Source organism: Citrus sinensis, chromosome 3 (assembly GCF_022201045.2).
Source record: "Citrus sinensis cultivar Valencia sweet orange chromosome 3, DVS_A1.0, whole genome shotgun sequence".
Taxonomy (NCBI): domain Eukaryota; kingdom Viridiplantae; phylum Streptophyta; class Magnoliopsida; order Sapindales; family Rutaceae; genus Citrus; species Citrus sinensis.
In genome coordinates, this window is record NC_068558.1 from 45,605,910 (window position 1) to 45,666,857 (window position 60,948).

The 60,948-nt window shown below is 34.1% G+C and overlaps 9 protein-coding genes across 20 annotated transcripts in view; 3 read left to right on the forward strand and 6 right to left on the reverse strand.

Moving 5' to 3' along the window:
* The window catches only part of LOC102617393 (fumarate hydratase 1, mitochondrial), a 6,233-nt gene extending 4,127 nt beyond the window's left edge, over window positions 1-2,106 (reverse strand). Inside the window, exons 1-5 of one of the 2 annotated variants that reach the window (XM_006479950.4) lie at window positions 1,945-2,106; window positions 1,644-1,819; window positions 1,412-1,529; window positions 1,152-1,301; window positions 173-283 (exon numbers count right to left, since the gene is read on the reverse strand). In XM_006479950.4, the coding sequence (XP_006480013.1) occupies window positions 173-283; window positions 1,152-1,301; window positions 1,412-1,529; window positions 1,644-1,801 (537 nt within the window). In that variant the 5' untranslated portion in view covers window positions 1,802-1,819; window positions 1,945-2,106. Of the gene's footprint in view, window positions 1-172; window positions 284-1,151; window positions 1,302-1,411; window positions 1,530-1,643; window positions 1,820-1,901 lie in introns of both variants that reach the window. The other variant, XM_006479949.4, reaches the window with a different exon arrangement.
* A 3,241-nt stretch (window positions 2,107-5,347) lies between these two features.
* On the reverse strand, window positions 5,348-9,823 carry LOC102618055 (uncharacterized). Its single transcript, XM_006479951.3, has 10 exons — window positions 9,111-9,823; window positions 8,937-9,020; window positions 8,694-8,827; window positions 8,440-8,537; window positions 7,541-7,629; window positions 7,350-7,449; window positions 6,811-6,965; window positions 6,661-6,731; window positions 5,869-5,983; window positions 5,348-5,626 (listed from the first exon to the last, which is right to left on the reverse strand). The coding sequence occupies exons 1-10, from the start codon at window positions 9,348-9,350 to the stop codon at window positions 5,465-5,467; spliced, it is 1,248 nt and encodes a 415-aa protein (XP_006480014.2). The 5' UTR covers window positions 9,351-9,823; the 3' UTR covers window positions 5,348-5,464.
* Window positions 9,824-14,187: 4,364 nt separating this feature from the next.
* On the reverse strand, window positions 14,188-15,311 carry LOC102618339 (uncharacterized). Of its 2 annotated transcripts, none has more exons than XM_025099056.2 (5): window positions 15,110-15,311; window positions 14,903-14,990; window positions 14,708-14,781; window positions 14,562-14,606; window positions 14,188-14,451 (listed from the first exon to the last, which is right to left on the reverse strand). In XM_025099056.2, the coding sequence occupies exons 1-5, from the start codon at window positions 15,203-15,205 to the stop codon at window positions 14,320-14,322; spliced, it is 435 nt and encodes a 144-aa protein (XP_024954824.1). In that variant the 5' UTR covers window positions 15,206-15,311; the 3' UTR covers window positions 14,188-14,319. The 2 variants fall into 2 exon arrangements, with proteins under 2 accessions (XP_024954824.1, XP_015386193.1); XM_015530707.3 differs by having other exon boundaries at window positions 14,550-14,606; window positions 15,110-15,305.
* An 818-nt stretch (window positions 15,312-16,129) lies between these two features.
* LOC102618812 (kinesin-like protein KIN-14I) lies at window positions 16,130-22,203 on the reverse strand. Its single transcript, XM_052438209.1, has 19 exons — window positions 21,840-22,203; window positions 21,366-21,532; window positions 21,136-21,276; window positions 20,778-21,014; window positions 20,602-20,673; window positions 20,387-20,455; window positions 20,219-20,281; window positions 19,921-20,052; window positions 19,746-19,827; window positions 19,556-19,651; window positions 19,291-19,464; window positions 19,082-19,188; window positions 18,797-18,977; window positions 18,364-18,523; window positions 18,014-18,267; window positions 17,744-17,907; window positions 17,461-17,658; window positions 16,725-17,215; window positions 16,130-16,623 (listed from the first exon to the last, which is right to left on the reverse strand). The coding sequence occupies exons 1-19, from the start codon at window positions 21,955-21,957 to the stop codon at window positions 16,500-16,502; spliced, it is 3,030 nt and encodes a 1,009-aa protein (XP_052294169.1). The 5' UTR covers window positions 21,958-22,203; the 3' UTR covers window positions 16,130-16,499.
* Window positions 22,204-29,331: 7,128 nt separating this feature from the next.
* Window positions 29,332-32,992, reverse strand: LOC102619116 (nicotinamide adenine dinucleotide transporter 1, chloroplastic). Its single transcript, XM_006479955.4, has 9 exons — window positions 32,551-32,992; window positions 32,244-32,339; window positions 32,030-32,136; window positions 31,678-31,726; window positions 31,422-31,531; window positions 30,962-31,056; window positions 30,771-30,859; window positions 30,601-30,695; window positions 29,332-30,067 (listed from the first exon to the last, which is right to left on the reverse strand). The coding sequence occupies exons 1-9, from the start codon at window positions 32,618-32,620 to the stop codon at window positions 29,831-29,833; spliced, it is 948 nt and encodes a 315-aa protein (XP_006480018.2). The 5' UTR covers window positions 32,621-32,992; the 3' UTR covers window positions 29,332-29,830.
* Window positions 32,993-41,201: 8,209 nt separating this feature from the next.
* LOC102619406 (hypothetical protein) lies at window positions 41,202-48,233 on the forward strand. Of its 6 annotated transcripts, none has more exons than XM_052437410.1 (7): window positions 41,202-41,868; window positions 42,317-42,516; window positions 44,088-44,355; window positions 44,486-44,571; window positions 44,659-44,765; window positions 44,862-46,246; window positions 46,469-48,233. In XM_052437410.1, the coding sequence occupies exons 1-6, from the start codon at window positions 41,569-41,571 to the stop codon at window positions 45,113-45,115; spliced, it is 1,215 nt and encodes a 404-aa protein (XP_052293370.1). In that variant the 5' UTR covers window positions 41,202-41,568; the 3' UTR covers window positions 45,116-46,246; window positions 46,469-48,233. The 6 variants fall into 6 exon arrangements, with proteins under 6 accessions (XP_052293370.1, XP_052293364.1, XP_052293365.1 ...); XM_052437404.1 differs by having other exon boundaries at window positions 41,203-41,868; window positions 44,070-44,355; XM_052437405.1 differs by having other exon boundaries at window positions 41,203-41,868; window positions 44,070-44,355; window positions 46,506-48,233.
* A 1,770-nt stretch (window positions 48,234-50,003) lies between these two features.
* Window positions 50,004-52,582, forward strand: LOC102620565 (hypothetical protein). Of its 4 annotated transcripts, XM_006479963.4 has the most exons (5): window positions 50,004-50,168; window positions 50,612-50,968; window positions 51,113-51,206; window positions 51,273-51,790; window positions 51,880-52,582. In XM_006479963.4, the coding sequence occupies exons 2-5, from the start codon at window positions 50,633-50,635 to the stop codon at window positions 52,471-52,473; spliced, it is 1,542 nt and encodes a 513-aa protein (XP_006480026.1). In that variant the 5' UTR covers window positions 50,004-50,168; window positions 50,612-50,632; the 3' UTR covers window positions 52,474-52,582. The 4 variants fall into 4 exon arrangements, with proteins under 4 accessions (XP_006480026.1, XP_006480024.1, XP_006480025.1 ...); XM_006479961.4 differs by having other exon boundaries at window positions 51,113-51,790; XM_006479962.4 differs by lacking the exon at window positions 50,004-50,168 and adding an exon at window positions 50,180-50,507 and having other exon boundaries at window positions 51,113-51,790.
* A 159-nt stretch (window positions 52,583-52,741) lies between these two features.
* LOC102620083 (protein DEHYDRATION-INDUCED 19 homolog 4) lies at window positions 52,742-56,189 on the reverse strand. Of its 2 annotated transcripts, none has more exons than XM_052436727.1 (5): window positions 55,847-56,189; window positions 55,574-55,734; window positions 54,933-55,011; window positions 54,496-54,754; window positions 52,742-53,101 (listed from the first exon to the last, which is right to left on the reverse strand). In XM_052436727.1, the coding sequence occupies exons 1-5, from the start codon at window positions 55,920-55,922 to the stop codon at window positions 52,993-52,995; spliced, it is 684 nt and encodes a 227-aa protein (XP_052292687.1). In that variant the 5' UTR covers window positions 55,923-56,189; the 3' UTR covers window positions 52,742-52,992. The 2 variants fall into 2 exon arrangements, with proteins under 2 accessions (XP_052292687.1, XP_052292688.1); XM_052436728.1 differs by having other exon boundaries at window positions 55,574-55,731; window positions 55,847-56,178.
* Window positions 56,190-56,546: 357 nt separating this feature from the next.
* Window positions 56,547-60,349, forward strand: LOC102621573 (syntaxin-42). The gene is given in 6 exon segments (XM_015530709.3): window positions 56,547-57,428; window positions 58,071-58,172; window positions 58,174-58,321; window positions 58,802-58,891; window positions 59,125-59,202; window positions 59,594-60,349. Coding segments are annotated over 6 exon segments (696 nt in total). The 5' UTR covers window positions 56,547-57,240; the 3' UTR covers window positions 59,684-60,349.
* Window positions 60,350-60,948: the final 599 nt, after the last annotated feature.

Below are 60,948 nucleotides of genomic sequence, written 5' to 3' on the forward strand. Positions count from 1 at the left end.
AAGAACTGCATGAAACCAGTTGCTCAACAATGAAATGGACACAACAATATAACACTGAGGGCAGATGGTTAACTATGTATTACAGAAGTAGCAAAGTGAAATGGCAGGAGGAAGGACAGTTGAAAAGTGTAACATGAATAACGTAAATGTTTAGGTGTAGGCCCACACTTACAGTTGGGAACGTGTCATTTGAAGATTGAGATCTGTTTACATGGTCATTTGGGTGCACGATCTTTTCACCACGCTTATGGCCAAGAATCTCAGCTGCTCTATTAGCAATAACCTGGAAGAATAACCCGATTGTTACTGTGATCCGACAGAAATTTTAAAAAATACCAAACTTCTAACTACTCTATTAAGCAATAGAAAGCATGTGCTCATTAAAATAATAATAATAATGATGATGTTGTCAACGACTGAGTGCTATCACATCCCCTTACCACCATTAGCACAAACGCTTTCAAGACATTAATTCAAAAAGGACTAGTATTAATGATGTATGACATCTAACAAGCTGCTTGGAGACAGTTGAATAAGCTCAAAGAATTGTTTGCTCAGAATTCATTGGCAAAAGTCAAAAGAGTAATCATCATCCAATTGGATGAATTCATTTCAGTGTTAGATATCAAATCAGTGAACATTAAAAATTAACCTTACATCAGGTGGACAGATGACAAACCTGATCAGTATTATAGAAGCTCCTCAAATTCAAATACATGATAAAATAGTAAACGAACATCAACACTTCGATCATACTAAGATTCTTCTCAAAAAAGACCACTAACCCTTCAATGAAGACCCTTGATAGAGAGACAGAGCAAGGCAATATGTTTAATCCCATATGGTCACAGCTATTCACAGCTAATCATTCCTTCTCATAAAATATAATAGATAAATTTCAGCTATTCCACATTAATCCATTCCTTCTCAACTAACCCCAAAACCTTCTTTGGACGAACATATATTGCCATATGCATCTTATCTCACATTTAGCTAATAATAACTATGCATAAAAAAGGAAATACAAAAATTTAAACCTAACATCATTTATAGGTTTAGTAGAAAGAACAGAAACAAACATATTCATCAAGTTCCCAAAATGAAGAAAGGAAACCACACAGAGAACAAGTGACCACAAAAAAGGAACCAACCTCATTAGCATTCATATTACTCTGAGTGCCACTGCCAGTTTGCCAGACAACAAGTGGAAAGTGATCATTTAGCTTCCCCTCAGCTACTTCTTGCGCTGCTTGCATAATTGCTTTCCCTATGGCTGGATCAAGACCATACTCCATGTTCACCTACAACATAATTCATAACATACATCTAATCCAAAGGCAGCTGGATTTACAAAAATGAAATCAAGCACACAGTTTCCAAGAAGATATGTAAATGAAACATATAATAAAACCTTGGCAGCACATTTCTTGAGGATGCCAAAGGCACGAACAATTGGTTCGGGCATTCGCTCCCGCTCGCCGCCAATATCAAAGTTCTGCAACGACCTTTGAGTTTGTGCCCCCCACAGTCTGAAACATACCAGTCGCAACAATACAAAATTTTAACCATTGTAATTACCCAACCTTATTAACAAAATATTCAAACTGAAAACTTTCGAAAGTGAAAAAGAAAAAAAAAATTACTTATCGGAGGGAACTAGGATTGGGCCGAAAGTGTCTTTTTCCTCTCTAAACGACGTCGAGTAGGATCTCCAGCAAGCGCCATAACGCAAGGTTCCTGCCAGCTGCGAAGTTGTTGATCCGCCACCCAAGAGGCGCCGTGATATAACATAAACTGCCATTTGTTTCTCTACCAAATACTGCGCAAACAAAAAATGACCAACTGTCACGCATAGCAAAGGCGTAATGCAAATCATATACACATAAATCACGTTCACAGACCACACGCAAAATAAGATGTCTAAAACCGCCAGTTAGTGAATACCCGCGATCCAGAGACGGCGTCGATGCAGTAATCGAGGTATCAAATAGAAAATACTGGAGATAAAAACGGTCGGTCAGTCGTGACTGCGTCTGCGCGCGTCGAGAGTCAGCGAGAGGGGTTAGTTTTGGACCTTTTGGTCAATCCATAACCAAATATTTGAATAGTGAAACGATTGAGGCCCATAATGTGGATGGCCGCTGCCTAGTGGACTGCACGTGACGCGCCAGGATAGTGGGTTGATTTTGGAATTTCCTTGGGATTTAACCGTAATAACAAAACCCCGTTTCATTTGGCTGCGCAGCCTATTATTATTATTATTATTTTTAAACTGATTAAACATCGGGTTACGGTATTACACAAAGATATATAAAACTGCTATGACAACAGGTCATTATACTGATATTTACAATCAGATATATATACATGAGATTTATATTATTATATTTTTATTCTATGAAGTACATGCCCATCCAAATACCCCTCACGGAGGAGGGATGTCTCTACTCCACTCACATTTCGCAAAAGAGAAAGACGCTATAAGAAATCTCCACACAATTATGTTTAATTGAGGAAGGTTGAGTTCGTGGGTACTCGAATCATTGCCCTCATAGTCATACTTAACTTTGAGAGCAATGATCCACCACTGGGCTACAAGCCCAAATAGCCTGCGCAGCCTATTATTAAATTTGAGTCATGCTTACTGACATATTTTAACCACATGCTTTTTTATTATTATAGACACAATAATACAAGTAAGTGTGAAGGCCAAATTCAAAAACCAAGAAACACCAATTTGAAGCTTCATAAGGATGACATATGGAGAGAAGAAGCCTTCCAAAAACTCAATTAATTATTTTTATGACTTTTAATAAGTTAATGTTTCTTGGTTTTTGATTTTTGAATTTGTCAAAAAAAGAGAACTAATTTTTGAAACCACAAATAGAGAGAGAAAAAAAGGAATTATTTAACTTTTAATTAATTAGTTTTTAAGCTTAAAAATCATTAATATATGTCAAAATATTTTCTGCTGGTAGGTCCAACATGAAACATCACACATACTCACTCGAGGTCACAAATGATTTAGTCAATGTTTAATTGTGTTTATGAATCTGTATTTACGCGGAAACTGGAACCTTAGAACTACTGCAGCTTTTAGTGTTTCCTTGTATCAAATTCATTAATGACCCAATTTAATCTTCATTGTTTCTTTCATCGGTTTGGATAGTTTTGGCACGCCATTGAATTCTAGAAATGATATTTCGTTTAAAATTTTATTCCTTTTTAAAATTCTTCATAACACTTGTTTCTCTTTCATAATTCTCGCTTTCTTTAGTTTGACGTTGTTCAAGGTTTTTTCCCCCCTTTTTTTCCAACCATTGTGATAACATGGCCATCGTTCTGCATCATATTTTTCTTGTTCCTCGTAATTTTTAAGTTAATCGTCTTTATATTATCTGCGCCGGCTTTCAACCAGACAAGGGTGCGTAAGTTCAAAGCTTTTTTTCTTCTTTTTCTTTAGTGATTTTCAAGAATTACATTCAACTGTACATTGATTTATTTGAGCCTTAACCTTACTAGCCACCTCACCCACCCTCTTCCTTGAAAGAGATGCTACCATTCTTGGATCCCAGGTGCTTCGCTGAACATTTTGTTCTTGCCTGTTAGAAAATTGTGTCCAGTTCACATGCATCTAAAAAGACTTTAAAAAAAAATAATAATAAGCAGTGAAAAAGGAAATGTAAAGAAGCCCCTAACTTTGCCTAATTTCTTCGCTCGCTCATTTTCCTTTAACTGTTTAAAGTTCACAACATTCTTTTTTGCTGATGAAGTAATTGTGTGGTGAATCAAAAGAAGAGAATTGGGGTGAACTTTCAGTTATCGTGCTAACTGTTATAGCTTTTACAGGATTATACGCTCCGGGAACTAGTTGAACCCCTTCCGTCTTGTGGTCGGGGTATTGAATTGCCAGATGGGATCATGGGAGATACCATAGCCTGCCTGATTAGCGGGCATAACTTAACTGACATGTGATAACAGGCATGGATTTCATCTCTCCATTTCCAGTTTTTCTGCAAACTTTTTTCTATGCCTTTTTCTCACGCTTACATTCAACTGTACCAGGTAATAATGGAACTATTGATGGGCAGGTTGCTGTCTGGTGGGAGCTGTTTGTTTCTCGTAACTTAAATCATAGCCGGCCACATCTTGTGGAGTTTATAAGTTGCAATGATATCACTATTTCATACTTAAACCTTCTTGAACTCCCCTGCCTGGTACTTTCATCTGGTATATTGCAGGTGCTTGCCAACTTTCTATTAGTTGGCTCATCATTTATTCCATTTCTCATCAATCAGAACAATGTATTCCTATTTGGTCCAATATATGTAAGATAGAGTTCGGAATGATGAATTGATACCATGCCTTGTTCTATACATGTAGTAATGTGCAAGTTCAGAGCATAGCAACCGCTCTTGCATCGGATGTCGACCTGGCGAGTGTTCATTCGGCACTTGGAGCCATAGGTGACTTCGGCTCGCGCCCACATGACAAATTTCAAATTTGATCCAAAAGTGGTACTAATTGTCACTCGCATCACATTTAAGAGTTTGGTCAGGGCAAATATAACTGTTGCTGGGAATTTTAGGGGTATCTTTGAATTTCCTTTCACAGCATTTCGTCTTTCAAATATCACTTCATCAATTCCAAGTCTTCACTTTTTCCATCAATTCTAAGTCTTCAACCTCTTGGCTTTGCTCCCATGTGATAGGTTCCTCAGATGCTGAGTCGCCTGAACAATGTTCCAATCTCAAAGCTCAATTTCAAATTCCTCTTCTTTGCTCTCTTTCTAATATTCTAGAACTCCTGTTAAATCTTTATAAGATCAAAAAAGGTCATTTTCTCATTCCCTTACACTGTCTTCACAACCCATTCTTTTTTCCTTCAACAAAATATTGACAGTCTTGTATCATCATCCCTCGTTTCAAACATTCTCAATCTCAAAAGCAGTTCTGATGTGGTGCGACATGGCAACATGATCGAGCACAGTTTCTTTTACTAGCTCGTCAAAATCGTAATAGGTACAATCCTTTAATGTTAGATCTCTCAATCTCGTCAATAAAACCATTATTTTACAATTTTTGTAACCAAGTTGATCTCTCGTATATTTGTGGCGTGTGTGAGTCCTTATTGAATGAGACACCATTAAAGTGAGAATATCACTAAAACACAAAAAAAAACACATATTTGAATTCATTGAAAACTATATTTTTTTTGCCTCTTAGTATATTCAAATCTGTGTTTATCTGCTTTTTTTTTTTTTAATTGACATCCTGACTTTGTTAAAGTGATCATTAGAGAATGATAAAACTCATCCACTAAAAAAGATGAAATATTTCCCTCAAGCTACATAGAACTTTTCATTCCATTCCTTGAACTAGAAAAGCCAGACAAAATTTTCATTCAAGCAAAATTTTACTCCAAGGAGGAACATCTTTTCCTCGACCAAATAAATGCTTCGCCATCAAGGCACAGATGACAAAGAATGCTGAACCCAAACAAATTCCTCTTTGTAACTCACATTTGCCTCGCAAGAGCTTTCACACGTGTATACGACCATTGTCGCCCAATCAAGAGAATCCACATCATTACTTACACCAAAGTAAAAAAGCAACTGAGGTAATATCTGAAACCAACAAACCAAAACATCAACCAAAGGCTCTAACAAATTTAAATTTCAGATTCAAGAAAAAACAATAAACCATAGAATGTGAGATGGGAAAATATGACCAAATCATAGAATGTGAGCCAGGAATATATGACTAAAAAAAGTTATTTTTTATTTCTCTCTTCTTTTTTTCTTTTTTTCAGGAGATATTGAGTTTCGATCTGAACAAAGATAGCTTATTAGGGTAAATGAAACTGCACCTGAAATTCAAAACACCTAGGACCGCCACAGTAGCTGCATTTAGGGATATCAGCCTTAGATAGTTGGCCACTTGATGTAGGCCATAGAGCTTTCGCACCAGCGCTCCTACAATACCTGTTATTTTAAAGGGAAAAATAAAAAAATAATCCAACTATGAAAATAAAATGCTATATGTTTACACAAACCAGCAGCAGGTCATAACTAACATCGTTACTGATATTAGTTCATACATACGATAATAAGGAACTCTATAAAAACACATTCACAATTCTAGAAGGTGATTCAGCCAACATCCAGAAATGGAAAGTCCAGTTTCCAACCTCAAAGATTTGAATATGCATTCTTCACCATTGCATACTTAACTATTAATCAAGTAAAAATAAATAGGACGGTCTTCTCAGATAAATCGAATAAGGAGCATGTACATAGGCATCAATTCTGTAAATTGCATCAAAATCTCTAAGTATCTTCAATTGCATCGTCTTGATTAGTGACTGGAAAACAAGAAGATCCAATGGACTGTATGCTACCAAGGAAACATGGTTTATCACATTGCCAGCTTCCATATACAGACACCCATACCCATGCAAAAGCACACATATAATATGTTGTTGCTCACATTGCTAACTTTGACAATTACACTTTTAGAAAGTTTTATTTGCATTTGTTCCACTTAACTGTGCCGCATTTCCCATACATAATTATCATGTGCAGATGGATCCACACTCCACATTTTTATGTGATACACATCTACGAATTTGTTATTTTCAAGTCGAGAAGTATCTAATCACCTTAATACTTGTTCAGGGGCTTTGGCTAAATGCTCTTGAAAAGTGGCCCAACTCCTTCGATCACTGTCTCCCTGTTTATCAATGACAAACACATAAGAGATTCATGAAAGCACTCACAACTTCAAATCATATTAGCAAAACAGTTAGTACCTCAAAACTGTCCAACAACGATTTCATTGTATCATCAACTCCTGTCTTAGAAACCAATGCATTGGTTTGTCCATTCACTTCAGACATTTCTGTATCGTATTCACTTTCATCCTCGTTTATCATCTCATATTCTGGCCACAGGCTATTGCTTGCAACTGTATGCAAATGAAATTTTAGTCAGAAATCAAATTTGTTGAACCACAATGACGATACATTTCATTGAGCTCAAGCAAGCCAACTAAATACTGACTGGGGCATGGATATACAGGCACATAGAAATCTTGGGCATAAAAATTTGCTAGCTCAAGTCTGACTCACAAGTGAACTCGTTTTCTCCACCATTAAACTCGGGCTTGTCAGTGAACTGTGTCATCTTACTCAACAAAGCAATGTTTCAGGTATTCCATAAACTCTTTATGATGACATGACATATTAACTGCTATCCGTGTAAGGTACTTTTATATATTACATATATGACTAAGTATTTCAGCCAAGTACTCCTGGTGCACTATCAGTTTACTAGCATCTATGTCTTTCACCTGAAGTGGTTCCAGCATCTGCAAGGTTAGAATCAGATGATGGAGAAGAAAGGTTGAGCTGTTGACATTCAACTTTATGACCTGATCGCCAGTGGGTGACCTGCAAAACCAGAAAAGAAAAACGAGGGGTTTTTAACTGCTGTCACCATGGTTAGAAGTTATCAACAAAATGAATTTTCAAAACCAATCACCTGGTGTTTCTGTTGGCAATAATGAGCTCTCCTACAGCTACTGCAGACTTTATCTCCTTTCCAGGTACCACACCAATTACAGAGAGAAACTAAAATAAACAAGAAAATAAAAACAATCAGGAGTTTGTGGTCAATGAAAAGACATGCTCAGATACTCAATTAATTCAATTAAAAGACAAAAAGTATAAAGCCTTAGGTGTTTCTGACACATACAGAACTAACCGTAAATTGGAGGATCCATTCTAGACATGATAAAAGTTTTGTAAAGAGGGAAAATTGCATATTGTTAAAAAGAATAGCTAACACCATGTAATGGCAAAATTCAGGGCACCTGTAGATGGTTGATCAGAAAAAGGCTGCCTTTGTGGGAAAGAAGAACCAAAATGAACAACTTAGAAAGGAGGTAATTATATTACAAAGAAGAAAATCTATCCTGGTGAGCCAAAATAAGCGTGCATTGATTGTATTTCTAATGTTAGCCACCGAAAAAAAATCTCTTGACACATCAATACTGTTTTGACATTAATTCTAATTCTGAACCTATAAAACATTTTTTTTTTAAATAGGAACCTATAAGATAGGTTGACAAGCATATAAAGTGCGTAGTAGTCAGAAAACCTCTCTGCAAAATCAACCACATCTTTTTGATACAATCAATGAAATTAATCTCCCTTTTTTATGCCTAGGATGAACCATATGTGAGATGGGTTCACATGAAATCTTCCAACTGTTATTTAATATTAAAAATTTTTGCCGCCTAAGCTCTGAAAGTCTTGTGTAAATATCACTGGTAACTAAATTTGAAAAAGATATATTATACTATGGCATACCATAGCCAAATAGTATATTTGGCCAACCCTAAGGGCTGAATAGGCAACTAAATTAAGTCTAGAAACTACCTCCAGGTCCAGAAGGTTTGTCAGTTCCATTGCATTTTGGGGGCTCACTTGAGTAATAAGGATTAGAGCGCGGTAACTGGCAACGGAAAACCTTCACACTTTAGCAACCACCACACAAGCATAAAATAAAATGTAAGCAATAGAGAAAAAATATATATGGAGAGAGTAAATGAGATTGATTCATACTAATGTTGCATAATGTAACAAACTGAACATTAAAACATTAAAAGAAGAGTCCAATTTCCAAACAATACCTTCGGGATGCCTTCTCAGGTGGGCGTTTCCATTGCTCATGTTGATCTCGACGAAGACAAGCCATTGATGGACACATGAACAAAAATAACGTACGATGAAATGTCGATTCCTTTTCAATAATTGGTGCATAAACCTGGCAATCCAAGCGATCCCGACAAAAGAATAAACATACTGCAACTTCTCATATTACTCGTCATAAAGGACATAATTAATCTAATTCCAGTTAATATTAAGATAAATACCTGAAGCACGAACTGTAAAGGTTCTCCACACATATCACAAAGGCAGGACCTTCCTGTAGGTAAATTAATTGGATCCAGCCAGGCCTGGGATGCAGAAATAATTCAACTTAAATTGACAAAATAATAATAATAATAATAATAAGTAGAAATAAATAATAAGAGCTGAGTAGCTACCGGTGGTCCTCCAGCTTTGCTGGGAAATAAATGGCGAAGAAGAGACCAGCGATTTTTTGGCTTCTCTAGAAAACCTAGCGTCACCGGTTTTTGTTCTTCCTCGTCTTCGCCGTCGTCTTCATCGTCATCCTCGTATTCATAGGCCACCATTTCTCGTTCTTCTTCATCGTCATCATCTAGAGGGGTAATTTGCAGCCCCTGCAATTTCTCTATCGAATCTCCGTTGGCACCACTTTCCATTTTCTTCGGCTTGATAGGTGAGTTGTATGATCAAAGATAAATATCTTTATAATCGTTGATTGATAATTCAAGTTTAAACTGATTTTGCTCTGCTCTCTTACTGCTGGTCGTGATAAACGTTAGGGTTTAGCAATACCCTACAACCAGACAGAATTGCGTGGGATATATATACCCCCAATCAGCTAAAATGCTTTCGCCTTTAATATTACACATATATGCTTAAAAAAAAATCTGCGAAAATATGAAAATACTCTATTAAATCCTCACAGAACAGATATTTTGAAGTTCAACAAAAACACTTATCCCACACATTCTCGACTTATTCAAAAACTGATTCAACTCTACTTAATTCATTCAAAAAACTTACTTCAGCTCTTACTCGATTTATTTAAAATTTTACTTAACCCTTATTTCATTTTTTTTAAAAAAAAAAAAAACTCGATTTTTACTAAATTTATTTAAAAAATTTACTCAATGATACACATGACTTACTCAACATTATACTCAATTTATTCTTAAATTTTTTTTTAGGTATTTTTAACTTTTCCCTCCTTAAAGTATATATTTATATAATTGAATATAAATTTAATATTCTGAGGTAAATGGATTATATTTAAATAAAAAAACCCCTCTAACAAGAAAGACACAGTGCGTTTCCTTTTCTGTTTTTTTTTTTTCCTAACAGTGCGTTTATTTATTTGTTTGTTTATTTATTTTTATTTTCTTAATCTTTAGAGTTTATAGCTTTTTGCTGTTTGAAAACTCTTAAATTTTTTAACGAGCTTGAAACGGTGCACTTCAAAGAATAGCCGGAAGCGGGAAACGGGAAAGTCCAGGCCTCTTCTTTCTTCCATGATGGAGCTTTTCCCACCCGTGTCACTTCCTGAAGAAACCCCTATATTAAATGCACCAATTAATTTTTTTTTTATGCAACACTTCTCAAAAACCCACGCTAAGTTCAAAATTGCCCTGGTCTCCTTCCTTTTTTTTAAAAAAAATTAAGTTTTAAATTTTGTTCCCTTCGACCACACTTTCGTAATTTGGCTATAACATCAACTTTCTCAATCTCATTGCTTTAATGAAGAATAAATAAATTCACTTTCTTTTTTTGGGGTAAATTTTACAAACAATGAGAGGACTATACTCGCCATAAAAAAAAAAAAAGAGTAGCAATTAATTATACTTATTATTGTTATAGCTAGCATAAGTTTCTTCTTCTAGATTAAGAAGTTATGTTGCAACTTCTAGTTTTCAATCTCAATCTCTCTCTCTCTCTCTCCTAATATAAAAAAAATCATAATTGAAAATTCAAGCTTGTTAAATAGCACAAGAAATCATTGAAGAGAGAGAGAGAGAGAGAAAGAGAGAATTTATTTATTTTTCTTTTCTTTTGTTAAAAAATTCAAACTTCACAAAAGACAAATTAAAGAGAGAGAGTTTATTTAAAAAAAGAAGAACGTGAGAAGGGTTAGTTTTGGAATTAAATTGGATTTCAAAATTACTTTGCATTCGTTCATGTGTAATTATCATAAACATTCCCTGAAGTTTGGCGTATTCTTAGTTTGAGAGATTGTATTGACGTATTATCAACTGCTTCCCCTTACGTTAGTATACCATATAGTATAATTTGAGTTGGTGAAGGCAAGATGGTAATAGAACTCATTAATAATAAAAAATTCAAACAAACTTTAAATTATCACATTGGATTATGAGAATGCTTTGAATTTTGTTCATATCCACTAGGTAAAAAACTAAAGCATGCTTTTAGCCAACATATATTATCACTCAAGATGGTATTAGAACTCATTAATAATAAAAAAAATCAAACAAACTTAAATTATTACATTGGATTCTGAGAATGCTTTGAATTTTGTTCATATTCACTAGGTAAAAATCCGAATCATGCTTTTAGCCAACATGTATTATCACTCAAGAAAAAAAAGAAAGAATAATGGGCATCTCCTTGCTCAGTTCAAGCCAAAGCTACCAAGAACAACACTCTATTAATTTTCTCTATTTCTGCTATGCTTTAATAGAGAAAGGGTGCCACAAGCAAGAAACAATGACGACGAACCCGAAGACGTCAACACCAAAGACAACTAAATCATGACTGCTAAGTGGAAGAAGGCTGACCAATGAGTTTCGCCGTCGACCCACAAACAACCTCAGTTCGTCTGAAAGTGGCTTATTACTGTGCATGTCAAATTTATTAGCTGAAACTAATCAATTTGGTAAAATTTGTGTAATGGGTGTCGATAAATTTTTGAGAATATCTCAATAATGCTTCTTTTTTTTTTCTTTTTTGGTCCATCTACCAGCGTCTTGTGAATGATTGAAAATGGGCATTGAAAATTTTGAATTTTTAAGCTACTACCATTGATTGTTGAACAAGGATGCATGCTAGTTTTCATGAAATTAATGATGGGATTGAATGTTAAAGATAACTTGAAGTGTGTATTAATCTGTTAAGGATACTGGATTTTATTTTTTATTTCCAATAATGGTATTTAAAGTGGATTGGGTTGATAAAATTCCATACGTTGTTGCATTCTTGCTTTCTAGAATGCTATCCTTTTACATTTTGTAGCACTTGAAAAATGTTACCAAATTTGCTCTTGTAACATAGGAAAAATGCTACATATTAAAGTCTTATAGCACTTAAAAATGCTACCAATTTGTCTATCACAGCATAGTAAAAATGCTGGGTTTTTTAATTGATTGTTGAAAGATTTATTAGAGATGGTTGATAAGGAGATGAAGTGATGTTGGCAGTGTTAGGTTGGTGGCTTAGAAGTGAAATGACAGCTAATTTTTCTCTTCAGTTTGAGTTGAAAGTGTATGCTGCTTATTTAGCTTGTTTATAGCGGGTTATATAGTCACGGGTACTGGCAATATACTTGTTAAAGGCAATGATAATAATGTCAGTAACAATTGCAGTTTAATTTAAAGAATTAACTTTGAAACATATCATTTCCAATTAAAATTGTTTGTTTTATTCATCCAAGTCATTTTGGAGAAACACAAGGGTGATTTGGTATTTTTAATATGACCACTTTGGCACCAAAACATACATGTTATTACTAACACACAATTCTTTTATTTGTGTGAAGAACTATTTTTTCCTCAAGTCAAGACTATTTTTGTGAATTCACCAAGGAATAAACGGTCAAATAAACAGATTACTAATATCAGGGGAGATGGTTGATAATACACCAATAAACCCAGAGAGGTTTCTGATAATTACCCATTCGTTCATTTAGTTTTAGTTTTGGGGTGCGCCAAGAAAGGGAAAATAGAGGTGTGCCATTAGCTGCACTCCTCTTCCATTAGAATTAGAGGTGGACAAATTGCTCAACCCGACCCGACCTAAAAAATTTCAGGTTCAGATCGGATCGGGTTATAAAGAAAACTCGATCGGGTTATGATCATATCGGATCGAACCCGATCCAATCCGAAAACCCGATCAGGTTGCTATAAAAGAAAAAAAAAACTAAACCTAAAGCACACAACCACATACACACAAATCACAATTCCCATTTTCACAATACACAGTTACTTACACAAACACTCACAACCCTCCTCAATCCTCAATTTCATTACACAATCCTCAATCTCACTACACAAAACACATACACAGTCACCCCTAACGGCGTTGGGCCAACGCCAGGCCGCCAACGAAGGCCACCACACAAGTCATAGCCTCACTCGCGTCTCCATGCTCGATTTGCTGCGCATCCGTGGATATACTGCTATGCGTTCATCGGTCGGCTGCTGCGCGTCCGTGACCACCGATCTGCTGCAAGGTCCTCCAATCTTTCAACCCGAGTTACCCGACCCAAGTTTCTCCTCTTTGAAACTTGAGTTTTCACTTTTGAAGCTTTTTTGAAGCTTTTTTTTTTGAAGCTTTGAATTGATGGTATATATGGTTAAATTAAACAATTAATATTTAATTGTTGTAATTGTGTGTTTTTAAATGTTAGAAACAAAATTAAGAAAATTAGCCAACCCGAAACCGATCCTATCCGAATTCAACCCGAATTTACGACCCGACACGAATATAAATCAGATTAGGTCGGGTCGGGTTGTAAGTTCGGGTAGTATTCGAATTAATTTTTGTCAAACTCGAACAACTCAAAATCCGATCGGGTTGATCCGAACCCGATTGTGCCCACCCCTAATTAGAATCACAGACTTCACAAATCGCTTAAGTGATTCCAGGCCAATCTGGCCAACTTAAGTCTGAATTACGCCCAAATCTTTTTCCATCGAAATCTCATTCAACTCTCTCCGGTTAAAGCACCCTCCTATCATGCCATCAATTATGTTTGTATACAATCATATTTCGGTTATAATTAAGGAGACTAAGACGGAGAAATAAAATTTCCTTCGCTCCATCTTTAACGATTTAAAGTTATGGATTAAATTATGTTCTTGGTTATATTATGCATAATTGTTTGAGTCAATTACTAGGGTTTATTTACATTCTATCCTGAATCCTCCACTGAAATTTAGTGGTGTAGAATGAAGATGTTTTTCTGATTCAGTGACTTGAAACTTGAAACACCCTATTGTTAACGTGGATCCCAGAAATTTTGCAACAGACAGGAGATACAAAATTTCATGCTAAGTTCGAAACAGCATTTGTATAACTTGCTTATATCATGATGCAATTGAGAAATTAGAAAAACCAGCATTTGTGCTCGGAATTCTCTTCTTTTTTTTTGGGGGGAGGAAATAATGTAGCAGCACTAGAAGCAATGATAAAACCAGCAGCTGCATCGGAGTAGAGTTTTATCAAAATTCATATTCATAAGCACACAAACATAAAGGCGAGATGTATAGGATCATCATCACTTTCTTGATAAGATGATATACTTCTTCCCATTTCACACAAAACAGGGCAAAAAGAATATAATGCACTAAGCCTGCGGGCAGAAATCGAGTTACACAAATATGAAACTTCATCTGGCTAACACGAGCCCTTTTTTCTAGCGGATTGAAAATGAGAATCACAACCGTCGGCAAATCCAAATCCGATTCTTTGTTCATTCGCAATCATGTCCGTTAACAATCCTTGAAGATGCTCCAAAGTGTATCCCTCCTACAAAAACAAACTCTAAATTAATCGTGCAATTCGTGCGTTTATTTGTATAGAAACTCGCATAACAAGTAGTAGGCTCAGGTCGTTTAATGTACAACCTGTGGGCTTACACTTTCCATCATCAAAGCCATTTCTTGCATGAAATCACAAAACTCCTGCTTCCACAATTGCACAGCATAACCACGATTCAGTAGATATCCATCAAAAGAAGAAAAACCATGTACATAATGAATACACAAAATTAGCAGAAACTCACTTCGTCATCATCATCAGCGAGGAGGCTAAGCAATCCAGCATCATAAACTGTTCTCTTTGCAGCATCTGATAAAACTGAAAAGACATGCAGGCGACATGCAAGTTAATTTTAGCTTAGCCAAGCCATGCCAAATCAGTATATATATATTCTAACTGAAAAATCTAGTAAAGCAAATGCATGCAAAGAAACATATACCTGAATAAGCCTCTTGAATTTGCTGGAATCGCCGGTTGGCTTCTCCAGCTGCTGTGGGATCTTTCATCCATCTGTCTGGATGCCATTTCTACAAAAATTATTTGGAAATTAATTACAAAATGGAGGTAAAATTTACACAATTCCTTATTAATCTAAATAAAACGCAAGAGCATTAATAATAACAATAATGATCAATATATGTATTACCAGAGCGAGCTTCCTGTAAGCATCCCGAATTTCAGATGCAGAGGCCTGTTTATGTAATCCGAGCACGGAGTAGTAACAGGCCCCGGTATCGGACATCTTTAATGATAGTTTCAAGAGCGCGATTGAGGGTTTTTTTTTTTTTTTTTTTTTTTTAAGGTTAACCGAACTGAATTGCGGTTGTGATTTTAATAATATATTTATAATAATGTGCAGCTGCTTGCAAACATGAATTTTTGCAAAAGACAAGTATTGATTGGGTACCCGTATTTTACCAAAAGGCCAGTGCGAGAAGGTTCCAGAGGCTTCTTTTTAACTAACTGTAGCAGATATTTGCATTCTAGTCCACAAATTCTGAGTGCCTTTGCTTTCACCCTTCGAGTTCGATGCAACTCTATTAAAATGTGGTGGGCCGTCCTCGTAGTTTGCTTGTGGCCTACATTTATTTAAAGTCGGGGTCCTAATTGGAACCACAGTCCACGGCGCACATGCTATATCCTAATTATGTTTTTAATATAATACTGATTTTGTATGTTTTTTTTTTTTTCCCTAAATTTGATTTTAAAAAATTGGGTAATGACTGACTTTGGTTGGCAGGGCGGTGCATACTTTTGAACGATTCGGCGTTATCGATCCAATTCACAGGGTTAGCTTTTTTGAAGAGCAACGAAAATTATTCACGGACTTGGTTGAGTGACGACTATCAGAAAGTAACATACTCCTACCAGGACGCTTATCACAATAAATTTCAAATGAAGAATTGATTTGCTGATAAAGAAAATTTCAGTTTATGAGCTCCTTACTCCAAAGTTAAAGATTTCAGAAGAATTTACTTCTCTAGCTATCTAAACTTGAATCAACCAGTGAACTCTGGTATTTTTTTTGTTACCTAATTGATTGAAACCGGTAGCAAAGATTCTGATTCCACTGTTTAATTAGCTGTTGTACTGAAAGAAGACTTTTTCAAATACATAGGAGCATAGGGACCGTGGGTAAATAATTCTTCAAGAAGTACAAAAGCTGTCGGAGGAAGAGAAGAACAAAAATAAAATCTCCACTCAAAGCCACTGGCTAATGCAGAAAGTCGTTGTAATACAAACAAGTATAAGGCCCATTTTTATGTTTTCATTCAGTTAAAAATAGTGGAATATGAACAAAAACTGCCACCAAAACCAAGCAGTCAGGATACATATGCTGAACGCAGCTCACTATTAGACACGAGCAACTGGACTTATTGCTGCATTTTACTATACCATAAAAATTGCAATATAAAAAAAAAATAAAAAATCAAGACCTCCCTTCTCTCTCTAAAGAACTCAAGAAAATGAAAGAAGAGAAAAATAAATCACCCCTCAGAATGTGGCCGTGGCTAAAAACATATCTACATTTGATTTCAAGTTTTTCGTTTCCCAATTGCACCTGTAGGCTTAGGCTGTCTCCCATTTCGGTGTAGAGGTGCACCAACCCCATTTGTTAGTTTCCTTGATGGAGAAGCGCCTAGCTTAGGATTTGGGCTCCTGCAACAAAGTGAAAAATCGTTAGCGAAACAGTTCATATTGACTGGGAAGAATGTATTAAATAAAAGTAGAATATACCAACATAAAACCATAGACAATACCTTATTCCTGGATTCTTTGCTGATTTTAAACTTTGCTTTCTAGTCTTTGTCTCAATACCATTTGATATGCTAGTAAATTTGGACTGATTGAATTGCCAGAGCAAATCAGGTTCTGATGAATCACTAGTAGCAGCATCAAGATCATCCAGATCATCTGAAGTAGCAACATTGAACCGGTTGTTTCCCATGAGCATATTATAAGATTGTTCCGGATAAATTTTAGAGGAATCTTGGAGATATTTCTGGTAAAAGACATCGGGCGAATGCCCATTGTCTGTTTCCCAACATCCCAGTGAATTTTCAACTCTATTTACAACATCTTGCTTATTCACCATGACCTTATCCACCCATTCACCTGATCCCGTTTCTTTCTCATCATCCCCATAGTGTTGGCCAGGACTAATAACTGGAGGCCAGGGAGGTGAATTTGCCAATAGCTCATCAAGATCAAAGCTTTGCTTCTTTTGCCTCAATGCAGAGTTGGTTTGAACCTGCGTAATCAAATTCGACTCTTAGAGACTAAACATTGCAAATGCTTAGAAGGTGATCGAGTGCTACCGATATATATGACCACTCTAAATGAAACTAGGCGAAATAATTGGTTTTGTTCCACAACAAGTATTCAAATAGTCATTCACTCCTTAATTTTCTGTACTTCATATGATTTTCATCATTAAAACGCACGCTTAAAGAAATTGAATATTTTCATCAAGTCAGGATGCAAATATGTAATTACCTCTATGTTCCCTACATCACCTACAGGTTGCCGATAGCTATTTTGATCACCCAACATTTCTCCAACCCCTTGGTTAGAATTAAAAGGTGATAGTTCACTAGGTTTTGTTCTATATCTTTCAGAGCTGCCAGACATGGAATATTGGTTGTGCTCTGATTCTCCCTCTTTCCTTGCTAATGCAGCCTTAAGGCTGGCAATCTGAAAGTTATTCGAATTGCTTTAATACAATGAAACAGAAATTGCAAAATTCTATTGATATAACCGTCACTGAGAGAGTAAGAACCTGTTCTTTCAACTCTTTAACATCCGAACTATCTTTATTCACTCGAGCAGCACCAAGCTCAACAGTGGCAACTCGTTCTGCAAATTTAAGTGTACTTATTGTTTCACCAACAGCATCAGGTTCAGGGCTTATATGAACAAACATTAGTGTCTTCGCTTGCCCTCCTGAAATGTTTTAGCCCAAAAGTAAACTTCCAATGCTAGGAAAGATTTTTAACATTGGACAAAGGTTGAGAATTTATTTTCTTTCAATGTGAGATGTGAAAATTACCAAGTGAGTCTTGAAGCAATTGTGTGAGTTTGCTGTTTCTGTATGGGACATGTGGGTTCTTCTGTGCAAGAGAGGCGATAACATCTCCTAAAGCTGAGAGTGATCTGTTTATGTGTTGTGCCTCTTTTAGCCTATCTCCAGTAACCTCAGACTTATTTACTCTTTCACTTCCAGCCAGATCAACCAAATGCATGCATCCACGATACATGGTTCCAGATGTCAAGTCTTTCCCTTGAACATGCACAGTCAAGCAACTGCAAATAGATTTAAAAGAAAAGAAAAAAAAAAGTAAGCCTCAGCAAGAGAAAATGCAACAAAATCATGCATAGGGAAGCAAAAATAATTATTACCTATGTGAACGACTACTACGATCATTCAGGGCAGTTGCGCCCACTGCACGGTTCTTTTGTCCAAGGTTCATTAGATTAATAACATCGGCTGTTGATGAAACAGGAATTAGGCTTGCATCTGGTACATTTAGTCCTGTTTGAGAACTGTTACGAATTTCTAATGTGGCAACGGATTAAGGACAAACCCAGAAAGATGAAATAGAAGGACATCAATCTTATGTAAAATAGAGAAATAACTCATTTCATTCTCATATTTAAACAAAAATGAAAATTTAAATCATAAAAATGTTGTCCAATATCAATCCAAATATGTATGCAAAATTTTGGAAATTTGATTAATCTGTCAAAACCTATTGCCAGACTAGTGTGACTGATAATAATGCAAATTTCACAACCTTACTTGGAATGCAGACTCAAATAATTGGTAAAGGATATCTTCTGTTGCTTCCATCAGTAACAAGCAGATCCCTTACTTGCTCATTATAAATCTCCAACATCTGAACAGCAACATCATAGCGGAAAATATCTTTCCTTTGCTCTGCTATAAGAAACAAATCACTTAGTGCCCTGTAGTTAACACCTTGACTTTTCTCTGTAAGCTCCCTGGGTCCGGTCTGAGAATACAAACAAAAGCAAATGAAGTTTCTACAACTAATCTAATAAGCATTTGAAAATACTTGCTATCATATTTTTGGATATTGTTTGAGGTATAACTTACCATAGTGTACGTTTTTCCTGACCCTGTTTGGCCATATGCAAAAATACAGACATTGTATCCGTCCAGAACAGATCGAATCAGTGGCTGCATATCAGAGAAAACCTCCGCTGCGATACAATTATTATATACAGCAATCTATAAGTAAGGTTAAGAATATAGTAATTTAGGAAGGGAACTTTTGAGACAAGAACAACCCTAGATGTACTAACCCTGTGTTGCAGATGGCCCATAGACTTTGTTGAAGCTGAAAGACTTCCATCCTTTACCATGCTTGGATGGAGTGTTGATAGTGATATTTCCCTCTTCTATATGATCAACGGTGCTTAAATAGTTTGACTGTCCAGATAAGAATGGTCTCACACGACAGTAAACACGGATACTTCCTGTAAAACGAAAGTAAATCCATTGAAGTTCAATAAAATACAAAACAAAAAACAAGCATGAAAATAATGATTTAGGCAACCGGTGACCTACCTTTGAGGTCTTGCACCTGATTGTACAGTTTGCGGTTTTCTTCAAGAACTCTATGATAACCAGAAGCAGCATGAGCGAGACCATGAATATGAATGCCTACAAAGAAAGTTATAAATGAAAGTAGCTCCTCTTAGCCCTCCCTCCATAAACAACCACACAACAGAAAAGAGAAAAATAATATAAGTCCTACCAAGATTACTGAACTCCTCATGAAATTTCATTTGCATAAACTGAATTCCAGCTTTTGTAGTATGCAAAGTATGCTTTAGTTCCTGAAACAATATAATATAACCTTAAGCATTTTGCTTGCTTACAAGATATAATACGAAAAAGAAGAATAGAGATACAGATAAACTTTATCCCACCTGAATATCTTCGTGTTGCTGATCAAAAATCATTTTCTGTTTCAGGGACTGACTCTTTAATTCCTCATCCGAAATGTTGTTTTTTTGAAAGCACTCCTCCCTCTTTGACCCTTTAACATTTTTGTCTTCACCCTGAATCATTATTGCAGTTGGCTAAAAGGAATCAGAAATTTTTGAGTTCCATGTTTATTTTAAATGTATCATGCTCAATACACCAAAACTAAATCACTTATTTCATTGGTTTAAAAGTCTGTTAATCTATAGTACCTGGTTATCAGAAATTAAAAAAAAAAATCACCTTTTTATCAACAATAGCAGACTTCAATAGAGACTTGTTGACATGATAAGGAGCCGTTTTCATCTTCAAATTACAGAGCAAATGCGAGAGAAATTATTTAGTAACATTGTTTATTAATAAGACAACTTTATATAAAGAGACATTTGGATGATATCAAGAATAACATACTTGTTCATATTGGCTAGCAATGCGATGCTCAAACTCTTCCACAAGCTTACTTAGCACAGATTCCACCACCTATTGCAAGCAGAAAATGATATGAAAAATAAGTATCAGCTAGTCAGCTACAACAGTAACAAAAAGCATTGAAGCATAATAGCAGTTGTAGTACTTCAAGGAGTAGTGGTGGTATAGCAGCACATTAACACATAATAAACCCTTACTGTTGGAATTTCCTCAGGCTTCTTATCTAAAAGGACAGCACGAACGAGCATACTAAAGGAACCAGAGCTAGACTGCAAAAAATGAAAGTGGGAAAAAAAAATTATAAATTGTTACTTTTGCAAACCATTAGACAGAATAGTATTTATACAAAATCAATCCAATTGAGCTTACCAACCATTTTATTAGAGTCAAGATCAGAGTGAGAATTCAAAGATTTCTCATTGATTGATGAGGTCCTTGACAAGGAATTCATGAATGGCTCAGAATTTTTCCTGATAAAAGACTTTGTCCCCAAACTAGTAGATTTTATAGTTCCACCAAATTTCCATACTCCATTTCCACCTGTCTGTTTCCACTCGCCGTAGGATTTAAGTGCGAGAACGCAATTCACCACCCTTGCAGACTTCCCTCCCTGAAAATTAAGCAAATGATATTGTGAATAAGAAATACCTTTTAATTCATAACTCATACTTGAATTCTGAAAGTACATATACAATCGATGTCTTGATAAGAATTTTAAACACAAAACATACTTGTTCAAGATCAGATGCCTCAAAAGTAGGAAGCCCCATCTCTTGTACAGCCACGAGAAAGTTCCTCACATTTTCAAAGTATTGATACGCCGATAATGCCGCCCCATCAGGGACAAGAACAGTATCAGGACTTTCCACTACCTAAAAAGAGTAATCCAATGTGAGAATTTATTCATCGAAGAATCAATCAATTAACATTGAGCCAAGGTATAAATCAAGAAGATGTTGACCTTGGGCACAGCTCCAGGCTGAACCTTATTTATGACGTTGCAAAGTATAATCCCACTCCTCAATCCAAGCCTAAATTCCTCCTCCGAAGGCTCAGCCGGCAAGTCTCTAGCCGCAACAACTCCTACCATTTTCCTTAGCCACCCAGCCGCTTCATACCTTCTTGATGCTGTGAAACAAAATATCCATATTTTTAAAGTCCATCAATAATTGTTCCAACAAAGATCTGCATACTCCACACGTACGGCAAAATTGAAGATAGGTACCACATTGTTTCCATGCGCACATATATGTACGTGTACCAAATTTGACTTACCACCTTAGATATTAAACAGAAAAATAATAATATGATTTACAATTCTCTATGTGTCTTTTGAGGAAAACAAAAAACAAAAAATAATCAGAAACATCTATGTATGTGTAAGTTTAGCGAGACAAAAATTAAAAACAAAAAAAATAAAATAAAAAAGAAGTACCGGCTTCCTCAGCTTTTCTGGACTCCAAATCAAGATCTCTCGGTCTATTGCCGTGCTGTTGCAGCACATCCTCCACCACTGACGCAACCGAAAAAGACAGCCTTCCCTCTCCGGCCATTTGACGAACAATCTTTAAACTTTTCAGCAACGCAATTCCACCATCAAATGCGAAATGCGCGATCGGAGAAGAGGGACCGGTAAAGCAAAAGAGATAGAGAGAGAGAGAGAGAGAGAGAGAGAGAGCTTTGATAGATTTTTGCTCCTTCGGTGGATGGATGTTGTTAATATCACTCACTACTACTCAATACTCATCATCACATTCTTCATGACCTTTTGCTTTTCTCTCTCTCTCCTTTCCAAAGTAGAAAGCTAAACTCTGCTTTATACTCTTTTAACTATCTTGCATCTGTTTCCCCAAGCTCTCTCCGAGCCTATCTCCGAGCCTACTCGCATTGTAACTGAACGAACGCAGTATCTAATCTATTAACAGAGTTCAGGTGCCTTCACAGCGCGTGTGCTTCTGTTTAACCCATAAATTAAAATCAGATTGACGTGGTTAAATAATAATAATAATAATAATAATAATAATAACCGAGCCTATTTTATTTTATTTTATTTTTCACCCACTTCTTTGGATCCACATCAATCCCCTTCAAAAATGGTTCGTCTACCGCCACTCTTCTCTTAATCACTCTCCAAAGTGTATTTATAAAATAATTTTCTAAAATATCTTAATAATAAAGTTGTTTTAATACTTTTTTTTTTTTTAAATCTTATAAAAACCATCTCAATTTAGTCAAAGTTTTTAAATTCTGCCGGCTCCCAATTAAATTGGTCGTGTTCAATATTTAGGTAATGTCGTGCTCAGCTTTTAAATAGAGATGCCTCCATTTATATTGTTCAAAATTCAAAAAAAAAAAACATAAGGTTGTTTTGTTTGTCCATTTCGTTAATTCTCAAGCACATCACGTCACACCAGCCGCTAAATTGTGTATGTTTTCAGTGCGTAACATAAAAATTAATACGTGAATTCAAAAGTTCAAGTTAAGAGTATTACTCCCCCCCTCCCCCTACCCCAAAACAAAATTTACTCTTTAAATGACCTTTTAAATTGAAATAAGTTTGTAATATTTTAATCAAATCAATCCCTCCACCAATAAAATGACAATTTTAGCATTTCTCTCTCTTCAATAATAATGACATAAAAAATAATATTGATATGACTTTTCAAATAAAAAATCACAATTGATTATAGTATCACTAAATGACTTTTTAAATGAGATTTTATTATTTATTTGAAGAGTCATATAAACAAAAAAAATTCCAAAAGACTCTTTAAATGAAACTTTTCAAATAAGATTGTCCTTCTCTCTTCAAGATTGCAGATAGAGACATATTATATTATTTGAAGAATAAAATTTTAAGGGTCTTTTGAAGTTTTTAATTTAGTATTATATTATCTTTACCTCATCATTCTTAAAAAGAGAGAAATGTTATAATTGTTTTCATATTGGTGGAGGAAAAAAATTAATTAAAATAATATAAATTTATTTTTATTTGAAGAGTTTTTTTTTTGGAAGAAAACTTACTTTTTCACACTTATATTTACCATATAAGCAAATAAGTATTTGGAAAAAAAAATTGAAGAGAGGGAAGTATTATCTCATTTGAAAAAACTCATTAAAAGAGTGTTTTGGAACTCTTTTTTACTTATGTATGTCTTATTTACTTCGTACTTGGTGACTTCAAGAGGACAAAAAGACAATATCAAGTTGCAAAAATCTATATGTACATAGATACTTATGCTTAATTTGTAATATTAGGGGGACTTACTTAGAGCATCACCCAAAAAAATAAAAATAAAAACTCTTCATATGTGTGATTGTATTCAGGGTTTGAAACACCTTCAATTTTATAGCCTATCATTATTATTAAATCATACCAACCTAATTTTTATTGGAATGAAGTTATCTATACTATAAAAACTACTCTAAACAATTATTTTAATAGAATAATTTATTATAAAAATATTTATCATATAAATTCTATTAAGGACAATTTATTGCGAGCCAATATAATTTAATTACTTTAAACACTCATATATCACAACTATTATTCAATCTATAATTTTTTCACTTTAATCCCTAAAAGATTTATTTATAACTTTTTAAGCAAAACTTAACCACAAGAGTTGGAAGAATGAGTTCGCGGTCTTTTATTACTTAATTCCATTTCTGAATGGATTACTTATTTTACTTTTTCCACACTTGTAAGTTGATTTTAGTCTAAATTCAATTTTGATGAATCTCCGAAATGGGGCATTTTGGTGGGATTGGAGATTTGCTATACCCGAACAGAATTCTGGCAATTCGAGATGATCATATATTATTTTAAACAAAATGCTATTCAATGTAAATTACCAAAAATAATTTAAGGAAACTTTGTTGCTTGTTATATGGAAGTACATTCGAGAACTTAGGCTTATTTAAAAAAAAAAAAATCATGAACTTAGACGGACCGCGAAGATGTGAAAATAATTCATTCTAGTAAATTGAAAGATTTTGTTATGAAATAGTAAACCAAATTCATGAATTTCAACTTTTTGATGATAATGGCTAAGTTTTGAAGCCAAGAAAGAGAGCGAAAAATTTGCCACTCACCAATACATTCTTAACGAAGCAAAAAGTTCATTTGAAAGTTAACATTTTAGCTAGTAAACTAATATATCAAACAGTTAAAAAGAAAATGACCATTTTATTGGATTGGTAAAGTGTAGCTTTCAGTAAGTGGAAACGGTTGGTGAAAACGGTTACCAACTTTTTTTCCCCCCCTCTATATAGGACCATGATGATCCAATTAACCAAATGCCATTAAGACATCACGATCTTGCGATTTAAGTAAAGAGATTTTTGCAATTCTCTTTTTTATCACTTGGGAGTCATTTTTTTTTTTAAATTGCGTGATATTGCATAAAAAAATTGATTTTCCATATTTAATTTTGTTGTACCGTTTAATTTCACTTTTGATATCAAATTAGTAACACAGAAATATTTTCTCAATTGCAAGTACCATTTAACAATCTTATTATTCAACATTCAATGTTGAATTGACAGTATTGTGTAGAAGAAATATAACTTGATCATGGAAAAATGGGGCTACTTATCTCCGTTCCATAAGTTTGATTTTTTTTAAAAAAATATTCAAAATCTATTAGAATTTATTTTACACAAATACTACATTTTCAATAATTTAACAAGTAAAAAGGGGGTTTCAATATTTTGAAATAAAAATAAACAAGTTTTTTTTTTTTGTCATATACAATATCATCACAAAAGAGATTAAATATATTCATTTAATCAATAAATTTAAATTAAATATAATGATATGTTAAGCTAAGACAACAATATTTAATGTTAAATTCATTGGAAAGTTTCACAATTATTAAATGAATACTATTAAGAGCTCATTTATGAATAATGCATCTAACAACACAAAACACTTCGAATTCAAAACTATTAAATCATCAGTCTCATCCAAATCATTCAGTTGATTAGACTTAGCACATAGGCAGGAATCAATAAAGCTTCCACAAGGGGGGCCAAAAAAAATAAAAATAAATAAATAACGTTTCAATAAAGCTTTATTAAATTAATCAAACGGTGAGACGAAGGGATTGTTTCTCAAAATTGGAGGGCATATGTGACCATTCATTCTCTTGGTAGCTTCAACGTTCAAAAAATTCAAATCGACGGTATGGTACCAAACCTAATAGGTTCGGGAGACGTCGAGAGGCCCACGTGGCGCGTCTTTCTTGGGACCCACTTCACGGGCACTCGGCAGGCTTTCAATATTTTATTCGCCAAGTTCGAGTCTAAATCACATAACGGCCTTTTAGATAAATTTTATAACGGGCAAATCAGAAGCTGCCATCTCGTCCACAGTGATCGGACTGATCGCCACGTGGCATGTTTTTGTTCATATTTTTGAAGCCACCGTCCGCTTAAGACTTTTGCGCGGAAAGAATCCTTCCACCGGTCATGCTCAGACCTACACGCACTTTATAGCGCGTGCATTACACCGGAAGGCGAAAGCCAAACATGGAATGAACTCTGGTGTATCTGGCACTGTTACATTGTATTAGCTATATTGTATCGTAGTGTATTATATTGAGTTATAATGTAATAATATAATGTTTAGTATACGATGGACTGTATTATATATTATATTATTTTGTAGTAATACCTTATATAATTTATTAATATTTTATTTTTATATTATTAATTTTTAAATTAATTATTGAATAATTTTTTATGTTGATTTTTATAACCTTAAATTAATTTAATAATTAATATAATATTAATTTTACTAAAATTTTCAATTTAATCATAAATTAATTTTCATTTATTAATTTCAAAAATAACTATTTGATTTAATTTTTTAATTTAGAATTTTAGTTTATGAATGATTAAATAATTAAAATACTTTTTACATATTTAAAGTAAAATGATTTTATATAATAAAATTAAAGTAATGTATTATCATTTATTTATTAAATATTTAGGTTTATTGGTATTTTATATTATCATTATTTAAATTAAATTTTATTTAAAATAAATATGAATAAATATTTAAAATTTTTAAATTTATCATAAATTATTGAATAATAAAAGTAAAATGATTAAATTTAGAATATAAACAGCATTTTAATACAATGCAACTTAAACTCTATTCCTTCATGGGCTTATTTTATGCTCATTTCATTGTATTAGGTACCTTTTAAACATAGCATAATACAATTAAAAATTACAGCTAAATATAGATTTGTACAAAAACATAGTTTTAATGTAATATAATACAATGAAATATAAATTACCAAACACACCCTAACTGAATTCATTTTCATTTCCTTCATGGACAAGACGTTAACAGACAAAAATTGAACATAAGATTACGGAGAAGATTCAAAATAAAATTATAATCCTGGCATCTTGATATGTGTAACTTAAAGTTGAAGCATGGTTGATTGTTCAGTGTGATTGGGAAATAAATCACTTTCAGAAGTAAATGGAATTTGCATAATCACTAGTGATTCTTCATAATTGCTGTAACCGAAGCCAAAAAGTAGTTAATTGTTAAACCATAATTGCAAATGACAATTAAAGGAAGATAATGGCAGGCTTAAACATTTCAGGGCCAAAAGTTTAATGGATTGCTAATTACTTTTTTCCTTTTTATCAATTATAACGTTTCACATGTTGAGTGAACCCACAGCTATGCTGATGCTGGCTCTTTAACATGATTATATTCATGGATTTACAATTTTAAGTGCACATCACTTTCTTTCTAGTACAGGAATCTGCACACTCATGCCATGAAGGTGGCAAGCCCACATCATATATATAAAAGAACCCACATGCGTCATCTTAATTCTTATCCACACACACCAGTAATAATTAATATCTATACAGTAAACAACCTATTGTATTGTGTATTCATCTTTTTAACCACTTTCGTTGGGTTTTGGGTTAGGTAAGGAATGTTTTAATCAAAGGAACTTGACAAGTGTAGCCAATAAAAATGTCTCTTTGACAAACTAGACTATACACAATTGTTATTTATTAATGTACTCGTAATCTCGGCACCACTTTATTTTCCTTTATTTTTTTTTCTTTTTTTACACTATGGAGTATGGAATGGAATAGTGAGCAGCAAAAGGTACAAGCAAATTATGGCCATTTTTGTTTATTTCTTGGGGCACAACTGTTCACATTTGGCAGTCTAGCCGTGGACCAAAAGGAAAGACAAAAGAAGATTGCCGTTTACTGCCCACATAGTAAACGAATCAGTAGTGTCCATGTTAATTGCAAAGTTAAAAAGCAACCACCATCATTATCATTATTATTATTAGTGTTACTTGTTAGCTGGCTGGAATTGTAAAGACTAAAGAGTTTCTTAATGTCAATTTCCCTTCTTTTTTTTTTTTATGTGAATCGGAGTCCCATCTGGAAAGCAAATGCCAGCATCCTCTAACCACACTTACAGTTATAAAATCTTAAGGCAAATCTTAGTCTCATGTTGGGAAGTACATTAAAAAAAATTCAAGTCTTGAATCTTGATTTTCAAGAATTAGAAAGTTTGTTAAGGAAACAAACTCTGCATTAGGTAGTCTTCCCCCCCCCCCCCCCCCCAAGTATCCAAAGTTAAGTGCCGGTTGTTATACTTCGTTAGAATGTTTGTTATATTTTTTTAATCTAAATTAAAAATAAAGTAATATCAACGTAAAATAATTGTAGAAAGATCATGATAGCTTTAAAAAAAAAATTAAAAAAAAAAAAAAACAAATGGGGCAACGCAACAAGCATTCACGAAAATCATGAAACAATTGCACTCTAAGCATCGTTTAATGACTCCATAGAATGCTGCCCACCAAACACATGATGAGAGTTGAAAGGGCGGTCCTTTTGCCCCTCACATTCCTTTTCCCCCGTCCCCTCTACTTATTTTGCGGTACCTGCAGCACATTTTGTTTCTGATATTTTCAGCAACATCCACAAAAAATCATCTTATGATCACAATAAATCAGTCAGTGATTGACTGATCGGGTCTGTTAATTGTCTTTAATGTTACAATGAGAATATGAAGCTCAAGGGATTGCCTTTCTTGGCCTATGAGTTGTCAATTAATTGGCACGCCTCCTTTATTAGGACACTTATTACTTGCAATGGGACGGAAATATAGAGATGATTTTTCTAATCAAAGTCCATTTTTTAATAGTGGGCTTTTTTTTTTGTGGGGTATACTATTAAAGGACAAAATAATTGAATTCTATTATGGGGTAAGAACTTAAAAATCAACATGAATGATGTCCCATTTATCGGTGCGAGAATGGAAAAAAAAAAGGCTGAAAGAAAATGAGTAATTAGTTTTAGTCAAGTTGCTTGTAAAAGAAAGAGCTGCTAGTAAATTTAAGGTCTTTAAATTTAGACAACTCAAGATGCTATTGCTAGAGGTCTAAAGCCCAGGGCTTAAAAAATGTGAAGTAATGTGAGGGAATCCGAGATACACCTTGTCCACAGAAATGACCGGGTGATCTTAGAGATGAAATTACTGCTCATTTCCAATTTCCAAATCCGGAATCTCCATGTTAAATTCTTTATGGAATTCAACCTCTCCAACATCCGCAGAGAATTCCAACATGGTTAAACGGTCATTGTTTACTGAAGCGACAGCTTACCCAATTTACTCCACTCCCATCAATTGTGCAAGTAGAAAGAACCAGAAATTTTTTCTCACAATTCATTAATTTTCTTTGCAAGGCAAACTGACAAGTACATTTTATCCTTCAAGTTATAATTCACGCTCATTTGTTCACGGAAAAAATATATATATTTATACTAGCGCAGTTCATATAATAGCCTAGAACGTGCAGCACAAAGCAAACAACCTGATGGCTATCAACAAAAGCATCAAGCCCATCCATAGCCATAGGCAATTGTAATCCGAATGCAACTCAATTCTCAAGTTCCCAAAAAAGTCTACACATAAAGCCGTCCAATAAAGCCGTCCAACAACTCTTAACACCTATACAAAACAAGATAATTGAGCAGTCAAGGGACACCTACTTTTCCTAATCTGAATGCAAGTGTGGAAAGGAGGACAAAACATCACTACAGACAGTGGTGAAGTTCCCATTATTACAAAATCACTAAGAAAAATGTAGTATCTTTGAATGTCCAGGGTTTACCCAATTTTCGTCATTATCCCAGTCAGTATAATAGAATTGTCACCATCCGTCAGGGAAACTTTGATGAGGATGGTGACTAAGTTATCGTTGAATAGAGCTAAAATCTACCAGAAACAGTTGTGATACACCACCTTCTTGAAACTGCAATCATCACCACAGAATGCATGGCTGTTTCAAGTGGCCATTTCATGTCAGGGAAGAAATATTGTTGAATGCTATATATCTTCAATTTGTAAATAACTCATCTTCACAATGTGTGAGGCTGTGGATCGGGTGGGAAATAAGAAACAAGAAATCTGTGAATCATCTCAAAGCTGGTGAATGTGATAACAGCAGCCGGTGTGGTCCTCAGAAGGTTGGTTGCACAACCACGGTAAAATCCCGGGAGACCTTCTTGCTGAAATACTTTCTTAATGCAATCAACCACGCCAGAATAACGCTTTTCAGAATGGTGGCCCTGTTCTTGAAGTCTTGATCGTACCACCTACATAATATAACGATAATTCATTCTGTTACTACTTTTGTTGGCTAGCATTAAAGTGACCAAAGATTCTCGGTTGAATCATGGTAAAAATCCTACTCAAATTGGTGTGATAAGATTATCTAGAAACGGCTCAATCGGATATCTTATGCTAGATTTCTATATCTATATGTACTGAAGAAGGAGTATTGGACGAGTGTAGGGGCATTCTGAAGAGTCAAAAAGAAAATATCAGTTTTAAGATATATGCAGAATGTAGTTGGCCTCTATAAATCCTATATTGATCTTAAAAGAGATCCAAGGAGATGACGCGATAGTCATCGAAGAGTTCTAACGTATGGTTCTAGGAGTAATTCTAAAATAATGATATTGTGAGAAAAATACAGTACCTAAACCCAGGGCAAAGGTATAAACATGTCATCATGCTTTAAATTCAATTTGATTGGTGACTAAACCATCATCAGATCAATGTAAAATAGAAATTCCAACATCTTGACAGAAAAATTTTAAGTTATAATATCTATTCGATATCGTACCTCATGTGGATAAGTCAACGTCGAAGCAAATATTTTGGAGACTGATGAGGCAACCGCAACATCACGCGCGCTCAGTTTATCCATTGAGGTGTTACCTGATATTACCACATCCAATTAAAATGAGAATTCTCTTAGATAAGTTCACTAATCAAATGAAAAAAAAAAATTACCTTGATCAGCCAAATGCATTTTGATTTTCTCATATGTGGGAAACTGAATGGCAACATGACTGATACCAGCCAAGGCAGGAACAAGACCACTGTGCATCACAGAGAATATCACATGCATCAGTGAATTCAGTTTCTCAACAAAGTAGAAGCTTACGATCATGGTTCAAAACTAACGAATGACAAAACAAAACCTGTACAACCCGCGAATACCCTCCTCCTGAGCTATTCTACTCAAGGCAGAAAGTGTACTTCTATATGGCACCACACCTGCTTTCATTCCTTGAGTCTGCTTAAGGACAAGGGAAAAAATGAGATTGCTCAAAGCTTCAATTCTTTCATTGGGTAATCATATATGCACATGATAAGCTAAATAACATTAAAAGAAAGAACAATGCCAATTTTTTTTCACAGCATCAAGCTGTCCTGCCAGCTCATCACATCAATGTATGACCATTGGAGAGACCAACTTATTGATACCACTTAAAGCAATGTTTGGTCATCTGAATTTTCTTAGACAAATGCAAGCTGGATTTCTTTTTGAGTGAGAACTGTCGAATGAATTAGCTATTAGATTTCTTTTCATAACATATCAGTACATGCAAATATAAACCCCCCCCCCCCAAAAAAAAAACACAGAAACTTGGTACGAACTTGCAGTCTTGTCTTTACAACCCAAAGAGGATTGGTAGCAATGGTTGTTGCAGCACCAGCAACAGCAGCAGCTATCACGTTAGCGCCCACAGACAGATGATGATTCTTATCTGCATATGCACCAAGCAGATAAAAGTAACAAAATTACAAAAAGGATACAGCAATGTGATGAGTCAAAGGAAAGAAATAAAAAAAAAAAAACGTAAATCACAAATTTGTCAAGATCCATTATGAAAACAAAGGGTCTTCATCTAACCTTCACTGCACAGGAAACTTTTGAGCTGCTCGTACATTGTAAAATAAACCTGCAAAGATTAACACATCAGATCAATTGCAAACCAAGCAAAGACAGTTCTGCAATCTATCAAAACAAGCAAGCAAAAGACATTAGCAGTAAAGAAAATAGTTGCAAGTTTAATTAACAATATCGAAAGATAAAATTTTATAACCCATTTAAACTAACAAGAATTGACTGCATCTCTTTGGGAATCAATACTACTAATTGACTTAATGAATTCCTCAGTTAAATCTATCCAGTGACCCCAAGAAAAAAAGAAAAAAAGAAAGAAAGAGAGGGAGCATCTAAACCAGAGAAAGCCATAACTCACCGCCCAGTTAGGAAGCAATGCAAGCACTGTGGGAGAGAGGCCACGGTACATACCACGCAACCCCTCTTTTTGAAATATTTGCTCCAAACTACCAACTATCAGACTACCTGAACAGACAGAAAGAAACATTCAATCTATTACACAAAAAAGCACAATTTAATTTCAATTTGGCAGCCTGCAGAAGATTTGGCAAAAGGCAGTACGTATGGCATACCTTTAACAGTTCCATTCGTGAGCTTTGGCAGCCCGTGAACCTGAAGTCTCGTCTTTATAACATCTAGTGGACAAACAAACGTAGCAGCGATAATCCCTGTGCCATATTCACAAAGTCAAACAATCGTTTAGCCCAAAATGGCAAATTAAAAGAGTCATAATCAATAGCCAAAAAATCTACCGATACTTGAACTCGGCTAAAACAAAAAACAGATTCCAAAATTCCGTATAATTCTCATTTCATCGATTTTCTTATCAGCTAAGCAGAAGAAATGAAAACAAGAATACCATAAAAAAAAACAACCAACCAGCAGCGGCACCGGCGCCGGCATTGCAGAGGATGCCCTTGGAGTTAGGGGCATGAGAGTCGTTGGGCATTTCGAGAATCCGAACAAATACAATGAATCTGAGAAGATACGGCGGCGGCGGCGACTAAAGCAGAGAATAATTTAAAGGAGTCCTCTCTCGAGAGGGCGATCGCAGTGGACCAGAGTCGCATGGCCAGATGGTATAGCTGCGTTTTACTTGTGAGTGAGTCAGTGAGTCGAATCGTCAAGTTAGGGTTCGGGCAATCGATCTTGTTTAAATGGTATCGATAAGATTAAGGCAAAGAGGGAGGCTTTAAGTCGCCATGATATTTGGGGAAGTGAGGATTATCGTTATATCCCTTTTTTTCTTTTCCCCGTGTGGAAAATGTCGAGGCTTTTGTTGCGTTTCATTTCATTTTTCAGCTCTCTCAACTGGCGGACGATTCGCCACAGCTGGTCCCATGAACCAAAAATAATAATTTAATATTAATAAAAGTCCTTGTAAAGTTTTTAGTGGAAGAATTTTCCCGGAAGGCTGCTCCAATAATTTCTTTGACGGCCTATTTTGTCGCTTTTCAGAATGCTTATTTGTGTGCCGTGAGTTGTGGCTCATGTGCAACTAATTCAAGGAAATGAAAATTATATTTCACCATTTTTATTTTATTTTATATTTATTTAATTATTATAAAATTTTAATATGTATTTTGTATTATTTTTTTATATTTGTACTAATTAGTCATTTTTATATTAACACTATTAAATAATTTTAATAAAATAATAATTTTAACCCTAAATAAATTTAAAAAATTATTTTATCTTATAAAAATTTTTAAAATTAAAAATTATAATCATAAAAATATCCCTAAATTTAATTAAAATTAAATCTCAAATAGAGGTGCTCAACTGATTTTTACTAAATTTAGATTTTACAAAATTTTAATAATTATTTTTATTAAAAATTATAATTTTAATTTTTTTTAATAAAAATAAATGAATTTATTTATTAAACATTTATAATTTTGTAAAATTTTATTAAAATAAGTGAATTTATTTCTTAAAAGAATAAATCCTAATATTTTAATAATTTAGGGGATTTTTATTAAATCCTAAAATTTTGCAATTATTTTTATAATTATAATTTTATATTAAAATAATTTTTATTAAAAATAAAAATTCTAATTTTGGGATTTATTTTTATTAAATTTAGGGATTTTTTATCATTATAATTTTTTTTTTATTTTTTAAAGTTTTTATAAAATAAAATAGTCTTTTAATTTATTTGGGGGTAAAATTATCATTTTATTAAAATTATTTAATAATGTTAATACAAAAGTGACTAGTTGATACAAATGTAAAAAGAAATGTGGTGCAAAGTACATGTTAGAATTTTGTAGTGGTTGAATGAACATAAGGTAAAATAAAGGTGTTGCAATGATAATTTCCCTTCAAGGAAATAATATAAGAAAAAGGCACTTATGTACTTTATCATATATTATATTGAAATTTATATTTTTTATAAATTAAAATATATTTACAATAAATTTATATTATTTATAAAAAAATATAAATCAATAAAAATATTTATTCTTTTGTGACTTATAATCCAACTTCTTAAATGGAGTATGATAATTTTTAATATTTTACATGTAAATAATATAAATTTAACAACCTAATAATTTACATGAGTATTGTCTCATAAAGATATTATGTAAGTTTAATTAAAGGTTAATAATCATGCTAATAAAATAGAATTGACAATTTAGAAACAATCAATTTTGTATAACATAAAAACGAATATTGAAGTTAAAATAAATTTTTGGTATTTTATGTTTAAGGGTAAAATAATCAATTTGATTTTAGGCTAAAGCAATCTTAGTAATTAAATATAAAAAAAACTAAGTCACAAAAAAATTAAGATATCACAAAAACTAATTAAATTTTTTAAAAAATAATGTGAACTTTTTGTAATTATTTTTTAAAAGTGGGATAGATTTACATTATTTATGGGGTGGAAATAATCATCACCCTAAATTTATATATTTTTGTTCGAGTTAATTTCAAATTACCTCTTGTAAAATGATAATTTTCAAATTATCTTCTAAACTATTACAAGTTTCCATTTACCCTATTTTTATTTTTTTTAAAGAGAAAATTGAGGACATGTTGATAAAAAAAAATTTTATTCTTCTCAATAAAATTAGGAGATAAATTAAAATTTATAATAATTTGGTAGTTACGTTAAAGATTATCATTTCACCATAGGGATAATTTAAAATTAATTTTTTTAATTGAATCTTTATTATACAAAAATAAGAGATCTAGAAAGAAACTACATTGTTTTTCTTTTCCCAGCTTGATCACAATCAGAAGGGTATAGGTCCTACATGGACTAGGGGTGGGCATTCGGTTAAGGGAATGAATGCTTTCTTTTTTGTTATTTTTTCATCTATGAATTGTTAATGAACCCACCTCATTTGTTGATTCTATGCATCTAATATTTCTCTCAAGCACGAGTTTGATTACAAGGTAGAGTCCATATTACTTAATAGTATGGAAGTGCATTCATTTCTTCTACACCAATCCCGATTTATGATACTATTAGAGTGAAACAAGGGATTAAAGAAGAGCAGCGTGTCACAAATCACTCAAAAATACTCATCCTGTGATAAGCGGTTAGACTAAATTAGTAATAAGTAAATCCTTGGAAGAGTCACAAGAGGTTATTCAAACCATAATAAATATTTCTCTTTTTTTTTTAATAATTGAAATATTTCTAATTTCTAATTTCTTGATTCTCATCCAGATAAGAAGTTTAACAAACAAGACTATTTTTATCACATGTCTCTTCAAAGTGCAAGTGGAATTCATGCTTTGTTTTTTTTTTTTTTTTCAATTCATACCAAATTGAATCAAATTGTATTATGGTAGTTTGGTTCAATTCGACTTAGGCAACAAAAACCAAATGATTCAGAATTCTAAGAATCGATTGGTTCTTGTTTGATCCTATTTGAAACCAAACTAAACCATTGAATCAGACGGTTCACTGGAAAAAATTAAAAATAAAATTTATGAATATAAAAATTTGAAAAATGAAAACCCTAACCTAAACTAGATCCACATATAAATTCTTTGACTCTTAACATAGTTGAACCATTGATATTAACACAAAATTAGTTACAATCTTCTCTTTTCTTCGATACAATAACAAACCTTAATCAACTAGTTCAAAAAAATGAGTTTGTGGATCAATTTTCAAAAGATATGTTTTAAAGAATTTAAATTTAAATTTATTTTAAGTAGATTACACAATTTTGATTTGTTTAGCTTTCATTCATGTGGTTCAACATAAATAATGTTTAGGTAATAAAGCTGACGCTTTTGTTTATTAGTTTATAAATATGATTATCAATTCTCGCTCTTGTCAATCTCCTCATCAATTTTCAATTTCATGTATAATCTAAAATAATAATTTTTTTCTTATTATTTTTCCTTTTTTAAAAAACTTAAGAATTAACTATTTGAATCCATTTTTAACTCAAGTATTTCAAATATACATGATTTTTTTGGAGTTAAATATATATGATTTATTCATTCAAAATTTTGTGTAAAAACATTGTAATTGAAGTTGAGCGGAAGAAATTAAAAAAAAAATAGAAAAGAATATTTTAAGAATCAACAAAGGTCTTGATACAGAAGGAGTTTTAAAACGAAGTTACAAGAGTGCTAATAATCTTGCGCCAAATTAAACGCGACATAACTCTAAGAACGGTAGTTGTGATTTTTCTCCACAAGATTTGATAAGAGTAGGAGTCATAAGCACCCTCAGCAAATCTTATAAAAGACCCCCCATTGGATTTTTACATCTTTGCCCATAAGTTAAATCACCTAAAAAGCCATATTTATATTCGATAAAAGTTCATAAAATAAATTCATTCTTAATTTGTTTTCCCCAAGAACGATCGGTAACACCAGTATCCCATGTCTACCCCGAAGTTCCACTCAAAGCCATCAAACTTAGCAAAGACTCCACAGGTTTTCAAATTCCACAAGAAGTTCTGATCTACGAGCTTAAAATTTTGTTATGGGTTTTTTTAAGATAAGTTTTTTTTTTTCAATGAAACGTGAATTTTTCTGTGCCACCTGAGAGTAATCTATTCTCTGCATTTTCAATTTGTTAGGCAAATTCCAGCAGTAGGTTTTTAGAGTGGAGCATGTAACTGTTTGAAGCTTGACACTTGTTTAACCATGGCCTAGGCAGCGCGAATTTTCATACCACTTTCTGATCTTTATAAAAACTAGAAAGCTCGTTCAGAGAATTATCGATTTTAAAAGAAATAATTAGTTATAATAGTTAAGAAGATTGAGCAGTAGGAACACCGCTGATAAAACACTTGGGATTTTTGTCTCTGGAGTTGATTTGGGGTTATTTTTGGGATTAAGTGGGATGTTATCACACAAATCAGAAGCCCACTTATCACCAACTCAGCGATAAGTGAGATCCAGAGCCTTAGGGCTGAGAAAGATCGGAGCTTTTAATACCCCTCTTAAACTTTATTTCTAGAAATATCCCTAATTTTGATTTATAGAATATAAAAGAAGCATCCCTTAAAAGTTTTAATTATAAAATATATAAAAATTATAAAATATTTAATTATTTTCTTTTTATTATATTATTTATATCTCCATGCCTTAACATTCTTACATTTAAAAAAAAAAATCAACTAAATTTTAAAATATAAATAAAAATTGTGGAATGGGTGGGTGTAAAAAGTCGTTTAGAGGAATATTTTGATTGAATTTTTATTTAAAACAAAAAATGAATTAATTTGTTTTTAGTTATTTAGATAACTTCAAGGAATTTTATGATAAATTTTAAGGAGGCGTTGAGATTCCTACTCGCAGAGAAAATCAAGCCACGATATGCAATTTAGGCTGAATCCAACGGACATTTTTATATGATCCATAACAAGCTTACTTACTTGTGTTTGCACATGTTCCTGGAACATTAAAGCTGATGCTGTTAACTCAACGAAAACTCACCAACTATGTACTTATGACTAAATTTTAATAAATCTCTAATTATAGCCAACTTTAGGGTATGCCTGGGATTACTTTGATTCTCAATTAATCACTTCTATATTAGATTTCAAAATAATAAGTTTTTCAAATAAATTCATAACATGTTTGGTAAATTGATCCTAAATGTGTGGTGTCCATATACAATAACTAAAATGTCAAAAATTTGTTTAAAAAAATGGAATTTTTATTTAAATTTCAAATAATTATAAAAATATAACAATTAATATTTTTATTAACAAAAAGAACTTGTTTACTAAATAAAAATATATTTCTAGTTAACAAATATGAATATTTAATAGTTTAAAAAAGTAAATTTCCATCACCGGCTACAATAATTGTTGACATATGTTCATAAAATAAGTACCATTGGATCAAGAACCAATGGTAGAATTTTCTTTGACAACGAAGGCTTGTTGGGGGAAGCAAGCGCTGTCCAAGTGTGCGAGGAAACCGTAAGACAACTGTTAAACGATGGCGTCTCACGATAAAAAAACCACTTGATTCTAGGCTAGAGTTTGCCGATTTATCATATTGTGGCGGCAGCTCACCTTCGTTTGCCTTTGTATGATGGCAGCATTGTGGTGGCCGCTCTCTATTGGAGGTGCATGCATCATCTTCAATTCCATTCCGCCGATCATCTCATCTTTGTTGTGTAGGGCGAACAATTTTGAATTTGAACCTTTGGGGTGTCGAGTAAAGAGTAACTGGTCTGAAATCGACGACGTTGCCAGAGGAAATTACTGGCAACGATAGTACTGCATTTTAATTTTCAATTAAAAATTTTAAATATAAATAAAACCTATTTTTAGGGTATATTTGGAATATGACTTCAAGATGAGGATAATTTTGGTAATATACATTATAAAATCCGATATTAAAAAATATAATTTTCAAAAGCTGCACCTAATAAACTTGTAATATTCAATAAAAAAAATAGATTATTTGACAATTAGATATTCAAATAATGAAATTTGAAGAGTGTTTACTAGTACTTTTGAATATTAAATTAGTGATTATTTAATAATTTTAAGCAATCACAAACCTGCTCATAATTGCGCATTTGCCCTTGGCTCTTTGCTGAAAAAGGGCAAATAAGTGTGCGCTTTTTCATTTTCTATAAAAGGAAATTATTTGATTTCACAGATAATTTGTCCATAAAAGGACTGAATTTTATTGAGAGATTATTAAATATGGCCATATAATGTAACTGATTAAAGATACAATTACCAATTTACCACTTCATAAATGATTCACAGGCACAACTGAAACCCATATGGCATACTAAATTTATCTCTTCGAAAATCTAATAATATGGCCTTTGACGTTTACCGTTCATCTACGTTGATTGTTCATGAGATATTTTAAAAACCCAGTTCTGTCCTTACATTGATGGTTCATAATATTCAACAAACACATAACTGGGAGCTTGCTACGGTACATTATCTGTTACGTATACACCCAATGGTTGAAGGACACACATGCACAGGAGAGAGAAATTGCTTACCAAATGGCAAATGCACCCCTTGTGGAGCTGGCTAAGGTGCAGCAGTTAGGTACAGCGTCTGCAACGTAGCCTTATGCACATAACTGATATCACATTTTTGAGATGCGAAAGAGTTTTAAGGGAAATAATAATAATAAAATATCGTCTTTTGCGTATCAAACACTTAAAATTTTAATTAGGTTTTTACACTTATATTAATTTTTAAAACGAGTGACATTACCTCAATTAGATTTTACTAGACAATAAATAAAGAACATAATCAAATTTAAATGAGTGACGATACATTTTTTTAATTCAAGATGGAGGACATTATATACGGCGGTAGAATGTCATTATTACACATGATACCAAACTATACTTTACATAAGATACCCAAAAATAATTATGTATTATATAAAATGAACTAGCCAAAATATTTATGAGCATTGTTTTGATAAAATTGACATTTTTCTTTTAAAGGTAGAGAAATAAATAAAGTTAAAATTAATTTTTTGGTTCCTATCTCCATCAAGATTTAGTGCCGTGTTGGTGTGGATTACGTAACGATTATAAGTGTTAAGGATGATGATGGGGTGGGGGTGGGGGTGGGGAGGCCTACCATATTATAAATTTCGTCTTCGTTCTCCACCCCATCCCCTAATAAATTTAGTAAAGTGGGGATGAGGAATCTCCATGTGGGAAATAATTTCTTCATCGTCACCCCATTTTTCATTTACTTATTTTATAATAAGTATGGGCAAGTAATTTCAGTACATTAAAAATTAGAGACTGGAATAAAATCATTACTATATTATAAAGTATTTAAATTATTTAACAAATCTCCAAACGGTTGAAATAATATCTTGAAATTATATCAAAACTAAAAAATATTTGAAGATAGCACCACATTGAGAGAAAAAAAGAAAATATAGTAATGTTTGAGGATTGAATAAGAATTATAATATAGATTTTTCTTTTATTTATAACCTATTTATATTAGGTAAAAATAAAAAGAAAATTTATTAACCAACTTGGTAATTGATAAAATAAAAATTATTAAACAAAAATTAAAAATATTCATAGATAATAGGGATTGGGGTGGGGTGGGGCAGAGAATACAAAACAAAACCTCAACTCGTTAGGAGTTTGGGGATTATTTTCCCTCATTCCACATCTTATTCCTAAAAAATTATTCAAAATTCAATCCAGTTGGGGTGGAGCCCCGTGGAGCTCTAAACTCATGAATGATTTTGCCATCTCTAATAAATGTTTATCAAATTTTTTGTTATTATTTTTTTTAAGTAGAGTTTTTAAAGATTAAATAAATTATTTTGTCTATACAATTAAAAACTCAAAATTTTTATTTTTGGGAGTAAAAGTTGAAAAACTTATTTTTTTTAAATATTAAAATATCATATACTTATTTGACAATGTTATTTTATTTTTTTATAACATAACTTTAAAAAATTCACCTATTAAAATTTTATAACATAATTTTTAATAAAAACTCTTATTGTCAACCAAACAATTAAAATTTTTGGGTAAAAAAGTTCCATTAAAAAAAGTTCAACTTAAAAAAGTTTTACTTAAAAAAATTATATCAAACAGAGCCTTAAACTTAGTTGGTCAACTAGATAGTATGAATTAAAAAACCTATCTACCAAACCCTTGGATTTAAAAAAAAATTAAAAATCTAAATTACAATTATGTTGATAAATTAGTGTAAGTTTTCACAAATAAATTTCTTCACACATTTCTGTTAAGTGCATGATTGTTTGAAAGAAATGGGAAAATAGGAGAAGAAAGGAATAAAAATAAGAGAGGGGTGAGAAAATTAAAAAAAAAAAAACAAGATAATCAACCTCAATTTCATTATTCGTTTTGAAATAGTATCATCTCTTCTTTTCTCTTTTTGCCTTTCCTCCTTTCCTCTCTTTTTTTCTTTTTTTTTCCTTCCAACCAAATATAAAAAAGATTTTCATGTTGCTTTTCTACTACTGTACTTATTTGTAATTAGGTGAAGATCAAAGGGCACATGCGTCCATTAACAAAATCGGGCCGAGCCAATTTGGTGCCAACATTTGTTATTCAAAGCCTACACAACACTGGCAACAAGTTTTGCCGAAACATCACAAAACTGAGCAATTGAAAAGCCCCCTTTCATCGGCATCATCCACAACGACAGCTATTCCTTTTGCAGTCAACACTCTTCTTACCTCTTCCATTCTCCAAATCTAAACCTACGAATCGCGAAAAATAAAAAGAAGCATGAAACGAAAAAACACAATCACACACGCTCGTGGCCTTTCACAGTCATTCTAAAAATTTTGTAATTACCTCTTAAAACCCCTACAAAACCCCTAAATACCCATTCTATCCCCAGAGTTTTAATCTCTCGTTCTTCACTTTTTTTTGTTCAATTATTTTGATTGTTAAAAATTTGGTTATATTACATAATGTCCAACTCGGGGGGCTTTACGGTGACCCGGGCTCACTCCGGTGACCGGTTTTACAACCCACCGGCTATGAGACGGCAGCAGCAGCAGCTTCAGCTGCAAAGACGGCTACAGAAGCAATTGCAGAGGAAGAGCCAAGTTGATTCGGTCGAGGCAGAGACCCTGGCTGACGCTGATGAGTCCACATTGTACAGGCTCGACTCGGTCTGCTCTGCGTCACCGAGAAACGGTGACTTGAGTAATTTGGATCGGCTCATTGATTCTGTCACTCCTTATGTTCCGGTTCAGTACTTACCCGAGGTAGTGAAGATATTTAGTCGCTGTTTGGTTCCCGGGAAAGTATGATTCCGGAAATTTCGGAATTTTATAACTTTAACGTGATCATACTCTGAAGTACGGTATTTGTTAAGCTATTATTCATGTTGTTGATTTTAATATTTGGTTCATTGGAGGTTTAAAGGTCGTATTTTTTGTTGTTAGAAAGCTGATGAATGTTATTGATGGTAAAATTTACATTTTTTATTTGTTTCAGTTTCCACTTCTGTGAAGAGCTTGAGTCGTGTATTTATATATGACAGTTAAATGGACAGAACTTTAGCTTTAAATGGACAAAACTTTAGCCCTGTGAATTCGAGAATTTTGGAATTCATCTATGTTTTTGCAGTACAGTATCCATACAATGTCCATGCATTCCAGTGAAACGCTAGGTTGTTTGTTTATATTTCTGATTGGCTTTCTTGGTCTGCAGACGAGAATGAAGGTATGGAGAACTGGTGAAGCTGATGCACAACCATTCTTTAGTCTTGGGGATCTATGGGAATCATTTAATGAGTGGAGTGTGTATGGAGTGGAAGTTCCACTGCTATTAGATGGTTACGACTCTGTTAAACAGTACTATGTTCCATCCTTATCAGGCATTCAGTTGTACATAGACCCTTGTAGGCTAAGGTTAGCCTATTCACACTTTCCACTTTACTTGCCCTTTAGTCAAAATTCTATTGCTCCTTACTTATTGCTGCTTCTTTTTATTAATTGTTTTCTCAAAAATTCTATGTTGTGATCACTGATATTTTGCGGTCAATTGTATACTTATCACCTTTATTGAGACATTCTTCCAAACCTTCAAACCTGTCGGTACATGCTAGACAGAGATTGCTCAATTTTGTCGTTTAGCTCGGTATGTTTTATTATCTTTCTTCATTTGAAGTGCTCACATGTAGTCCAACTGCCACGTGCATAGTTCCTGGAAGATAGATGCCACATGTTACTGTGCAATAAATGAACATGTTTGGCCGCCAGTGTTTATTGTGTTTAGATCTTGTTTGGATACATTTTTATTATGCAATTATTTTCGCCATCTATCTGTGAGCAATGTGGATTGAGATATTCTTCCAAACCTGTCGGTACATGCTAGACAGCAATAGAGTCCTATTCTGTAGTTTAGCTTGATATGTTTTATTGTCTTTCTTCACTTCTACTGTTCAAACTGCCATAAGTCTCGTTATAGGATGAGTGCACTTTACCGGGCAATAAATGATTGATTTTGGCTGTAGAAGACACAAGTTTCATAATTAGATCTTGTTTGGATGACTTTTATTTTGCAGTTTTTTTCACCAGCTATATGCGGGCAACATTGTCTTCTTGCTTTGTGAACTTTGCAATTTTGAATTTCCATTTAGTTTCTGGATTTCTTTTAGTCTTCAAAATTTTACTTCAGCAGAGTATTACTAAAACTTTAGTTCATCTAGTATCTTTAATTTGGCCCTTCTTTGTGCAATCAAATATCACCTTGCAGCTATTTAATAGTGTTTTTCCTGTTTTTGTTTCTCTTGTTTGTTTGTTTATTCAGATCCTGTCCATTGTGTAAAAATTCTAATTGGCTGCAATATTATTTTTGTAATGGAAATCTGACTTTCCACTGAAGACACAGGATATGTTATTTTTGTTCTTCATATGTGCCTATGGAGCAATCTTTCGTCCTGTTTTACTTGAAAATCATGTTCTCTAGCTGTAGAATGCAAGTTTTTAGTTCTAGATGTGATTATCTAATGGGCAGTAGTCCCTAGACAAAAGTGAAGCCCAGCGTTTTCTTGAATATCAAAAAAGAAAAAAAAAAGTGATAATCTAACATATATTGTTGACTCAGTGCATCATTCATGGAATTGTAACCAGTAATCTACAGAAGATAGAATCCTCGGGTCAGATATTAGAACTCTGAAACGGACAAGGTTTATAATTTATGTAGCAAGTTTTTAAGCAGATAAGGAGCACGAGACACTAGTTTTCCATTTCAAGTGAGATTTCTAGTACACATTCATAATTGCTTGAGTAAACATTGAGCATGTACAAAGATGCATAGATAGTAATCAAACTTCTTCCTGTGAAATAGTTCTCTTTCATGTTTACTGAAGTTTTCTCTGGAATAAAGATGTGATACTATCATGCTTTATTTACACTTTAATAGGTTATTGTTTTTGAAAATTATTCTAATATTCTATTAGAAGACCTGGTGAGGATAGGGATGCCGAGTCTTCAAGGGAGACAAGTGGTGCTGGAAGTAGTGACTGTGAAGCAGAAAGGCGAGCCAAAGGTGTTGCTTGTGCGACACAGGGTCAGCAAAACCTTATGAATGTGAACCTCCAGATATTGAACAGGCTTACATTGAGAGATAAACCTACTAGGAGTTCATCTAGCGATGAAACTGAGGTTTGCAACTCTCCTGGATTGCTTGTATTTGAATATTTGGAACAAGAACAACCACATCATAGGCAACCTTTATATGACAAGGCAAGTACATATTGACAAATACTAGCATATTTTGCTTTGTGTAGAGAGATTTCTTGTCCTGAGTCCATATTTGTGATAGTAAATGAAGCATGTCCATGCTGAGTCTTTTTGTCCCTAACTGTATGTCCAGGTTTCAAGTCTTGCATCTCAAAATCCAGAGATTAGAACTTACAAGAGCTGTGATCTGTTACCTGCAAGTTGGGTTGCTGTGGCTTGGTGAGATATCTGAAACTTTTGAAGAATTGAATGGTGGTTGATCTGCTTATTTATCTTATCTTATTGTGTTGCACATTTTTGATATAGTTGGAACTTTCGTTCCAGGTATCCAATATACAGAATACCTGTAGGCCCAACGCTACAAAATCTGGATGCATCCTTTTTATCCTTCCATTCCTTATCAACAGCTAAAAGTATTTCTAATTTACTCTCTTTCTTTCAGAATCAGTGAACACAATGTGACTTTCCATAAGTCATGATTTTGACTATTCTTTTCGGAATGTTAACAGGCAAAAATCAACCACAATTTAATTCTTCTAGTGGCCGGAAGGTCTACAGTGTAGATGGATCTTCGAAGATTCCTCTACCTCTTTTTGGCCTGGCTTCATATAAATTGAGAGGTTCAATTTTGACACCAAATGGAGCCAATGAATGGCAACAAGCCAACTCTCTACTGCAAGCTGCTGACGATTGGCTAAGGGGTTTGCAGGTTTATCTTCCTGATTTCCAATTCTTTGTCTCCCATAGTTCGCAGTGGAGATGATAGGAGCATAAATTTTACTTAAAGTTGCTCCCCCATGTAGGCAGAGATGTTCCAGGTCCCAGTTTGGAATGATCTGTGTTAAAAGACAAGATGACATTACTATGAAACTGTCCTAACAAACAGTTTTGCTTTCAGCCTTCTCACCCTTAGAGTTCTGTAAGGATTCATATACTCGGCATGTTCACAAGGAGTAAGAAATGCTTGTGGCTTCAGTTCGGTGCATTGAAGGAAAACATATTTAATTATGCTACCAGATTGTATTGAAATTACCTGTGCATGAAGAAATGCTTGTGGCTTCAGTCCGATGAATCAGTGACTGTGTCTTGTTGTTTGTGTTATGTGATTCTTCGACAAACTTTTGGCAATAGTGATGAAAATTTGAAACATATGTAATCTTACATGCACATTTATACCTGTACCTGTAGTTTTGCGAGCCGGCAATGCTTTTGTCAGGGGTTTTCCCAAATTCTGCATTCTAGTCTCCCGAAAACTTGCTGTTTATGTCAGTATTTGTTGTCTCTTCTTAAGGCTGCTGCATTATGGGCACCTGTGCTGACGCATTATTACTATTATCATTATTACGTATTTTGTTTTTTTGAGCGGGTAATTATCACAAACCTCCCCTGAGGTTTAGCATATTCTCAGTTTGATCGATTGTATTCACGTATTTTTAAATACCTCCCCTAATGTTAATATACCGTTTCGTATAAATTGGTTGGTGAGGATAAAATTGTAAAAAGACCCATTAATGATAAAAAAAAAAAATTTAAGAAAGCTTGAAAAATTTCACGTTGGGTTTTGAAATTGGTCTCAATTTTGTGAATGTCCATTGGGTAAAGAACAAAAGCAAAGCCTTTACCCAGCAGACATTAACACCCACTTAAAAAGAAAAGGAAATATGGTCCTCTCTTTCCTCTATTCAAATCGAAGCCATGAAACACGACATCCCTTTCATCTTCTCTTTAGTGCTTTGATTAAAATGCTTGCTCACAAATGGGAGATCATGACACTGAATTTAGAGACGCCAATACTAGAGACGACTGATTCACGATGGCTATGTGGAAGGATATCGACCAATGACTTTTGCATTCGACCCACAAATAATCCTAGTGTTTTCGAGCCGCAAATAAGGTACGAATCAGATTATTTCCGTGCATGTCAATTTTGTTAGCTAAAATTAGGAGATTTGGTTAAAAAAAGAATAATGGGTCTCGAAAATTTTTTGAGAATTTTTTTGTTTCTTCCATTTTTTTTTCCGTCGATTAGTGTTAGTTGTAGGTTAATGATTGCTGCAAATGCATGTTCACTTGTGATTGATTGAAAATGGCTCTGAAAACTTTTTATTCGTTTAAGGTACTGTTGCTGATTGTTGAACATGGATTCATGCCAGTCTTTGTTAATTTAAAGATTGGATTTGTTTGAGGGAAATACTTCGGTGAGACCAGACGTGATGAGCAGATGTTTGGTGGCAGAATTCTGCGAGCAGGTGTCTCCTGTAAGAGCCAGGTAGCAAGGGAAAAGGAGCAGGAATATTCTGCTCGTCCACGAATATGCCATTCACGAGGCGGAACCCTTGCTAGAGGCATACGGTCACTCCTGCTAGGGTTCGAGGCGAGGAGACCCGGTCAACGGCAGTTGGCGAGACGTGCCTTCCTATCCGAGAATCAAGGCACGAGGTTCATCTCCATTCGCCCATCATGAAGATAATGAGACATCCACATCCGAGCGTGGGGAGAACAACAGGCGTAAACTGCGGAAGACCGGGACTCAGAGGAAGCCTATAAAAAGGTAGCCAACGAAGGTAAAAGGGTTAGACTTTTTGTTATTTGAACTAAGAAAAGAGAGAAAACAACCTAACAACCATAAGATTTGTGGCAAACGTTCCCCGAACCTTCATATCTGACTTGAGCGTCGGAGGGTTTGCGCCGGGAAAGCAACCGGCGTACTCTGACCTGTCTGTGTGCGCAGGAACCTCTGGAGAAGAAGCTTTACGAGGAGAGATCCTGGTCGTGGTGAAGTTGATCGAGCAGAGACCCTGGTCGTAGAACGAGGAGAACCAGAATCTCGCATCAACAAGATTATTTTTTAAGAGATTCGCAAAACCTTCTCTGCTCTAGATTTGGCTTCTGGCATACCTGGTTGGTTGGAGATAATTGTTTATATAATCGCTGCTGCCTATATTATTCAAGAAGATTGATTAGGCAATGTACTGGGTTAGAGATTGGTAGAACTTTGGAAGATTGGTTGTAGATGCAGCCTGGTTGTGTTGTCAAATAATGTGATATGTCAAATCTGTTTTCTTTGGCCTAACAACCTAGAATCTGAGCTATGTCGCCATACAAAGTCCTGACATAATCAAGCTTGTTAGCCAATGTCCAAAATTGCAGTGTCTTTGGATAATTTCTGTCTTATTTGTTCGAGTTATAAATGAAAATTTCAGTGTATTTGGATATCCATACTGAATGTTGAAGTTATTGACAAGAGTGGACCCCAAATTCAAGGCCAATGCTCCCTGTTGAGAAGCTTTACATATATAGGACTGTCGCTTGGCAAAAGATTGATATGCTTGGTTTTGTTTGGAATATGGACGAAGATTTTGCATCGAGACTTTCCTGACAGATCATTTTGCAAATCAAGCTCCAAGTAGCTATCTTCAGACTCTTGGATATATATAAAGCAGGTTCATGCTGTATATGTGACTCATTGTATCATGATTATTTTTCTATTGCTTATTGCAATTGTAGTCCGTGATGAAGTTGGGGAAAACTTATTAAGGGTATATAGATGCTCAAAATCTCAATTGCCATTCATTTTACACTTGGCTGAGCTATAGCATACCAGCTAACGATTAATAAAGAAGGTATGAAGCTCCTATTGCTGGTGGTATTATCAATCAAAGTTGTTATTTTACTTAGGCATAGTTACCATGTATACAATTTGCAGACTTTTTTCATGTTTACGCATTCGATCATCTTTTTGTTAAGCTAGTGATGGTCGATTTGTGTATTCATTTGTATCACTTGTAGCCCTATAGGAATAAAATTTAAAATTCTATTGCATCTCCTGTACCAAATACTAATTTGTTGGCTATATATTTGGGGAAATGGCTTCATCATCTTATTTCTTTGACGTGAATAGTGTAACATTATCTAAATTCAAAAGTATTTCTATCACTTGTGTAAAAAAACAACCTACTTTTTTTACTCTTCTTATATTAAATAAAGCAAAATCTTCACCAAGATTGAAAGAAATTTGATGCAGAAAGCAAAGCAATGAGGCAAAGTGCAAAAAAGCTTCCTTCTAATTCTGCGATATTTGACTCAAATCTTTTCTTTATTTCATTCATCAAAGTCATTTTGGAAAGTAGTAGGGATGATTTGGTATTTTAATTGTATTCACCTTCCCTGGCGCCAGAACAAACGTGCTTAGTACGAACCAACAATTTTTTATTTGTCATTTTAGCATGCAACAAACGGTCAAATTAACAGTATACTAACGTCGGGGGAAGTTTTTGAAAATAGACGAATACAATCTATCAAACTGAAAATATGCCAAATCTCAGGAGAAAGGTTTCTGATAATTGCCCTTTTTTGAGCACCATTGCTGTCGGTGTGATTGATAGATGTGGCCAAACCACAAGCAGGTTCGAGTGTCTTCCGGGTGGAAATGGAAGAAAGGTTGTCATGAATTGTTCATGGGGTCAATACTGAACTGGCAACCTAATACCTTGTTTCTTGAAATATTGATGTACATGGTTCACCGCGCACTGCGATCAGAAGTCATGTAACAGAACTGTACTTTTTGAACTTGTGATGTTCTTGATGAGGTCCAGTTGCACAATCAGTCGAAGACCGGACCGCAAAAATGATTCACCCAGTAGAAATATGTAGTAATTTTACGAATTATAAAATTGATGAATTTAATTATTAAATTGTATGTTACTTTTAAATGTATTTGATGAGGCCATGTCGTGTACGTCACTTACTATTATATGAATTTGATATCTGATAATTTTGATGGTATATTTAGGGTTATTGAAATGTGAAATGTGACGATTTTAACTAAAGAAAAAATTGGGGAGAGATAATAGAGTACTGCTATTCAGGTTCTATTTGGTATGATTTTTTTAAGTATAGTTTATTTAAGTAAAATTTTTATTTATAAATCTTTTATTAATAGAGTTTTTATTGAAAAGATTTTAGTTATTTAGTTGTCAATGAGAGCTTTTGTTAAAATTATAAGATTATTTTAATAGGTAAGTTTTTAAAAATTATTTTATGAAAATAATAAAATTAGGTTATCAAATAAGTAAAAGATATTTTAGATAGTTTAATATTTAAGAAAAAAATTTCAACTTTTACTCGTAAAAACTTAAAATTTGAACTTTTGTTAAGCGCTATTTGGTATATCTTTTCAAATACAACTTATTTAAATAGGGCTTTTATAAATAAAGTTTTTACACAAAAGATTTTAATTGTTTGATTGTCAATGAGAATTTTTATTAAACATTATAATTTTTTTAATAAATAAGTTTTTTTTAAAGTTATATTATAAAAGAATGAAAGTCAAATAAGTAAATGATATCTTAGACATTTTAACATTTAAAAAAAATATTTTAACTTTTACTCCCAAAAATTAAAATTTGAATTTTTGTTAGTAGAAACAAAATAACTTATTTAATATTTGAAAACTCTACTAAAAAAATTGAACAACTATAGAAATTTTGATAATAATTTATTCTTATAACCATTAAACAAATCATACTAAATAGACACTTAGTAGAGTTAAAATAACCTGTTTAATCTTTAAAAACTCTATTAAAAATACAGCTAAATTTTTTTTTTGATAAAATAGACTAAATAAGTAAATAGGGCATTGGAATCGGGATAATATAAAACTTAACAAGGTTGAAAGCTTGCGCAATCGAGGATAGGGTTGTATTTTACTCTGGCGAGAAAGCAACTTCAACCCGATTTAGGTTAACCTTATCCCCGAATTAGCAGAAACTCACACCCACACCCAGTCGTTTCAGATCTCCCCAATCGACCTCAAGGTAAGGTTTTAAGTTTGTCCTTCTCCTTGCTCTCTCTTTATATCAATAACACATAACCATCTCGTCAGCATAAAAACTTTACTCACTTTTTTATTAATATATTATTCAATCTTAAGGGTTCTAGTCGATCAATTCTAGCGATTCTATGATAATTATCAATACCCATAAGTATGGCGTTACTCCTTTATGATGGAAGCTTCAATAAACCTGGTCAAGAATGGGGGAACTTTTGAATTTATTTTGGTGACCTGGCAATATGATCAATTAAGCAACTCGCTTCAATTAGAACACTAGATTATCACTTTTGGTTAAAGTATCTCCCTTTGTTTCCTGGAATTGGTAAATCATAGTTGTAGTGAAAAAGACGTTATACTGGTTAATGAGTGAAATCATTGAGCAATTTCTCTTAAAATGAATGATATATGTTCTCATATTAATGGTAGGTTCTATCAAATTGTACAAGTATGAGCATGGGACCCCAGAATGGCGGCGATCGTAATAGGACAGTATGGACTCCTGAGATGGATAGATATTTCATTGACTTGATGTTGGAGCAACTCAGTAAAGGGAACAGATTTGATGATCCCTTATTCAGTAAACGAGCATGGAAGCAAATGACTTCAGTGTTCAGTGCAAAGTTCAAATTTCAGTACCATAAAGATGTTCTCAAAAATCGGTACAAAACACTGAGAAGTCTTTACAGGGCTGTGAAGAGTCTTCTTGATCAGAAGGGCTTCAGCTGGGATGAAATGAGACAAATGGTGACGGCTGACAATACCATCTGGGAGGAGTATATTAAGGTGCTTTCCTTAGGGTGTTAATTACCTGAATGATTCTTTTTCTGGGTTCTTATTTGCTTATGTCTTATGTGTTTTACTTGCAGGAGCATCCAGAATCTTTTTCTGGGTTCTTATTTGCTTATGTCTTATGTGTTTTACTTGCAGGAGCATCCAGAAGCGCGTTCATACAGAATAAAAACTGTCCCTTATTATAATGATCTGTGTTTGATATACGGCAATAAAGCTAGTGAACAAAAAGGTAACAGTCTAGTGTTATTGCTGTCTGTGACAATAACATGCGAAGTTGATTTATTGGTTTGTTTAGATGAACAAGTAGGTGGTAAGTTGCTAGAGTCGCTGCAATTGCAAGAGAAAGAAAAAGATGCAGATACTACTCATCCAAGGAGTGCTAGTGAGGGGGAAGCGGAGGATCGTGATGAAATTAGAGTTGATGAAGATAATAGTGTTTCTATGTCCAAAGGAGATGTGGATGATACACTGCAAGTCATATCGAATGGAGCAGAATCTATAGTGGCTAATCGTTCTAGAACTTACTGGCAACCGCCAATGGACCGTTATTTCATTGATCTTATGCTAGAGCAAGTGCAGAAAGGGAACCGGATTGATGGTGTATTTCGCAAGGAAGCATGGATAGAGATGATTGGCTCATTCAATGCTAAATTTGGCTTTAAGTATGACATAGAAATTCTGAAAAATCGCTATAAAACACTGAGAAGGCAATATAATGTTATAAAGAATCTTTTGGACTTGAATGGGTTTGTTTGGGATGAAGCTCGTCAAATGGTGACTGCTGATGATTATGTGTGGCAAGACTATGTCAAGGTACTTATACAGGCATAACTTAACTGCTGGTACTTTGTATCATTTCATTGCAAAAGTTCTCAGGGGACTTTTAATATGATTACATGCAGACGCATACAGATGCCCGGCAATTCATGACCCGACCAGTGCCATACTTTAAAGATCTCTGTGTGATATGTGGTCATCCAAGTATTGATGAAAATGATTGCTTCTCCATTCAAGACTTGGAGATGCATAATGAAGTCCAAGAGATCAAATTTCAGGGAGCATCAAAGAGTTCTCAACATCCTGTGGCATCGGAATCTGGTGAAGACGAACTTGGTGATTTGTTGGAGGCAGCGGCTCGTATGGGTTCAAAACCTGTTTTCTCTTGTACTAAGAATAAACGCCAATTTGAAAATTGTTCAGACTCTGAATTTCTTAAAAAATCACGAAGCAAAGACGAGGGCATGCCGGGGACAATTTGTGAGGCGGTAAATGCAGTTTCTTCATTTTCAGATGGGAAGAGTGGTGACTTGAACTCGAACTCGGTTGCCATTGAGTGTGTTATTGCAGCAGTCCAGGCATTACCAGACATGGATGAAGATCTCATTTTGGACGCTTGTGATTTCCTAGAGGATGAAATGAAAGCTAAAACATTCATGGCCCTAGATGTTAAACTACGCAAGAAATGGTTGTTAAGGAAACTTCGTCCTCAGCTGTAGATTCTATTGTTACCTTTATAAATTTTTATTCTTTGGCAGATTTTTGGATTACAGTCATTCCTGTAGTATGCAATGTAAGTGAAAGAGCTCGAAATTTCCATTCAAGAAAGCAACTGAACCAGCCACCCCTCAACCTGGGAAACTAATCCGCGAAAGAAATGGTTGTTAAGTAAACTTAGTCCTCAGCTGTAGATTTTATTGTTACCTTTATTAATTAATATTCTTTGGCCAATTTTTGGATTAGATTTACAGGACAATGAACAAATCCTGAACATGTAAGTTTCAACTGACCGATAACCGCAAGAATATATACTACAACCCGTGGCTACAACCAAGAAAAGTGAAACAAATAGTATGATTCTCTTCAGGCCTACGTCAAATTGTAGCATCATTACATTTGATTGCTACATCTAACTTAACTTTCTACATCAATAAATTGGCACATACGAATAAGATAATGTCAACTGTGAACTAGTCTTCGGAATTTAAAGTTGACAACCACAGCCCCACTGATATCATTTATAAGCCATCATCCATGATGGTAGAAAATAATAGTCCCTGTGCAAAATTGCTCCTGTTTGCCTTCTCCAAATGGTCCTCGTTTGACAAGGAAGATTGCTGAGCATTTCTGCAATCATAGAAAGAACAATCAAGTTCATGAATAAGAAGGCAATGGCTCCCCTGGCCCATATGCGAACTCAAAACAAAGGGACTGTGAAGGCCATTGATTCTAATGAAGCTTCGGTTGAAAGAGACTAAGAAAGTCTACTTGTGGAACTACATGACACAAAAAGTAGGCAGTAGGAAAGAAGGAAAAAAAGAAAACAATAAAAGCACTCACTTTTTCATGCCTCATTTAAAACTGTCATTTCGTCATTTCGTCATTCAAAATTTTTGAGAATAATCTTAACAACAAAATCATGAAATCATCATGCCAAATAAGCAATAGGCTATCCATATACTCTTGAAGTCCGTCCCCAGCCCATGCATAAAGCATACAGTTAAATGGTGCAAAATCTAAGTGCATCACAATTCTACCATTTGGCCAGCTCATACTTTGTCTTCCCCTTCATATTTGTGTAGGTTATCTTCCCCTCATTTTCTTTCTTGGCTTTCTACTTGTTAGGATAAAATCATGGTACTGTTATACTGATGACGGGGCTGACAATTTTTCCCACATATTAATTTCCAAAAAAAAAAATTCAACTTTTTAACACAAAAAATTGCTATTTGCATCAAACTTCCTTCTCTCACTATTTGGAATTAATAACATGATGAGGCAGTGCATTCCAGCCTAAATACAAGTTTGCCTATTGTCAATTATGCAGGGTATTAGCATGCTTTTTGATTGAACATCCTTTTAGTCATAATTCTTTATTAATTATTCATTTTAACTTCACAACCTTTACAGATTTATTGCACTTTTAACTGATTCCTAGGCCCCGCAACTTATCTCACTGGTGCACGACCTCAACCCATTCGATTAGCGTTCTTCAGATAGCGCAATAGTTAGATCTCTTAAAGGGAGGCATAGATCTCCGTTATTTATACTATTTCCACTGAACCATCCAAACATGATGATCTCGGCCAAGGATATCAATGGTTGCCAGTTAAATGTCATATCCTGCTTGAGTTATTTCTCAATATTGCATAATATCACATAAACTGTCCGCATTAACTCTTTCCTCTACATATTAAATTTCCATTTTAAGGATTTTCATCCCTATTCTCCAATACAACTCTAGACCACTTAATTTTGCATACATTTACCAACTACGCTAGATAGAGCCCTTTCATCACAAGCTTGCAGTTTTCTTTAAATTCAAAGCGCGATACATTCTCAATTAAAAGCTGTGTTTACCTGACAAATATCCTTGATGCTTGAAAACTTGTTCCAAGTATGATGAATTGAGGAAAAAGAAAAATGTGTAGAACAAGCATCAAACATGAAAAAGAAAAATGTGTAGAACATGCATAAAACATGAAAGAGTAAAATCTATTGCGCATAATCAAACAACTTACGTTTCAAATGTTTTCTCACACGAGCTTTTATCTTCTGCTCCTTCTCCAGTGCTCAAAGCAGGCTGTATGCTTTCAGACTCGTCAGCAGTAGGCATGTTGTAAATAAATGATAGCCATGGATCAGATGTCTTTTTGGAGGAAGAAACAGAAGAGGATGACCTTGCAAGAAGAGATTGAAAATGTGCATTTTGCAACTCTTTCCTCAAAGATGATATAGTTGAATTAGAGTTGCCTTTATGAAGTTTTAATTTGTGCCAACTGTAAACTCTTGTTAAGGAAAGTAAAGCATAGCAGCAACTTATCATCATTGCCATGTAAAGAACTTAAGCGAAATCTAAAGTAACTAAAATGAGTTAAAAGAAAAGACAAGAAATTCCAAGGAGGAAATAAAGCAGAAATAAAGAATGGCACTTTTCAAGTCTACCGCGTGAAGGATATATTTGAAATGTTTCCATGTTGTGTTGTTATGTGATCAACCATGTCCATCGTTACCCTTGTAACGCAAACAGGGCATACCTGTAAAGACACAAGTGCCATCTGTAAGAGAAAGTGTACTTTTAAAAGAACAAGTATACATCTAACCGATATGCATTTAAACAAGATGTTCGGTGATGATTAGAATTTCAATTCACAAAATCAATCAAGATTATAACTATGAGTTCAAAATATAAAAAAAAAAATTCACGCAGAACTATGATTATAATGGGCTAATAATGGCAAACATTTGTTGGCATAAAATACCAAAAAGTGATTTCATCCAGTACCAGAAGTCATCATTTAACATGAGAGATAGGCAGAAGTAACAATCATCATGTAATTCAAGCAAGACGAATGAAGTGAAAAACAATTCTAGGTATTGAGAGAGCAAAAGCAGATGATGATATTGATGGAAAAACTGTGACATAAAGTGAGTAATTTTTTTTTTTATGTTGTAAATGATGTGTGGATAAAGGACTAAAAAAGAAACAGACAATTTTTTTTTTTAATTTCTTAATAAGATTGAATTGGTGCTAGGTCTGAAAAAATGCTATTTCTAATTGCTCTAGACCAAAAAAGACAAAAAAAAAAAAAAAATTACCCCCGACTTTGCTTCAACAGGATGTTCCTCATCAATATGACAGCATAATCCAACTAAATCAAAATCCTCCGAACAAAATGGGCATGGATACTCATACTCTCCTTTCACTTCCTCATAATCATCTTCTTCTATATCCTCAAAATCAATGCAAAAATCCGCTGCTTCAATTACAACAGCAAGCCATTCAGCAAAACAAAAAACACAATAAAATGTTTACGCAAACTTAAATAAAGAAAAAGGGGGGAAAAAAAAGGAAGGGTTTTTGAAACAAACCAAACTGAGACTTGAGAGTTGACTGATAGTTCCTTGATGATGAAGTAGAAAGACCAAAGTATCTACTGTAATCCATTGAATCTTCTGTTAATTAAAATTCACAAACAAAACCCAATTCAGATGATAGCATAAAATAGCGAGTAAACTTCCCCTTTGATTTTAAGCGCTCGAGTCTTGACTGGCTCACTGAGTTTATAAATAACGCGTGCTTTAACGCGGAGCAACGAAAGAAGAAGTGAAATTCGAGGAAGAAACGTAAGGACCTGTTTGGGGTGTTTATAAATTATACGTGTGGGTGGGTATGATATGATTCTTAGTGGGCAAGATTTCTGATACCGAAATGACCACCAACTCCCGCGTTTTAACATAAAACTACCCTCGACTGCCAGAGACTGACCCGACTGACCACTCTTTATGATGACCGTTTGGGCCAGCAAATGCAAATGGCCCAGGCTGCGTTTTGACTTGAGTGATCAGTGAAGTTTTAAATTTACTTTTAACAGTGGGAAATGCGCGTGCCCGATGGGGGTTGTTTTTGTCTTTTCGCTTTCCCCATTGGTCGGTTTGATTTATGTGTTTCTGTTTTGGAAGGTCATTCGCGGCGGGGTGCCCCACTCCCATTTGTTTTATTTTCTACGTCAAAAGTGCCTGTCCGCAACATGCAAGTGTAATTAAACTATACCATGCCGATTGAGGAAGGAACGGAAAGTGGAAAAAAAAGTGCAATTAAAAAAAGCTCTTTTTTAGATCCATGCCCCCCCTTTTTCTATTTCTTAATCATTTTATTAAAATTAAAAGAACTCATTTGTGAAATTTTTTCTTTCTAAAAAAAAATCCCCAAATACTATACCTCTCTTTTGTTAACTCTCAAGTGTTTGCAGCAATATCAAAAATATTTTGGATATTCTATTCCCCCCACCCAAAAAAAAGAATAAAAATTATAAACATGAAAATCGGTAATGAGATCTGCAGTTTTTTTTTTTTTTTTAATTTAAAGATAACATATTATAATCGTTTGATCACCGTCACTGACTTTTGTAATCAGCTTTATACTTTCTTTAAACCATTTCGTAACTGCAGGTTTGTTTAGTAATAAGTTGGGGCGTATTTATTAATAAATAAATAAATTCAGAGTCCAAGAATGGGAGCGAAGCCCAAGTTAAAAAAAAAAAACAAAGAGGCGCAAAGTAGCGCACTACCGTTCGGTTTCAAAACATTGATTTGATTCACGACAAAGCTAAAGCTTAGAGCTAGTTCATTCAACTTTCTTCTAAAACCCACAAATCTTAAATTCAATATCCGTTAAACAAAATAACTTGTTCACTCGAAATTGTAAATCCAAATTACGATCCATTAATTCTTGCTTTCGAATTCAGTTTCCATTTTCGCTTTCCATGGCGACGGGAAACCGGACGGGTGTTTACAGAAAGAAAAGAGATTCATTGAAGAGCGCGCGTGCTCCTCTGTCTTCATCGGCTTCCGGTTCGGCAGGTCCGGTTATTGAAATGGTGAGCGGTTCGTTGCTTCGCTCTAATCGCTCTTCTTATGCTCCTCTCAGTACTGAAGATCCCGGTCCTTCTAGGTACGGCTTTCTTCTTTATTTCAGAATTTATGTTTCCATTCGTCAGATACTAGAATTGTCCACGTGAGATGGCATTAATTGGAAAAAGTAAGAATGAAAATTGCATGTGAGAATTGTTTTTACTATTTTCGTCGTGGTTCTGCAACAGTAATTATTTGTTTACTTCGTTTGATTTAACATAGAAACTTACTCGTCATATTGTTCGTTTGGAAACATAGTTAGCGTCATAGACTCAGAGCATTTATTTGGTAATTTGTTTTATTTTATTTTATTAGATATTTTCTGAGTTAGAACTTAGTGGATTAGAGTATTGAATGAGTTTTTCCAATCTTATTATGTAGTCAGTTTAGTTGACATCGTGTACTTATGGATTTTCAATCAGTATTAATCAAGATGAAGTTTTGACATATTAACTGAATATTTTCATGGAGTGGCGTGTCCAGAGTGATTGGATAGGGAGTTGAGGGAGCATTGTGGGATTTTTCTCTGTTGATGACGCTTGTAATATATTCAGGCATCAAATTGTGATCTTTCTCATTCAGCTGTTTGAAAAGCCACGTGCTGTTAAATTCTGCATTGCTGAAGGTAGGGTTAAAAAATGTGAGATTCTTCCATGTGACCATATTTCCTTGGTTGGTGCAGCAGTGATGCATTTTCGGTAGGTCTACCACCAGCATGGGTGGATGACGCTGAAGAAATAGCAGTTAATACACAACGTGCTCGGGTCAAAATGGCAGAACTTGTCATCTTTTGGAGATGGCAAACAAGATCAACACATGATCGAGATTCTTACATATGAGATTACAGATCTTTTAAGGGGATCTGAGAAGAGATTAGATAAACTTTCTGCTGCTGGCTCTTCAGAAGATTCAAATCTTAGAAAAAATGTACAGGTATAATTATGATTATGGTTGTATTCTCTGTTGGGGGAAACTTTATGTAATTCTCAGCATGTAATTTTGAAACTATTGGCAAAGTTTTATTGTTTCTTCGGTCTTAATTTCCTTCTAATTCTAATTACATTTGATGGCATACTTGTTTGTACAATGTACTATGTTAATTTAATACAAATGTTACATATAGGTGCCAATTGGCTTAACTTTTTCTTAATTTGATGTAAAAATGGAGCTAAATCGAGCAGATATGATTTGATTTTTATGCAAACCATATGTTGTTATCAATCAATTTTTTTACTTTTTCTAGTGATGTTGGAGAAATCATTGTCTCATACTTGGTTAACTTTATAGATGTGGATGGTTGTCGTCTTGTTTCACTCATTGCGCTTAAATTCATTGCCTTTTACTTGTATGTATTTGGTGAGTGGTCTTGTGCTATGATTTTGTATGACCTTTATCAATTTTCTACTTGGACAGCATTCTCTTGCAACAGACCTTCAGAACCATTCAATGGACCTCAGGAAAAACCATTCAACGTATTTGAAGCATTTGCAGCAGCAAAAGGAGGTCTGAATAATCGATCTAACGGCAGGAAACAATATGAATAATTAGCTTACTTGACTTTTATCTCATAAATAATCATACAACACATTTTCATTTTTTTCTTTGGTTGTATACTTTTGATCATGTTTATAAACCCCTAAATAGCCTGATCACTATTTGCCTGAATATTTTTGGTCATTGTTATTATTGTAGATTTATTATTATTTATTTTCATATAATTTTTTTATGTTTTGTAGGGATGTGATGGTGTTGACTTGGAGATGAACTTTAACGAGGACAAATATAGATTGGAAGATGATGGATTTAGTGATGGGGTATACTGTTTATTATTTATGGATGCTTTTGGTAGGATCATTTTGAATGCAGGAAATTAGGCATATAGTGTAAATGCATATGTGAAAGGTTAGTGATGATCATGCTTCGGAAAAAGAAGTCGGAAAATTTCAAGTTGGTTCTGTACCTATGGCTTGAATGGAGCAAATCTGCTGATATCCATATTTTTGGTACTTGATTCCTGCTTTATATCTGTACTTAGTTGGGCCTGATTGGCAGCTTATTTTTGAGTTCTTAAGTTATGGAATGGTGGATTGCTAAGAATGTGACCCATTTATGGATTCTTGATATAGATAGCTTAGAGTCTTTCTAGGTGCAAGATAAAAAATCTGTTGCTCTCAAAGATCATAATTTTTTGCTTGTTCAATCCAGGGTTTTGATGCGCATCAGATGATGAAGTTAAACAACTGTAGAAAGTCTTCTTCTTTCCCCGAGATTATAAACCCACTCACAAAAGCATGAACATGCTCGTACTTGCAAGCACACATGCCCTCTATCAGTAATTGTATATAGATAGTTCGAAACGTGATTTTGGTAGGTTCATAGGTTATTGACACAATTGATTTGTCCTAAAGTTTCATCTGCATAATTGGCTTGTTCTTGTTATTATTATTGTTATGGCGAACAGATTCATATTGAGCACTTGCAATTGCAGGCAGAGAGAACACAGAAGAAAGGAGGGTTGGCGAGGTGTGCTAGAGTGCTGCTCATTATGTGCGTCATCGTGCTAGTCCTCTTGATTCTCAAAGAATTATTCTTGTGAAATTAACTGTTTGTTACTGAGTAGTATGCTAGTGCTGTGCGTATTGTAAGGAAACTGCAAGGATCAGCAAGTTGATTGGGAAGATTGCAACATGGCTGTGGACACACACAGTAACCGAAACAAATATAGGTTGATCAATATCAAAGTTCTCAGCATTTTTTTTTTTTAATTTTCCTTCACCTTTTTCTGGCTCCCTTTTCATAATTGATCAATAGCTGAGAACTTTGACCGGAGGAATGGGTTTATTTTTTTGTAGTCCCTTTACCTGACCTTGCGAGAATGTTTCTGTTATTAAAAGTCTGTTTATTAAGCAAATAGTGTCTTTATGAAAGAGCAAAAGGGGGATATATATTACTATTTACACGTGGTTCTATGTAAATGTGAGTTCCAGTGCTATCGATGCAAAGGCAATCGAGGATGCAAACGGAATAATAATGAAACTTGCGAAATAATGTGACAAATTATTATTCAAACGATCATATGGCTTGTAAGGGATTGAACACTAAATTCTGTAACGCAAAAGATGTTATGAAAGGTATCATAAATGGTGTGTGAATATATTTCGTAACTTGTTGGGGGTGGAGTGACTGAAATACACACGGCAGCACGTACGCTAGAAAAGGAATTGCTCCATAAGAATTGGAACAATTAGGGGATTTTAAAATAGGGTAAATTGGAATGGGAGAAAATATAGTATTCAATAGAAGAAAAAGGTGATGAAGACGAAGGTGAAGACCCCAGAAAGTTTTATCCTGGCATAAAACTTAAGACGATATGTTAAAAAGATGAGACTTCAAACACCACGTCGTACATATATTATTTATGCTGGCTTAGAACATGGATGACAAGTCATATAAGTTTTACTCTAGGGTAATAGTTAGATGACCTGTCGTCTATAATACAGAAGACTAAAGGACACGTGACGTATTTTTGCTCGGAATGCCGATGACTGTATAAAAAAATG

Bases quoted from the DNA above. Each gene is read 5' to 3' on its own strand.
- LOC102620083 (XM_052436727.1), bottom strand. From the start codon at position 55,922: ATGGATTACAGTAGATACTTTGGTCTTTCTACTTCATCATCAAGGAAC. The intron at 55,735-55,846 runs GTTTGTTTCAAA...TTGTAATTGAAG, and splicing joins AACTCTCAAGTCTCAGTTTG to CAGCGGATTTTTGCATTGAT. The intron at 54,755-54,932 runs TATCCTTCACGC...CAAGAGTTTACA, and splicing joins ACATGGAAACATTTCAAATA to GTTGGCACAAATTAAAACTT.
- LOC102618055 (XM_006479951.3), bottom strand. From the start codon at position 9,350: ATGGAAAGTGGTGCCAACGGAGATTCGATAGAGAAATTGCAGGGGCTG. The intron at 8,538-8,693 runs GTATTGTTTGGA...TGGTTGCTAAAG, and splicing joins CCTGAGAAGGCATCCCGAAG to TGTGAAGGTTTTCCGTTGCC. The intron at 5,984-6,660 runs GTGATTAGATAC...TTAAAATAACAG, and splicing joins GCCCCTGAACAAGTATTAAG to GTATTGTAGGAGCGCTGGTG.
- LOC102619406 (XM_052437404.1), top strand. From the start codon at position 41,569: ATGTCCAACTCGGGGGGCTTTACGGTGACCCGGGCTCACTCCGGTGAC. The intron at 42,517-44,069 runs GTTAGCCTATTC...ATATTCTATTAG, and splicing joins ATAGACCCTTGTAGGCTAAG to AAGACCTGGTGAGGATAGGG. The intron at 44,356-44,485 runs GCAAGTACATAT...CTGTATGTCCAG, and splicing joins GGCAACCTTTATATGACAAG to GTTTCAAGTCTTGCATCTCA.
- LOC102618812 (XM_052438209.1), bottom strand. From the start codon at position 21,957: ATGGCCGGAGAGGGAAGGCTGTCTTTTTCGGTTGCGTCAGTGGTGGAG. The intron at 20,456-20,601 runs GTAAGGGTTTAT...TGCTTGCAATAG, and splicing joins AGCCTGAGGAAATTCCAACA to GTGGTGGAATCTGTGCTAAG. The intron at 18,978-19,081 runs GTAAGTTATACC...TTGTATTCTCAG, and splicing joins CAGGAAAAACGTACACTATG to ACCGGACCCAGGGAGCTTAC.
- LOC102619116 (XM_006479955.4), bottom strand. From the start codon at position 32,620: ATGCCCAACGACTCTCATGCCCCTAACTCCAAGGGCATCCTCTGCAAT. The intron at 31,727-32,029 runs GTGAGTTATGGC...TAATCTTTGCAG, and splicing joins CATTGCTTCCTAACTGGGCG to GTTTATTTTACAATGTACGA. The intron at 30,068-30,600 runs GTACGATATCGA...TATATTATGTAG, and splicing joins CGTTGACTTATCCACATGAG to GTGGTACGATCAAGACTTCA.
- LOC102620565 (XM_006479961.4), top strand. From the start codon at position 50,633: ATGAGCATGGGACCCCAGAATGGCGGCGATCGTAATAGGACAGTATGG. The intron at 50,969-51,112 runs GTGCTTTCCTTA...TTTTACTTGCAG, and splicing joins TCTGGGAGGAGTATATTAAG to GAGCATCCAGAAGCGCGTTC. The intron at 51,791-51,879 runs GTACTTATACAG...GATTACATGCAG, and splicing joins TGTGGCAAGACTATGTCAAG to ACGCATACAGATGCCCGGCA.
- LOC102618339 (XM_015530707.3), bottom strand. From the start codon at position 15,205: ATGTCCGATACCGGGGCCTGTTACTACTCCGTGCTCGGATTACATAAA. The intron at 14,991-15,109 runs GTAATACATATA...TAATTTTTGTAG, and splicing joins CTTACAGGAAGCTCGCTCTG to AAATGGCATCCAGACAGATG. The intron at 14,607-14,707 runs GTGAGTTTCTGC...TTGTGGAAGCAG, and splicing joins TCGCTGATGATGATGACGAA to GAGTTTTGTGATTTCATGCA.